This window comes from Humulus lupulus, chromosome X (assembly GCF_963169125.1).
Source record: "Humulus lupulus chromosome X, drHumLupu1.1, whole genome shotgun sequence".
Taxonomy (NCBI): Eukaryota; Viridiplantae; Streptophyta; class Magnoliopsida; order Rosales; family Cannabaceae; genus Humulus; species Humulus lupulus.
Window position 1 is genome coordinate 259,203,620 of NC_084802.1, and position 72,089 is coordinate 259,275,708.

The 72,089-nt window shown below is 43.9% G+C and overlaps 3 long non-coding RNA genes across 3 annotated transcripts; all 3 read right to left on the reverse strand.

Annotated features, from left to right (window-relative positions):
- Positions 1 to 14,246: 14,246 nt before the first annotated feature.
- LOC133807073 (uncharacterized) lies at positions 14,247 to 14,687 on the reverse strand. The gene is made up of 3 exons (XR_009879147.1): positions 14,559 to 14,687; positions 14,391 to 14,459; positions 14,247 to 14,294 (listed from the first exon to the last, which is right to left on the reverse strand). It is a non-coding gene; the product is annotated as an uncharacterized LOC133807073 (long non-coding RNA).
- A 2,082-nt stretch (positions 14,688 to 16,769) lies between these two features.
- On the reverse strand, positions 16,770 to 18,488 carry LOC133805047 (uncharacterized). The gene is made up of 4 exons (XR_009878809.1): positions 18,083 to 18,488; positions 17,872 to 17,964; positions 17,468 to 17,698; positions 16,770 to 16,835 (listed from the first exon to the last, which is right to left on the reverse strand). It is a non-coding gene; the product is annotated as an uncharacterized LOC133805047 (long non-coding RNA).
- A 29,571-nt stretch (positions 18,489 to 48,059) lies between these two features.
- LOC133804091 (uncharacterized) lies at positions 48,060 to 53,100 on the reverse strand. Its single transcript, XR_009878301.1, has 3 exons — positions 50,136 to 53,100; positions 49,238 to 50,037; positions 48,060 to 49,150 (listed from the first exon to the last, which is right to left on the reverse strand). It is a non-coding gene; the product is annotated as an uncharacterized LOC133804091 (long non-coding RNA).
- Positions 53,101 to 72,089: the final 18,989 nt, after the last annotated feature.

Genomic DNA, 72,089 nt, shown 5'->3' on the forward strand with positions numbered 1-72,089 from the left:
CCAGGAGACAAACCGAACATTCCTGAGTGACACTACGCACATATCTAACGTGGGGCAGTACAATAAGGAGTACTTCCTTACTCCGGACATAACCAGCAACAACCTGGCCTTCGCTCGAGGAGGTAAGTACCGTCTTTGATTGGTCGATACTTTTAATCAACGAGTTTCCTTTCATTTTTCTCAAACTGCACTTTGTCTTTCAGGCCCATGGTTACGTCCGACCCCAACACCAGACATGGTGTTGAGGTCCAATAGACTGGCCAGGATGACAGACACAGAAAAAAGCGTCAAGTCCCTGGTTACCGATGAAAACTTGAGGTTGTCTGGCCTCCTGGCTCCTCGCCATGGAACAAGAGGGTATGTGGTAGACGATGCCACTGCCGAGGGGGTTCCCATGCAGCAACCTCCTGCGTCCCCTCCTCAAAGGAGGCCAACGGGGGTTACAATCAGGGAGCCCACAGGCAATCCTTCTGCAGAAAGGCCTTCTGCTCCCCAAGGCAAGGGGAAACAAAAGGAAAAAGAGCCAGTTGTGGACCTGGGGGAATCCTCTGATGAAAACGGTAAAGTTATTTTGCTTTTAAGTAGCTTGCCAATTCCTTGTCATTTGTTTGACGGGGAGGGCAACTTTACATATACTCCAAATTTAGGGCCAGAGTTCTTCATGCCAGATAATGAGTGTGTGACTAATAGAGTCAATGGTATACTGACCAGTAGTTGTAGCTCGGGTACTAACTTTGTGACCTTCTTTTTTGTTTTGATAGAGATTCTTCATCTGCTTTTATCTTTACCCATTGCATGTTTTTACTTGTGTGCAGATATGGCCACTCCCAATGTCTTCGACCTATACCAGACTGAGGAGGAAGAGGAAGTTCCTCAGCTTCGGAGGAAGTCGTCACGGAGACAAACTGGCGAGACGAGCCAGGGTCCTGCGAAAAAGAGTCGAACAAAAGACCCTCCTAGAGACGTGCCTGCTGGGCAAACTTCTGTTCATCCTCCGGCCCCTGCTGAGAAGGAGACTCCCCCTGCTCCAATGAACCCTCCTCCGGCTGCGCCCAGAAGGGAACAAGACAAACGGGAGGAAACTCTCGGGGCCAAACTCTCGAGCCGTGCCATACGAGTAGCCAAAGACCGCATTGCGTACATCGGGAAAAATGACCGCGTTAAGGATGCAATGGTTGAGGCAGAAAATATGACGGTTGACCTGATCCTGAACAGGACCTTGAACGAAATAGCCAGCGTAAGTACTTCTTTAATCTTTTTAGCTTCAGTCTTTTAGTCTTTGCCACAGGTTCTAACTTTTATCTTCTGTTCTCAGGCATTGCAGTCTGCTACCACTGCTCGCACCCGTACCCAAGCCACCATCGAGCAGGCTAGAGCAAAGGCCATTGAGAGGTATCAGGTGAAAGCAGCCGAGGAGCTTTCGGCTGCAGAGGCCAGGCATACTAAGGAGTTGGAGGCGATAGTTCAACAGAGGGATGCTGTGGTGACCAAGTTGTCGTAGGCTGAAGCTGCAAAGGCAGATGCGATAAAGTCGAGGCAGGAGTATCAGGATGCCAGCCGAACCCATCTTCGCAAAGTCTGTAGATTGCAAGAGGTGCTTAAGCCCAAGGACGAGGCCATCGCCACTCTTGAGGGAAAAGTAAAGCAGCTGGAGCTCGACAACTCCAAAAATCTGGAAAGGTATAAGAGAATGACGCTCCGATGTTTCTACAACTTCTGGAAACACAATCAGGGAGCCGACTTCAGCTATCTTTCAGAGGATGTCAGAGCTGCCGAGCTGGCTCGCTGCACTGCCCAACTGGCTGAAGAGGAGGCAAGAGCAAGGATCCCTGCTTCCCCAAGCATTGCTGGTGTAGAGGAAGAAGGGGCTGCTGAGGATGCTGTCACCCAGAATGTTGCTAAAGACACTCCTGCTCCCAATGCTTCTTAAGCTTTTTCATTTATTTTTTCTTTTGATTACATGACCCATGGGTCGTGATGTAAAGACAATATTTTCATTTTAAACTTTGCTGCACGGGCAGTAAATCTTTTTCTTTTACTTGAACAATTACATCCAAGCAGTGATGCTTGCAGTGTAAAAGATTGCATGATGCTATAACATTTTCATTTATTATAACATTTGTCCGTATGACCGAACTTAGCATAGTACTTTGGCATGATTTAACAAAATATAAATTTTGAAAAATACTCTAAGTACCTCAGCATGCTTTCACTCATTTTGTTCATGTGTTTACATACCTCACGGTATGTTTTGCTATCGATGTGCCTTATATGCCCCCCAAGTGATCGAGGAGTTTTAGGTCCTTGGTCACTTGCCTTGACCACGACCTGTTCGAACATTTCTGCTCGGGTGAAAAATAATACTTGTAATACAGCAAAACAACACACGTAATGAACAAATATTTTTAAATATAAATTCACAAAGGTTGGCAAGAATAACTGGCTGCGCACATTCCCTTATAATCTCGTATTAAAAATGGACTAAACATGTCTTTACGAGTGATTCTGAAATAGAATCTTACATATACCAGCGATTAGCCATATAGCGTGGCTAACCCTTTTTGCTAAACTTGTAAAAAGAAAAATTAATACAAGCCAGTCCTTTAAGAAGAACTGTTCACTGATAATACTTGCGCAGGTGTTCTCCATTCCAATAACGCGGAACGAGATCTCCGTTTAAGCGTGCAAGTTTGTAGGTGCCCGGATGAAGGACTTCTTCAATTTGGTAAGGTCCTTCCCAATTAGGTCCGAGCACTCCAGCAGTAGGGTCGCGGGTATTTAAGAAAACTCGTCGTAGCACCAAGTCTCCGACGTTGAATTTTCTTTCTTTAACTTTGGAGTTAAAGTACCGGGCGACTTTTTGTTGGTATCCAGCAACTCGGAGTTAGGCCTTCTCCCATATTTCATCAATCGAGTCTAGGGATTCCATCATCAATTGGCTGTTCTGGTCCTGGTCGTATGTTAGACGTCGATGTGAGGGGGGATCTAATTTGACAGGCAACATCGCCTCATATCCGTAGGCCAAGGAAAATGGGGTATGTCCTGTCGCTGTTCGGTGAGACGTTCTATACGACCAGAGGACTTTAGGCAATTGCTCTGGCCACGCTCCCTTAGATTCTTCGAGCCTCTTCTTCAGGGTGTCTTTAAGAGTTATATTCACGGCTTCGACCTGCCCATTCGCCTGGGGGTGTGCAACTGAAGAAAAGCTTTTAATGACTCCATGTCTTTCGCAGAAATCGGTGAATAAATCGCTGTCAAACTGGGTTCCGTTGTTTGAAACTATCTTCCTAGGCAAACCATATCGACAGACAATGTTCTTGATAACAAAGTCAAGGACTTTCTTGGTCGTGATGGTAGCGAGCGGCTCAGCTTCGGCCCATTTGGTGAAGTAATCGACTGCTACGACTGCGTACTTTACTCCGCCTTTCCCTATAGGTAGGGATCCAATCAAATCTATCCCCCATACTGCAAAAGGCCACGGACTTTGCATCTGTTTTAATTCGTTTGGAGCTGCTCGTGGAATCTTGGAGAATCTTTGACATTTATCGCATCTTCGTACAAACTCCATCGAATCCTCGTTCATAGTTGGCCAGAAGTAGCCTAGCCTTAGAATCTTCTTTGCCAAACAATGCCCCCCAGCGTGATCCCCGCAAAAGCCTTCATGCACCTCTTTCATGAGTTCCTTAGCTTTTTCAGGTGTAACGCATCTGAGTAGTGGCATTGAATATCCTCTTCGGTACATAACACCATCGACCAGTATGTACCTAGCGGCTCGCCTTTGTAGAGTTCTGGCTTTGTTTCTATCTGTTGGTAGCGTACCATTTGTCAGATACTCCAAATAAGGTGACATCCATGTATCTTCCATTCGAATCTCCATACTGGATTTGGTCGCTTGTATGCTTGGCTTACTCAATCTTTCTACTGGCACAATGTTCAGAGTGTCAGCATCCTTCGCGCTTGCGAGTTTGGCTAAGGCATCTGCATTTGAATTCTGGTCTCGCAGAATTTGCTGGAGGGTGTATTTAGTGAACTGGGCTAGCAGGTCTTTTGTTTTATTTAAGTAGGCCACCATTTTTAAACCTCATGCTTGATATTCTCCTAGAACTTGATTCACCACCAGCTGTGAATCACTGTAGATATCAAGCGTCTTTATGCTCATATCCTTCGCCATTCTCAACCCAGCGAGGAGTGCTTCGTATTCCGCTTCATTATTTAACGCGGTGAAGTCGAATCTGATGGCGCAGTGAAATCGATGCCGCTCCGGCGTTATCAATATCACTCCCGCTCTAGCGTGGGATTCGTTGGATGAACCATCCGTGAATAACTTCCACGAAGGAGCTTTGTCTTGAGGCTCAGGCGCTTTAGGCTGTTCGCACTGTTCGCTGTCTGGGAGTTCGGTGAATTCTGCAATAAGGTCGGCCAAAACTTGTCCCTTGACTGCTGCTCATGGTGAATAAGTTATGTCGAACTGCCCTAGTTCGACATCCCATTTTAATAATCGCCTAGCCGCCTCTGGTTTTTGGAGGACTTGCCGAAGGGGCTGGTCAGTTAGAACTGTAATAGGATGGGCTTGAAAGTAGGGGCATAGTTTCCTAGAGGCCAGGATCAAGCAATATGCTAACCTCTCAATTGGTTGATATCTTAATTCTGCCCCGATCAGTCTCTTGCTAACATAGTAGACTACTTTTTGTACGCCTTCTTCCTTTCGCACTAATACCGCGCTGGCAGCAACTTCAGTAATCGCCAGATAAATAAACAAAGTTTCTCCTTCGATCGGCTTTGACAAGATGGGAGGCTGTGCCATATGTGCTTTCAAGGCCTGGAATGCTTGCTCGCAATCTCCTGTCCATTCAAACTTCTTATTTCCTCTAAGTAGGTTGAAAAAAGGGACGCACTTGTCTGTTGATTTTGAAATAAACCTGCTTCAGGCTGCGATTCTCCCAGTTAAACTTTGTACATCTTTGATCCTTTCTGGCGATTTCATGTCGATCAGGGCTTTTATCTTGTCGGGGTTGGCCTCGATTCCTCTTGAATTTACAATAAACCCCAAAAACTTCCCTGATCCAACTCCAAAGGAACATTTGAGGGGATTTAACTTCATCTGGTACTTGTTTAACACATCAAAGCACTCTTATAAATCCCTCACATGTCCTTTTGCCTTCTTAGACTTTACCAGCATGTCGTCCACGTATACCTCCATGTTTACACCGATTTGCTCCTTAAACATGTGGTTGACTAGCCGTTGGTAAGTCGCACCTACGTTTTTCAGTCCGAAGGGCATTACTTTGTAACAGTATAAGCCCGTATCGGTTCGAAAGCTGGTGTGATCCTCGTTAGGGGGATGCATGCTAATCTAGTTGTAGCCTAAATATGCATCCATGAATGAGAGGATCTCGTGTCCTGCAGTTGCATCGACCAGCTGGTCGATCCTTGGGAGTGGGAAGAAGTCTTTTGGGCAGGCTTTATTGAGGTCTGTAAAATCCACACAGGTCCGCCATTTGCCATTAGGCTTGGGAACCAGCACTGGATTGGAGACCCACGATGGATAAAATGCCACCCTCATGAACCCATTCTCCTTTAGTCTTTCGACTTCTTCTTTTAAGGCTCTCGATCTATCTTTATCGAGCAGCCTTCTCTTTTGTTGCACGGGTGGAAAGGTCTTGTCTATATTCAGGATATGGCTGAATACTGCAGGATCTATCCCAGCCATGTCTTTATGCGACCAGGCGAAAATCTCCTGGTTCTTTCGCAAAAATTCCACCAGTGCGTGTTTTGTGGTAGGCTCTAAGTTTTTCCCAACCTTTACGACTCTGGTCGGGTCTTCTTTGTCGAGTTGGACCTCCTCCAGGTCCTCAACGGGTCCAACATTTTCTTCAAAATCCCCAAAGCGAGGATCCAAGTCTTTATCCTCACTTTGGGCAACACCCTATTTGGTGACTTCATCACCGGATTGGGCTTGTGTATCTAGTGCCATCTGCAACCTATCTGAGGTAGTGCTCTTCGACGTTCCATTCTTTGCCTTTGTGATTGAGGCGTTGTAGCACTCCCTGTCTTCCCTCTGGTTCCCCAACACGCATCCTACCCCCGCGTCTGTTGGGAACTTCATGGCCAAGTGCCACATAGAGATGACAACCCGTAGATCAACCAATATAGGCCTTCCAATAACGGCATTGTACACCGAAGGACAGTCGACCACTACAAAAGTGGCGAGTAATGTCCTTGTTGCGAGCGCTGTACCTGTTGTTACTGGCAGTTTGATCAATCCGGCGGGGGTGAGTCCTTCTCTAGAGAAGCCGTATATCGTTTGGTTGCAGGGCTCCAAGTCCTTAACGGAAAATTTCATGCGTTCCAGTGTTGATTTATACAGGATATTCACTGAACTTCTTGTATCGAACAGTACTCTCTTCACCATCATGTTGGCCATCTGGATATCCACGACCAGCGGATCGGAATGTGGGAACCTGACGTGTTGGGCGTCGCCATTAGAGAAGGGTATCTCACCTTCCTCTGACCGAGCCTTTTTTGGTGCACGGTCCTCCACAGTCATCATCTCGATGTCCTGGTCGTGGCGCAGAGTCCGAGCATATCGTTCCCTGGCCTTTCCACTATTTCCCGCGAGGTGCGGGCCTCCACAGATGGTTAAGAGTGTGCCAGTCACGGGGGCAGGCTGTAAGGGTGGCGAGCGCTGGCGCGTGGGTGCCTGCTCGTTGCTACCCGGAGCTTCTCGTTGGGAATTTCCCGAGGCCCGTACGTATCTTCTCAAGTGTCCTTGTCTAATAAGGAACTCGATTTCATCTTTTAACTGGTTGCATTCATTGGTGTCATGTCCGTAGTCGTTATGATAACGACAAAACTTGGTAGTGTCTCTTTTCGAAATATCCTTTCGAATGGGGCCAGGTTTTTTATAAGGCACACTAGAACTTGTGGCCTGATAAACCTCTCCCCGAGACTCGACGAGGGCAGTGTAGTTAGTGAATTGAGGTTCATAGCGATTACCCTTGGCTCGTTTATTGTTGGAGGTGGAAGGCTCGTTATACGGCCGTTTTCCACCATTCTTGCCATTGCCGTTGCCTTTGCCGTTGCCATTAGGTTTGGAACCATTGACGGCTTTGGCAGGTTCGGAAGCCTTCTTATCCTTGCTTGAGGGATTTCCGTCGTCAGCGATGGCTTCTTCGAGCTTAATGTAGCGATCAGCCCGGTCCAAAAATTCTTGGGTAGTTCTCACTCCTTCCTTTCGGAGACTTTTCCAGAGGGGAGAACGACGTTTAACCCCTGCGGTAATGGCCATCATTTTGCCTTCGTCCCCCACCGTTTTTGCTCCAGCCGCCGCTCGCATAAAGCGCTGGATGTAGTCCTTTACTGACTCCCCATCTGCTGGCGAATTTCAACCAGCTGGTTTGCTTCGGTTGGATGCACACGACCTGCATAGAACTGTCCGTAAAACTCCCTTACGAACATTTCCCAGGAAACTATGCTTGTGGGAGGGAACTTAAAAAACCATTCCTGCGCAGCTTCAGAAAGTGTTGCAGGGAAGATCCTGCACCGAGCGTCTTCGGACACTTTCTGAATGTCCATTTGAATTTCAAACTTGTTGACATGAGACACTGGGTCTCCATATCCGTCAAAGTTTGGGAGTGTAGGCATTTTGAACTTGCTTAGAGTTTCGGAATTAGCTATCCTCTGTACGAAAGGAGTTCCTTTCCTCCTATCGTGGCCGATGTAAGATGTCCTTTCCCCGACCAGCTGTTGCACTGCCTGGTTGAGGGCGTCTATCTGGGCCTGTACAGCGGCAGGAATCACTGTGGCCTCTGTTGCTGGGGGGACGTTCTCGCCATGCCGCTCGCGGCGATCGTTAAGTACGTCACGCAAATCCTCGTCTCTTCTCCACTGCTCGCTACCCCTGAGCCGGTTGAAGACATTATTTTGTTTGGGCTGCCCCCCAGCATCCCATCTATTGGGTTGGTCATCTTGAGGTACCTGGCTCCTGCCTTTACCTCTTTCTTCATTCCTTCGGCCAGCGTTCGCCTTGCCTGAGTCAGCCTCATTATATCCATGGCCATCTCTAAACCTTGACTGGCTATGGTGGGATCGACTGTTCCCTCGATTTCCATTCCTGGCTGAAACGTCCCGAGCGTTAGAGGGTGGCCTGAGCTGGTCGTGGTGTCCTCGTGCATCATCGTGCCGTGGGGGACCCCGGACCACAGAGCCTAACTCTGAGTCCCTCCTGTTACCAGGGGGATACTGACCTCTGTTTGGTAGGTTTGGCTCATCACCCCTACGGCGTCTAGGACTACGAGGCTGATGCTCGGCCCTATTCTGCCTTTGTTGCGGAGGATTGCCGCGACCAGCCTGGGATGGTGGCTGCGCCTCAGGGTCCAGCGGGACGTCGTCATGGGGCGCTTGAGGCTGCTCGGGCCTTTGTGGACTTGAAGGCTAGATCGGTGGGCTTGGATTAGGACCCCTCTGGGGTGGCCCATTGCCAGGTTGGTCAGGTTGTGAAACAGGTGCGGCCTGATTCCTTGCCAGCTGCAAGGCTGCCTCGAGGGCTGCCATGGCTTCGCTCTGGCGGCGGTCCATCTCCGCCTGCCTTTCGCTTAGTTCCGTGCGCTGCCGTTCAATCTCCTGCTGCTGCCGCGCCACAACTCCGGCAGCAGTCTCTTGACTGGCTTTTAGACTGGCCAGCTCCTCCTGCAACGCCCCCAGGGTACTCTTCAGCGTTGCATCATCCATTTCTTCCTCCTCAAAGTCCAGATGTGGCTCATCCTCCGCCACGCTTGCAAAGGGAGGAGGAGGTGGATTTGATGGAGCAGCAGCGGTCACCTGTCCAGCTTTCCTTCCAGTTTTCGCCATTAGTTTTCTCAGCAATGATAAATCAAGCTCTCAATGAAAGCACCAGAATGTTGACCCAGGATTTGGCCAACTAACACGGAGTCAGAATATGCTTGATATGAATGAATGTGTAGAGAGGAACGTAGTGACAAAAAGTAATAACAACACGATATTTTTATAGTGGTTCGGCCCCAGGATCTGGTAATAACCTACGTCCACTTAGACTGTTATTGATATAAGAACCAAGGAGTGATCAAAGAACAAGGGTTCAATGAGTTTCACTAACCTCTCAAGAACAATACAATATCACTAGGAGAATTACTATAGTCTCAAATGATTCAAAAGCCAAAAGTCCCTTCCTTGAGCTATCTTTTGCTATTTATAGGCTCAAGGGGGATTACAAAAGATTGTTACAGATATTCTTTCCTGAATAATCGGATACTCAGGAGATTGTGTGAGTTAAATTCGAGATTTACAAAGATCTTCACAGTAATGTTGCTTTGTATGCGGAACCATCGACCAGACTGGTCGCAGGTAAGACTGGGCTGCTTACTGCTTCTAATGCGTCTTCTGGTCGATACTCTAGCAGAGCTTTTCCAGGTGTCAGCCACGTGTCCAGGGATCACTTGCCACGTTATCAATGCTAATTTTTTGGATAACAGAGTGCATAACAATAAATCAACAGACCTCGTGAACTACTATAAACTACTATAGAATCATAGAAGAATACAATATTTTGATCCTAAATTATTATAAATTCACTATTTATCAACATAACTCAAGAAAAATGAAAATTTAAGCATGTCATGCTGTTGAAAACATCTTCTCCAATATAAAATATCATCCAACAATGCCTACATGAATGAAAGCATCATCTTAAGTCTAGACATTCAGAAAGGAAAGTACATATAGCATGGTGTTCTGTTTATCAAGAAATCAAAATGATCTATTTTTATTGCCTAAACCGATTAAAGTTCCAACTGCAGCTTTTAAAGAAAAAATAAACAAGAACTCAGCATCCAACAAACCTTATGATCTGTCATTGTGGAAAATGGCATACCAGTGATGATTACAGCTGGGTTAATGATTCCAGCAACTGATGGTGTCTCCCTCAGCATCTGAGTTTCTGAAATCCCAACTCTTTTCTGTTTTCACCATGGTTTTTTAAGATGTCTACATTCGAGAAATCTAGCTTGAAATCATAGTCAGTGTACCTAGTATAAGAGGATGATATTGAAAGTGATTGAACCCTTTAATAACCTGCCAAGAACACCAACAAAACAAACTAGAAAAAAGAACAAACACAAACAAGAAATAATGCCAGAAACAGAAACAAATCACAAACCTTAATGAATGACAGAAACAGTAGTCAAAAGAACACCACAATATACATGGTTCAGTGGAAGTGGCCTACGTAAGTTTTCACTTTGATCAATCTAGAATAATTACAAGGCTTCAGTACAAAGAGAAAAGTTCTCAGTTTTAGCTTTCTTTGAACAAGCTTCTCACAAGAACTCCAACCTCTATAACTCACTGAACTCTCTCTTTCTCTCTTCTTTTTCTCTTAGTGCTCTCTAAATCTGTGTACATAAATAATGATGCAAGGTTCACTTATATACGTGCACCAAAATACAAAAGAACCAACTCGAAAAAAAAAAACTAAAAAAGCAACTTAACTAACTCTGCAGCTGAACCAAAGTAAATGAACTTGAGGAATCGTGTTAAAACAGTTATGGTCACTAGCTGTTTTAACCACTTTTTGATAGCCTAGATAACCACATTGCGAGACATACACACCAGATATGTTATAGTGATTCTTCTTATTACATGTTCACATAATTCTATAGTACTAATAGTTTTTGCAACATGAAGTTTCTCAAATTTTCAGAAGCAAATAATGCAATGATAGCCACAACTCGATCATAAGCAAATAATGCAATGATAGCCACAACTCGATCATAAGCAAATAATGCAATGATAGCCACAATCAATTTCTTAGCATCTGACTCGGGTACACCCACTACAAGAAAAAATGCTTTTAATAAGACCAGCATATATCATATCATCATATCTAACCATATTACTTAGTTAAGAAAAGAAAAAACAACTTTCTTCAATTAAGGTGTCTGTCAATTTAGTATATATCCTTGTTAACACTTGACCGGGAAGAAACTTGAGCCAAAGAACCTTTCCAATTTAATGCATTTAAGCTAAACAGAGTTTTCATGGTATTACTCCCATCAACTAAAGGGAATAGATTTAATGCATCTCTAGACAAGACAGGTTCTGTTATCTGAGCTTCTAAACATCATTATGGAAGATGGATCTCAGGTAATAAATTCAACGGCCAGCAATAAATGGAAAGCTTAAATGTGTTCCTAATTCTTACACAGGTTTGCATATTCATCAAGAACACCCCCCTTGCGCACTCCAAAAATAATAAATAATTAAAAATTAAAAAATAATAAATAAAAAATCATTAAAAAATAATAAAATACATCAAGAACATCGCCCTTGCCAATTCCAAAAATGATAAATAATAAACAAATGAACAATAAAAAAAAGTAATAAAAGACAGGTCAAAACTACAATTGTGTGACATTGGTCATGCTTGGTAATTTATATAAATATTATATATATAAAAATAAAAATTCGAAAGGAAGTTATCTATCAGACTTCAGTCTAGCTTAAGACTTTCAAAAGACTAAACAACAATCAATTAGAGTGACATATGCAGGATCATGCCTCCGTGAAAACCAAAAATGTAACGCCCTACTTCCTTAGAGTCGTTACTAAGTGAGTTTTAAGACGAAACAGTGCAATGAACTCGCTAACCGAGGTTTTGAAGCAAAAGTGTGACTAATAAAAGTTAAGGCTGTAATCTTTGAAAATGCGTTGACTCAATAAAAACTTCTAGTATTAAACAATTGGGATCCCAAAAAATAAGGTTTGAAAACTATTTACATCTTGAAATAAGTTTACAGTTGATCAGTTACAAAATCATAGATTATTACAGCCATTTTCGAATAAACCCCCAACCAAAGCAGTCGGGCAGGCCGAACATGTACGCATCGCTTCACGCTCTCCGTACTCATGGTTGGTTGATTCAGTCATTGTCCTACCTGCAACACGGAGCACCCGTGAGCCGAAGCCCAGCAAGAAAACTCATGCATAACATAACATATGCAATTCATACAGTTTATCATAACAGATAATCCACATACAAACAAGTCAACCATTAGACTAAGCAAACACGACCATGCCGCCCCCGAAGCCTTACCGAAGCCTGGGGTCTCGGTCCTCACCGCAAGGATCTCACACATATCCTCTGGGTCCCGGGCCCCGCCCTGACCATAAGCATCCCATATGCTTAGTGTTACTTCTGGCTCCGCTGCCGTACCCGGCCTACGCCGCACTCGGCCCTTGCCGTTCATTTCATTATAATCATACATAGCATAAATCAAACAACATTCATACAATTATCAATACATGTAAGTCTACACCCTAACATGTAATGCAATATAGGGCCGTGCCCCGCAATCACACTATGGGCCACGCCCTATCCTACGGGTGTTATAGTTTTCTTACCTGAATTCCGAGCCTCCTGATGCACTAAAGCCGCGAGCACTGTCCTCTAGCACGAGCCTCACCAACAACCTAGTCACAACACACAAGAAACATCCCTCATTACTAATCAACCCAAAACCACTTCCCGGGACCAATCCCGCACTCTCGGGACCTCTAAAACCTTAAAACAACACCCCGGAGACATCCCCCGAACCCCCGGAGCAAAGGCCTAAAATTGCCTAAAAATGATGCCCTGAATTTAGCCTTGTGCCGCGGCACCACATCCTTGTGCCGCGGCACCCATCAGTCAGAGGCTCCCTCGCCGCGGCACGAAAAACCTGTGTCGCGGCACGCCTTCGCAGACCCAGAATTCTGGGTTTTCTCCTGCGTTTTCTCAGAGCTAAAACCTTCCCAATTCATACCAAACCAATACCCAAACCCCAAAAATCAAATCCAAACTTCATATGACCCATCTAGCAACCCATAAACATCATCAAAGCAATCAAACACACAATCAAATCCCCAAAATCCACATCCTTGATTTCAATTTCAGAAAATTAAAAACTCAAAGTTCAAACTTAAACCATGCTCAAATCTCTTAACCCATAACATAATCAAGTCTTAAATGTGTATAAATTCCTTACCTCAAGTAGAGAATCCCATCCCAAGCTCCCTTGATTCATCTCCTAAGTCTCCAAATTTCAGCTCCTTCACTTCTCTTCTTCTTCTTCTTCTTCCCATTGCCCTAACTTTCCTTCTCTTTGGTTTTTCTTCTCTTTAGTTTTTATCAAAACCAATCAATGCCAATCCCCAAACCGTGTACCCCCTATAACCCAGCTGCCATAAATCAATTTCCCAGCCAAAAGACCATTTTACCCCTCCTTGCCTATCCTTTCCCAACTAAACCTCAAGGGCACTTAAGTCCTTTTACTTCTATTTCATTTCTACCATTTTCTACCTAGAACTTGTTACTCTCAGCAGTAACTAATGGTTACCCAGGTTACTAAATCTCCAATAACCATTACTCGCTAAATCTCAACTTAACCATAAAATTCCCGAGGTACCCCTAGGCTCCTCCCGAGCCGAGTATAAAAATCCCGTTGTGACTCTTAAGTTAAATTGCTCTCTAGGACCGTCTCGGCACGTGCATCACAAAATAACACCACACTCACGTGGTACAAATCACGGAATACAATTATCACAATATGCCCTCGGCGGGCTAAAATTACAATTATGCCCTTCAAACACAATCAGGGCCTACATGCATACTAATACACATATACATGCGTCTCAGATAAATAAATAGTCAAATAACATGCTTTAAATCATAACCATGCATTTAACTCATAAAATCACACATAATTCCCATCGTGCCCTCCTGGCATGCTAATCAAGGCCCTTAAGCCTTATTAGCGAATTTGGGTCGTTACAAAAAAGGTGGTAGGAATGGTCACATCCAAGTGAGATGAAAAATCAATAGTTATTGCTTCCTCTCGTATGCCAAGAATGAAAAAATGATCCTAAAGAAAGACAGAAGCCTTGGTGATTTATTAATCTATTATAGAAGATGAGGGCCTATGGTCAGTGTGGTCACTACAAGCTACTTTCTTCCTTCATATATGGTCAACGATCAGACCTCATGGGAGAAAACTATGGGGCTGCCACACAACCTAACCTTCATGGGTAGTACGATTTCCTTTTCACCCAAAAAAATTAAAAGGAATAAATTAATTAATGTTTCCATTTGACAATGCACAGGCTTCGGATGGAAAATAAAATTTTCAAATAAGTAACAAATCATCCTATTTGTCAACCTTCTTCTCATGAATTAAAACATTCTCTAAAAATGACATGGTCATCTGAAAACCTCACTTGTCACAATAGACCTTCCCTAATTTCTACATTAAATATAACAGTTAAAAATGGTGGAAAAGAAAGCATATAATACGCAAACACAGAATATTGAATGTAGGAATATTGAAACAGATAGATACCATTACAAACTCAACAAAGGCAATACGAGTAGAATGATGATAGTCCCCAAGCAGCCTTAGGCGATAAACCTGCATTAGAATATATGTTTATAAATGAAGCCCCTCACAAATGGAATCAAGGATTTTAGAATTATAAAAGAAAGAGAAAGTGTTGGCAAAAGCACCAACCTTTCCACAGACTGATTCAAAAAAGAGTTTAACATCAGCTTGAGCAACCTACACAAGACAAACCGAATAAACGTGTAAGATGTTCCATAGATAATTGCTCTGGGTCATTTTCAACTACAGACTACAAGAAAATCACCTTTTTTTCAATATTTGTACAATAAATTGTTCTTGCACACATCTCGCGTTCATCGTCAGTCTGCAATGAAAAATAGTACTCAATTGATAGATTATAAAATAGAAATGACTGATGCATTCCAGAGTTAAAAAAAAAAGGCAATAGTCATAACAGCAATGCTCTATACCCTTGGCAAAAATGTTGGGTTAACTAGTGCAATAGCTGTCTTAGAGGGCAGTACTCTAATAGGATAAAATCCAAGCATTGTCCCTGCGAGACTCAAAGCAGCCCTTGCATCTTCTATTAATCAAATATAAAACTGAAATTGATCAAAATGTCCTAGCATTCATAATCGATCTAAAGACCCTTTCACAATGACAGACCAGTAATGGTGTTATAAGGTCAAAATTACCTTCATCAGTGAACTCAATGAAGACAAAATGAAGTACTGAGTTTGGATCACCACAAATTCGGTAGTCAACAACCTTCACAATGGAAATAAAAGCAACTAAGAAAAACTGTTCCAAATCCAAGCACAACAGATAACAAAATTTCACATGTCAAATGCGACAATTATGATGTTGTGGCTAATTTTGTACATGTAAAATGCAAAACAGATAACAAAATTTCACATATATTATAGAATCACTTAAATATCTTGTGAAAATTTGTCCTTACAAAAACCAAGTAATTACTCTGAATCCCCTAAATTAAAAAAAACATGACCATCTTTTGTCATAAAATACATTAAATTAATACATTAAAAATGAATTAAATCTTTTAATCCTCAAAGGAAAATATCATTAAACTTGAATTTAATCTTCCAATCCTTATTTTTTTAAATGAAATGTGCTAGATCAACATACCCGATTCGCTCATTCTCTTCTGCAGCAATTACAATAGGCGAGAATGGTTGCAGCAAGATTGTCTTTGTACCCGTCTCAAATCTTGTATCCCACCGAGCAATTTGAGTATTAGGCTTGCTTACAGCTGACCAACAACACAGAAAACAACAAAACAAAAACATTACAACCCCAGATAAATCAATATATATTCAAGAAAAATATTAAATTATAGAACATCAAACAATAAAATAATAACCCACAAGAATGCTAGCATTTTGCTATGTGCTCCAAGGAAAACTTTTCTCTTTCCTCTCTTTAAGCTAATATTTCTTCACTATCATCTGCCACTGTGAGAAGTGGCTTTGAAAAGTGCCCACAACTCTAATTATAGACAGTAGATTGAGGAAGATATTAGACCAATCTGAGATGGAACAACACTACTTGGACTTTTTATATGAGCCAAAGAAGGCAGGGAACTCAAAGGAGACCCAGTATTCTTCCAATATGCTGCAGCAATTGACTTGAGATGATTTTTGTGACCAAAGGAAAATCTCCCTAGAGCTCCCAGGATGGAAAAGAAATCGAACTTCATTAGCTCAGTTAACAAATTACAATACTGCCCCAGGAGGAGCAGGTTTGTTTGAGCAGCCTCAAGAGTATGAACAAGCTGCCAATATAATGCCTAGTCACCTAGTGCAAACGACTTCTTAGAACTAAACAAGTCAACAAATGAATAGGCAATTTTTGATGATAAACTACATACCAACAGCAACCTCTGCTCTGACTAATGGACTTCCATCTGAAGCTATGCTTAATAGGCTTTTAATAATACTAATTTCTGCTCTAATTTTTTCATCATTATCACATTCTTCATCTCCTGCAACACCATCTCTACACAAGTTAGAGCCCACATCAAGAAGGGTACCCAATGCAAAAACAACAGAAGCCCTAACCTGAAAATAGGACACAAGTATTAAGATTAATTTATATGTAGAAATATAAATACTCCCATCTTTATATATATATAAACAAAAGTATAATAATTGATATATGAAAGCTGAACCTCTGGTTGAGGAGCATATATAGCTAGAGCGTCTCACATAAACCCATTATTTTAGCCTCATGAAAATCTTCCCATAGCTTTCCCAGACAGAGACAAAGCCACTGAAGAAATAGGGGTTTAGTTTGTGCGTCACTTGGGGTTGAAACTTGAAAATGCCTCAAGAAAACTTGGATCAAACCTGCTTCAGTACAGCTCATTGAGATGATGCCTAACGTACGACCATGGAAGCATCTGCAGCATGATACGATGATAGCCTACACAATGGTCAGTGTGAATAAGAGAAATTTTCTCATGAAAAAGGAAAAAAGGTATGAATCAGAAACAAAATTTTAGTTTGTCCCCAGAATGTTGCGTAAGCAAACTAGAAGGATAGGTTTAGGCATAACCATATAAAATTCTTATCAGTTACATAAATGCAGATAGGATGAGAACACAATATCTGAATGCTAACATGATAAGGATCTGTAAGATAATATCTAAACAAAAACTAGAAGGTTCTTCAGACCAGCAACGGATAGTTTTTCTTCAATATTCTTCAATTAGCATATTCAAGTTTGAATGCCGATTGTTTGTAATGAGCAGAAAACAGAAAAATCCATAACTAAACGAGTTTAAGAAAAGAACAATGCAAAGTGAAAACTATGGTCCACACAACAGCTAAGATGAGCAGCAGTTACAAAGCATTCTTCTTATCCTTGAAAAATACATTAGCAAGGGCATTGAAATAATAGCTTAACCCAATCATTGCTTACAAAGGCCAGTAAATATTTTGAGCTGAACTTAGTGCCTCAATTTGTAAATCTCTTCAGTTTAAGCAGCAATTAAAATAACTAAGACATAGAGAGATGACCTTGTATGTGTTAAATATAATCTCCCTGGTCTTTACCTTATCTTTCAGAATTTTCTTCTTCTCGTAACCCCATTTCCTGGCCAACTTCAGAGCTGTTTCTACACCTTCAGCACCAGTGTTCATAGGAAGCACCATGTCATATCCGAACATTTCTGTTAGATGCTCAGCAAATATTGGAAATTTATCATTATGGAATGCTCGAGAGCTAAGGGTGAGCCTTTCTGCCTATTCTTGTAATGCTTTCATGATTTTTGGATGACAATGTCCCTACAGAAAGAAGTTATGAAATCAAAACACATAAAAGCTCATATCAAAAATCAATCAACAGAAACAAAAACAAAAAAAATCGATAACCCAAATTAAAAAAACATGTCTAGAATCCCCTAAATCCAATAACAAAGCTAAAAGCTCTAAAATTCACAATCAAAACCTTGGCTTACCAGAATTTGGACTTGGCGCCGACCTCATTGGTGGCCCAAAGCTTCATCCCACTAGGTAGGGAGAGCCCTTCCCACAACCTGGTACTGGTGGAACTGCAACAAAGAACCATTAATAAAAAAGAAACACACACACACACACACACACACACACACACACACAGAAAGTTATCACTTTTCTCTAAAATGAATTATATACAAATATATATCTCACAAAGATAAATGGAGGCACGAGTGCTCTTGCCATGGACGTCGTTCATCATGTTGGGGAGGCTCTCCGTTCATCGTGGATGGCGAATCAAGGTCAAATAACCTCGAAAACCCATGGACGCCAGTGAGCTCATTTCATCTCCTCCTATCACTTAAAAGCTCGATCCTTGGTTGGGCTTTGTTCATCTTGGAGGCTTCTGCTCGCAAGGAAGAAATTGGCCTTGAACCCACGGCGGCGGCATACGAACTTGGAGGCTTCTGCTCGCAGGGAAGAACGACGAAGAAGGCTCGCGGGGATGGAGTTTCGGTGGTGTCTGGTCTTCCTGGTCCGGTGCTTGAATAGCGGTGACAATTGGTGGGTATCCGTTCGGGGTTGGCAGAGAGCAAACGAAAGAGACAAGGAGAAAGGGAGAAAGGGAGATGATCAGTTATGGAGGGAGAGAGAAAGAGATTTGGGGATTATATTTTTTTTATTTACTTATTTTATAAATAAAATTTGATTATATTCAATTGGGATCGTGTGAAATTTTTGGGGGGGCTTGGGAAAAATTAGGCGCCAAAAGATTAAGTCTCACCTACACCTATACACTTATTTACCTATTAAAATACTTTTTTAAAAGTGTTAAATATTTGTGTTATGGAAATGGGCTTTTGTTGTAGTGCTACTATCTGAGCATAAGTGGTGGTCCTCGAATCTAATGTTATCTTAACATCACAAGCTATCATCACATTCAGTCCCCGTACAAAGCAATCCTTCCATGACATATCAATAGGCACCAAATCTGGTGCGAACTTCGCCAACCGTTCAAACTTCAGAGCATATTCTGTAACGGTCATTATGTTCTGAGTCAGATTAATGAATTCATCAACCATTTCAGCTCAGACTACAACACTGTAATACTTCTCATTGAAGACATCTCTGAATTCATCCCAGGTCATAATAGTCACATCCCTCGTCTGGGACACAACTTCCCACCAAAGGCGGCCATCTAACCTCAACATATAACCCTCTCGTTACCTTCCAACCTCATGAAATCCAGGATAGAAGAAGCCACATTCATCCACTTCTCTGCCCACAGTGGGTCTGGGCTGCCATCAAAGGTGGGAGAGTGTTGCTTTCTGACCCTTTCATACAAAGGCTCCCACCTGTTCTCCATCACAGACTGGGCTACCACTAGCACCACACCCTGTGGAACATCCTGAGGAGGAGCATGCTGCCTCAATTCTTGGAGTTCATCATCAGTTTATTGAAGTATAGCTTGCATTTCGGCAAACATTTATTGCCAGTTCGGTGGGGCAGGTGGAGGGTCCTGATCATGGTTGTCATCTTCGGCCATATTGTCGCGAAGTCTAATCGATCGCTGAGGCATAACTTCAATATGCCTGCAATCAATGACACCATACATCGGGCACGATAACAACATCCAAAAACCACCTTCCAGTCCAATCAGTCAAATACAACATCAAGCCAACATAATGCATGCATCACATAAACATATAACAATCAGAGGGGCCATGCCCTGACATCATATATACACACATATATATATATTCATCATGCTTTGTCTATATTATTTAAGCAAACAGGGCAACTCAAACAAGCAATTAAACATATAATTCACTTAATACCGACCAACCCTGAATGAAGCTTCTCCCTGGCAGTGAGCGTACATGTTAAATCAATCTCCAGGAACCATAAACCTTGGCACGGTTTGATTCCAAGTTGTAACACCCTACTACCCTAGATTCGGTACCATGTGATTTTAAAATGTGCCATTAGCTCGCTAATCGAGGTTTTAGATTGAAAAGTGTGATTAAATCGGATAAACTCATTTAATGAAAATTAAGTATAAAAGGATTCGACATTCATTAAAGTTATAAAAGTGATACATTGGGATCCCAAAATACTATTTCAAAATATATTTACAACTTAATAGTTAGAGTACAATCGACCTAAGCAACAAAACCAAATGTTTATAACATGTCCCTCAAATAATCCCAGTCGTGGTGGCTGGGTAGGCCAAACATGTACGTGTCGCTCCATGCCCTCTAACTCATGCTTGGTCGGCCTTTCCTTTGCTCTTACCTACACCATAGAGCACCCGTGCGCCAAGGCCCAACAAAAAAACTCCACACATAGCATATGACAATTCAATCAAATAAATACACAACCTTAAATAGATAACAAACTATTCACATAATGCCCTATGCCAACCCAGGTGCTTTACCAGGCACTGGGTTCGAAGTCATCACAAAACGAGTGAGCACAACACTCTAGATGGACATGCCATGGCAGCCTGGATTTAGCATGCTTGTTGTCATTTGACCTGTATTCATCATGCTTATCGTTGTTCTCGGCCTTCGTCGATCCCGGCCTCCGATGATCGGTCATAATCATGCAAACATAGCATAACAACTACAAATATTCATACACAACATTAAACACAAATACTCGGGCCATGCCGTGCTCTACGAGCACTAATAGTTCTCTTACTTGTGTCCCGAGCTAACTGACTAATGCGATCCCGAGCACCATCCCCTAAACCTGAGCCTTGGCGGTAAAACCTAGTCACAACGCAATAATAATAATCCATCAACCCCTAAACCAAATAAGAACATCGGAATAATATTCTAGCTTCTGGGACCTCGAATTCTACTAAACCGGGCAGTAGAACCCTTCCCGAGCCCCTAAATTTGGGTTCCCAAGCTTAAAACCCTAAACTGGCCATTTCCCTTAATTTGAGCCTTGGCGCACTACAATTTAGAGAGCCTTGGGGCTCTATTCTGAGGGACACGGGTCACGACATGCCCTACTTGCACCGCGACGCCTGGGAAAAATTTCAAAGGCTCCCAGCCTCCTCGCACACACAAGCCGCGATGCTTGAAGAGCAGAGTCGCGGCTCAAGCCCAAAACCCATAAATCTTTATGCATTTTTACGAGCCAAACTCACTAAAATCTACCCAAAGCAAAGCTTAAACCCCAAATTCAGTCTAAAGTTCATATCAAAGCAACATAACTGGTATAAGCACCCCAGAAACTAACCCTTAGCCTTACCAAAATCAAAAATCAAACCTAATGTTTGAACCTAAACAAAGCCTCTAAATCACAGCAGAAAAACTTAACAATTCACCACCAAAATCCTTACTTTAATTTGGGAATTCAACCCTGAGCTAAACCCAATCACTCCAAGCTTCAAGCCTCCTCAATTATGAGACAATTTCTCTAAGGATTTCACCAAAGTTCCAAGCCTAGTGAGAGAGAGCGAGCATCGAGAGAGAGAGAGAGAGAAATGCTTAAAAGGAGTTGTTTTTCTTGTTAGCTCTAGAATCCTAACCCAAGTCTAAGTCTATCCTTAGGTGCAAAATGTCTTAAATGCCCCCCTAAGTTAACCCTTAGCCACTTAATGCCTCCAAGGCCACTTAATGCCTCCAAGGGCAATCCGTCATTTGCCACATTCCCGCTAATTCCTCAAATAGTCCTATAAATCTCCATTTAATCCCGACATACCCAAATTGTAGCGCCCTGGATAGCCATGACCGCTACACTATGTACTTAGAAAGTGCAAGACATGCTAATCAAGTCATTAATTTAAAAACATGTCACTAGCTTCAGTGTTCTAGGGTTAAAAGACATTTTGGCCTCAAAAGATACATTTTATAAATTATAAACAGTATACAGAAGGGATCCTCAAAAGATCAGTGTTTAAAAGCTGGTTTGCAAAACTCAACAGTTAAAAGTAAACATTAGCCATACTAAGGCAAAATACAAGGTTCTGGTCCTCTTGTCCCTATAATCTCCTCAACCGTGGCGGCTGAGCGGCCTGCCATGTACATTCACCCTGCAGAGCTCTCCAATCAGGGCTGATCGAGCTTACCCTTGCCTTTACCTGCACCACGTAGCACCCATGATCCAAGGCCCAGCAAGAAAACATCATATACAACACAATCAATGATACTAGACAGTTCATTCATCAAGCATGAACTCACATCAAATAACTCACAATAGACATTCAGCACATATACTCAGATTCAGGATGCAATCAATCATTTATATCACTCATATCACATAGTATTCAGGGCTGACGACTTAGGTCGCACCCTCTGTTTAACCCACTAACTCCGACCCGCTTAAACCGAGCTCAGTGCATAATAAGCTATCCTCGGCTACCAGTGGCCGAGCCGCGCCCTGTGCGCTAGTGTAACCCTCGGCACCCTTAGGCCGCTGGTTCACTAAATAGCCTGCAAGGCATAATACCATCATTTCAAGCAATTACAATAGGGAGCCCTTAGTCCCGTCACGTATATTCAACCAGGTGCAGTTTTCTTACCTTTAGTCTGTATGGTTATTGATTATGAGCATCGCCCCTCAAGCACGATCTGATCCCGAGCCTAAGCCTTTATCACCTAGTCACAACCAAAGTATAGGGTTCCATTAATACTCGAATATAGGTTTCCGGTTACAAAACTAACTCCCGGGAATCCGAATTCCACCAAGCACGGTGGTGAAATCAATCCCGAGCATACTAGACCACATTCCCATGCCTAAAACCCTCAAAAGTTCATGTGCACAACCGAGGGTTGCGGCCCTTGAAGCTTAGCCGCGGCCCTAGCCTTAAACAGAGCCAAGAACCACCCCTGAAAGAGGACACGCACCGCGGCCCTTGCCTTGGGCGCTGCGGCGCTCACCTTTGGTCGAGCCCCCATGGCTCATCTTCATCCTAGGGCCGCAGCGCTCTAGAACATAGCCGCGGCCCTTCCTTTCGAACCCAGAAAACCCACCATTTTAAAGCTTAAAACCTCACCTTAAACCATCCCAAAGCTCCCCAACTCATAACCAATTAATCCCAACTCCTTTGGCATGACTTAAACCACATAATTCCACAGAAAACTCAGGCTAGCATACACTAATCTCCTCTTTCAAATTTCTGAAACTCAAAAGCTATCAACACCTAAACCAGCCATTCAAATCCAAATTAAAACCTTTAAATCATGGGTTGAAACTTACCTCTTCTGCTGAACCACTTCACCAAGCCAAAACCTAGCAAAATCCCCAAGTTTCCTCCTCAATTCTTCCTTCAAATATAAAACCACAGCCTCCTCAATAACCCAACAAGAAAATCCAGAAGTTCTAATCACAGAAAAGGAAATTAAGTGCTTACCTTAGCCCTGATTTAGTCCTGGATTATTCACTGAGCTAAGCCTCAAGTTTACCCCTGAATTCCTCTGAGTTCCCAGCAATCTACAGCTCCAACTTCTCAAGAATTTTCCCCTGTTTTTCCCTCTTGAGTATCTCTTGAATGTTCCTTGAGAGAGAAGACTAAACTGAAGGAAGAAAAAAAGGTCGGTTTATCTTTTTCCTAAAGGCTTCCTAGCTTTTGTCCCACTCATTAAGTTAATCCCAAGGCTCGGGGTGCCGGAACTGTCCCCTAGGCCAAAACGGTAAAATCCCCCAATATTCCCACCTAGACATCCTAACCTCAAATATATCTCCATATATTTATTTTCATAACCCGATAGTCCAAATAGCTACCTGATACCTAAAATACCCCTGACTTGTCCAAAGTCATATCTTAAGTCTCGTTGTGACTTTTCCCGCTATCTGACCCTAGGATCGTCTCGAGTTGCGCTCTATGAACCTGGCCACATAATAATGTGGTTCTCACATACATCACATAAATATTTCATATTATCACGTAATATCATTAATTATCATATAATCATCATCAATCACATTTTCACACATTTTAGTCAATAGTATTCACTCTAATCCCATTTATGCCCTCCCGCACACTAATCAAGGCCCTTAAGCCTTATTAGCAAATTTGGGTCGCTACAAAAATAATCGCTAAATCACTACCTGTTACCCAGTAATCCCAAATACGTACTACATTCCCAAAATACCCTTAGGCTCACCCCGAGCTGGGTATTCAACCACGTTGTTACTATTTTGTTATTTCGCTCCCTAGAACTGTCTTGGACCACACATCTCAAATATATCTCCACAATACTATGGTCTTAGTCATAACACACATAATTTACATTTAAGCCCTCAACGGACCAAAATTACAAATATGCCCTTATTAATAAGAACAGGCCCACATGCATGTTTAATTCACCTACACATGCATTTCTAGTCATATAATAATTTAATCCAAGTAATCACATACTGATACGCATATATCACAATTATCCACATAATAACATAATGAAATCAATTATTGCCCTCCCGGCATGCTAATCAAGGCATTAAGCCTTATTAGCAAATTTGGGACGTTACAGATTCCATCCCTGGATTCACACTCTCAATGAAAACACCAAAATGTTGAATGGTTTTTTCATCAACTTATGCGGGGTAATAAATGAAGAGTTTGTTTGTGTGTAATATCCTAAGTGGAATCTTTGTTGGGAATAGTAAACCAAAGAGACCAAAATAAATGATGCAGTAAATGAAAGCGACAAGTGTTTATAGTGGTTTGGCCCCAAAAAGATGACCTACGTCCACTTTAGTTAGTACTATTTATGATGAACTTAGATCCAGCAAGAACAATTACACTAGGTTTGATTATGTTATTTAGGTAGTTACAACAATGGATAGTAAGAGCTCTTTAGAAGATGAATAGTTACTGACATAATGACCAACCCCTTTTACATTTAAATTTGTAGTATTTATAGTCGTGGAGATGGAAGAGTTGATGGTGGCAAGTTGTTTCCCATTCTGACTAATTTTAGAGACTAGATGAAGGCTAGGTTTTTGTCTCTCCAAAAATTGCAATCCAGCGTGTCCTTTGCTTGAAGAGGTTGTGTGCACATTCCAGTACTGACAAAGGCTCGGGCAGCGGGGCCACCAGTGTGCAGTGAGGGCTACCAGCGAGCGACGAAGGCCACCAGCGACTGGCTAGGGCAGTTGGCGATGGGAGACTGGCGAGGAGCCCCTTGTCCTTGTGATTGACAATGACCTAGTGTCAATTGAGACAAGGCCTAGATGGATGAGGGTCGATTGACTCGTGAAATTGGAGAAGTATATTCTTGTTGATGAAGTCCATTTCTTGAGGGTTACTCTCTTGGTGAGCGACAGTGATTGCGGTGTCTCACCACTTCACAACTTATTTTGACACATCATCAGCTATGTGGGCTGCCATGTGGCTATACCAAAATTGGGTATAACTGTTTTCTCACTTAATCTATGATTTTTTAAATTAATGGTGATTAGGCTTGATTGATTGAATGAGATTTCATAAAGATGAACATGGTTAAGATTGGGACTAGATGCTTGATTTTCAAAATTTATTGAGATTAAAATCCTAGGGGAAATCGTGGAAGTTTATCAAAGGAATTAGGGTTTGATGGAAGAACCTAGTAAGAATTATGTCTAGGTTCAAGATTGAGAGGAGATTATGGAATTATTTTTATGGAGAGGAAATCGTGTGATTGAATATTGATTAAGAGATTAGGATCAATTAGGCTTTATGAGGAGATTTGATGGAGATGTGGGTGGTGGTTTAAGAGCCTATAAATAGAGGTGGTGGAAGTCGTAGGCTGAACACATGAAGAGAAGAGATGAAAAGAGAAGAGAGCAAGAGAAGAGTGGTGGTTCAAAAAAGAGAAAGAAAAAGAAAGAAAGAAAGAGAAAGAAGATAAAAGAAAAAAAAAAAAGGAAGGGTCAAGGTTTATAGATGTTAATACTTTTCATCTTAGTCTTAAGTATTCTTTAATCTATGTGGTTATCTATAAGACATGATAATGGTTCTTAGGGTTTTCAAACATCAAAAGGTGGAGAGAAGGACTTGAAGTTTCAACCATTATATAAATGGGGTATTATTTTTAGAACTTGCTTTATTAGAATCATGCTAGGATTTTGAAATATGTATTGGTTGTTGGAATTTGTGTGTTATTTTAAGGATTGGGAAAATTACATTATTATGTGAAGAGGTTACGTGATGCATGGCCCATGCATTTGGGTTATGCGTGTGGCATAAGTAAGCACATACTAGTTTTCTTTAGGAATAGACCTTAAAGTCTGTATATTTTAATGATGGTATTTCTAAGAAGGTTACAATTATGTTTCTAGGGTGTTGACTTAGAGCGGGTCCGCGCCACTTTTTTCTCAAAGACTCTCACACCAAGGTAAAGAAGATAGACAATGTTCTTAAGTTTATGTATGCCTGTGTGAATCCTAATGTTTTCAGGTACAACTATTTGGGAAGATAAAATATTTTGCCGTGGTTGCCCCAAAACAATGGCTGAGGTGGTCTCTGAGTACAGTTTATTCCTCCCAGCTTCTATCCAATTTATGCTTGGTTATATATTTATGAATTTATGGCTGAGGTGGTCTTTTATGTTGCGATGTGTTATGAGATTGTGTTAATGCTATGTTGTTGTTCTACTTCCTTGTTGAGCTTACTTTTCCCCCCGCAGGTAAGAAATGAGTTTGATTGGTGGCATGATGAGCTCAGAATGTTCCAGAGAGAAGTATGTATCTTGTGAGGGGCTTCATGGACGGGGAAACGAACAAAGAACACCATAAATATTTTATGTTTATGTTTTGGTTTAAGTTATGTCCTTCAATTATAAGACAATTTTTATATTTCATGCAACCCCTTATTTTGTTTTAAACTCATATCTGATTACTATGAATGTTTTCAATAAAGTTTATCTTGGAATGCCATAAGTCCAAAGCATGGTTTATATCACTTATTTAAATATTTGTCAATATTAATAACTAGTCAAATTAGGGCGCTACAATGTGGTATCAAAGACAGTCGTTCATGATAGCTCTCAAGATTCTCACAATATACATACGGAAGGCTGGAAATAACTCAACTCATCGTGTTGTCAGTATGTTCTTGTTTGATGTTTTTGCTATGTTGTTTTGACGCTTAGAATTTTGTGTGTAGATATCTAGTCATGCCACCCAGAATGATAACCTCTAGGGAGACTGTCTTTAAGGAAACCAGAGAGGTCAGAAAGATAGAAGGAGATGAAAAATACAACTGCTCGTTGTTGGCGGTAAGAACTCATCAACGATGTTAGATCAGAAAACTCAAAGCTTTGTAAGAAAATAACTTAGAAGGAACTTAGAAAGAAATTTAAGAAGAAAAATACAGAACAACAATGGAGCAAGAACTCATATATTTCTTAATAGCCTGAGTATACAATATATTTTTCAACCCTTTTGTGTGAGGGGTGAGGATCTATTTATAGGAGAACTTTGATGGCTTCTGGGATGTAGTGATTCCGAGGGACAAGAAAGTACATAGATACACTGTCAAGGTAGTGGCACATATTGTAGTGGTGCCGAAGAGTGTGGTGTCAAACCTGCTACATGGTCAGAGGAATGCTGGTAGTGCTTACACTCTTTGTACTAATTCATACAACCACTACTTGCCTTATGAGAATGTCAGGGACACGTCTCTGTCCTCCACAGGGTCATACATCCCATACCCATACACGTGCCTTGTACTTGATGGTTGTTCACATTTCCAAGATACACCTTTTCTCCAAGTTTCTTTTATATTTTGCTAATTGTAGGAAAGCTTGTGATTTATCATGAATGACATACTCAGCCCTCTTTATCAATTCTAGTTTGAGACCAAATGATTTTTGGGTTTTTCCTAGTGTTCCTCGTACTCATATTTAGAAGGTTTCAGACTTTACATGTTGTGAGAAGCCGAGGTGTGGGGGTGCCTTGCTGGTGGCACCTACTTTAGGAAGGGAAGTAGGGCCTCTTCAATGAGGCACGAGGTGCATATGACGAGACAATGCATTTGGAGCGGAGGAACAAAGGTGAGACATGGCACCTCGTGAACTTAGCTCTTCTCAATGTATTGGGATATCAATACTTCTCGGCAACTCGACGTTTGGGCATTCAACCACATCGAGCCATGCGTGGGTCACGCCCTTAGGAGCTTAAGGATGCCTAAGCACTTAAGGATGCCTAGCCTCGCTATGCGAGGCCCTCCTCTCCCGAGTCATGCGGGCAGCCCTAGGCACCTGGAGATGGAACTTAGCAAACTCAAATCTTCTCGACATCTTAGGGTCTCGACACTTCTCAACAACTTGGCATTTGGACAACCAAGCACATCGGGCCATGCGCAAGCTGCGCCTCTAGATGCTTAAGGATGTCGAGCCACGCTATGTGAGGTCCTCCTTCATGCAGAGTCATGCAGGCGGCCCTAGGTTCCTGTAGATGTCGTGAGGCCCTCTTTCACGCCGAGTTAAGCGAGTGGCCTTAGGCAACAACACCTAGGAGGGGGTTCCTTGTGGTCCTGGCCTCGCATAGGAAGGCATTTAGTAAAAGGTGCATTGTGCCATTCTTGACACTCCTTCATGGGGACTTGTGGGAGAGGCTTGGGAACGTCTTGGCATCAAGGTAGACAAGTGTATCTGGCCTCGCTATGCGAGGCCCTTGTGCACGCCTCGCCTAGCGAGGCTTGGTGGGGGGAGCCATGTGCGCTCGGTGCAAGGTTCATGATTCCTCAGAGGCACCTAAGCGGGGGTACCTTGTGCACGATGCCCTTATATTGGGGTCCCTTATATTAGCGAGGCCCATAGGCGTAGTGAGGCCAAACTTTGTGGCTTAGCGTGTGATGTTTCTTGGGATAATTTTCCCATATTCAGACTCACTAAGTAGGCTATTCAACAAAGTTATTAATGTCAATGATATGATTCAAGCCATTCTGAACTAGAAAGAACCCAGAGCTATAAAGAAACTCAACTCCTTTTGGAAAGAATTAATGAGCATAGGAGTAGAAGATCCAGATAGGTACCTAGTGTACCCTAATTTTAGCACGAGTCCATGCACTTGGCTCGGGTACAACTGGCAGATAAATATACGGAGAAATAGCAAAGGAGAATGATACATGCTTATTATCCACGTGGACAACTAGAGATTCATAGTGGTCATACATGGTGTAAGGCGTCCTGATTTTATCCAGAACTAAGGATGCAAAGGTTGTGAAGCGCGAGCTCATAATATTAAATAGTTGTCAAAGCACGAGCTTGGAGGAGATATCTAGCTCGAGGTAATTCTAGTATATTGCATAGCTGTTGTAACGCCCTACTACCTTAGAGCCGTTACTAAGTGAGTTTAAAACAGAAATTGTGCATCTAATTGACTCAAGTGGTTTCTAAAACCAAAAGTGTGAATAGACCAGAGTTTAAGGCTGTACTCTTTGAAAATGTTTAGTTTCATTAAAAACGTTAATTATAAAACATCTGGGATCCCAAAATAAGGTTTACAAAATATTTACAACTCAAAATAGATTTACACTTGATCAGCTATCAAAAGAATGGTTAAATACAGCCATATACAAAATGCCCCCAACCAAAGCAGTCGGGCAGGCCGAACATGTACGCGCCGCCCCCACGCTCTCCATACTCATGGCCGGTTGACTGACTCCTTGCTTTTACCTGCCACACGGAGCACCCGTGAGCCGAAGCCCAGCAAGAAAACCCAAATAACACATAACATATGCAAAGTAAATAGCTGGCAATAATTCACTGATACATAGGAAAACCACCATAATAAACAAGTACGGCCATGCCGCTCCCAAGGCCTTACCAAAGCCTGGAGTTTCGGTTCTCACCGCGAGGATAACTCATGTATCCCTTGGGTCCCACCCTGAATATAAGCATCCCATGTGCTGTGTTACTTTCGGCCCACGGCCGCCCCGGCCTATGCCGTACCCGGCCTCTGCCGCTCGTTTCATCATAATAACACATATAGTGCATTCAAAATAAACATTCACACACATCATGGTTCATTTAAGTTTATGTATTTGCACGTAATACAATCCGGGGCCACGCCCTACAATCACACAGTGGGGCCATGCCCTAAACTCGGGTGTTACGGTTTTCTTACCTGTATCCCGTGCTTTCCAAAGTACCACGGTCACGAGCACGGTCCTTTAGCACGAGCCTCTCCGAAATCCTAGTCACAACACACATAAAACACTTTTAATACTAACCAAACCCAAAACCACTTCCCGGGACCAATCCCGCACTCTCGGGACCTCTAAAACCTTAAAACAACACCCCGGAGGCATCCCACGAACCCCCGGAGCTAAGACCTAAAATTGCCAAAAAGAGCAACCCTGAAAATTGCCTTGTGCCGCGGCACCACATCCTTGTGCCGCGGCACCCATCAGACAGAAGCTCTCTTGCCGCGGCACACAAAAGCCCTGCCGCGGCACGCCTTCGCAGACCCAGAATTCTGGGTTTTTCCTGCAATTTTCCCCGAGCTTTAACCTCCCCAAATCATCCCAAACCAAAACCTAAACCCCAAAACTCAAATCCAAACCTCATATGAACAATCTAACACCCCATAAACACTAGAATCAAATCCAAAACATCAATACACACAAGATCCACTCCTTTGATTTCAAATTCAACAACCCAAATCAAAACCCATGAAAATCTTAACTCAAGCATTAAATTCCTCAACCAACACAGAAAACAAACTTAAATAAGCATAAGATCCTTACCTCAAGAGTAGAATCCACCCTAAAAGTTCCCTTGATCTCCTTCTAAGCTTCCCACTTCAGCCCTTTTCTACACCTCTTCTTCTTTCTTCTTCTTTGCCCTAGCCTTTCTCTCCTCTTCTTTTCCTTCTCTTCTAATTTATCAAAGCCACAAGTGACCCAAATGCCCAAACCGTACCCCCCTAAATCCCAGCTGCATAATGTCTATTTGCCTTGCCAAAAGACCAAATTACCCCTCCTTACTAATCCTTCTAAGCTAAACCTTCAAGGGTACTTAAGTCTTAACACTTTCATTTCAATTCTACCACTTCCTATCTTAAAACTTGTTACTCACAGCAGTTACAAATGGTTACCAAATTACCAATACTAATCACTCTTTCTAAACTCAACTTACAAGATTCCCGAAGTACCCCTGGGCTCCTCCCGAGCCGGGTACAACAACCCGTTGTGACTTTTAGACTAACTGGCTCACTAGGACCGTCCCGATGCGTGCATCCTGGTAAAACATCACACTCACATGGCACAATTCACATAGTATAATTATCACAGTTATGCCCTAACATGGCCAAGTTACAATCATGCTCATTTTAAGACAATCAGTTCTACATGCATACTGATTCACATAGTCATGCATCTCAAATAATCCAATAGTCATATAACGTGCAATAAATCATAATGATGCATTAAACTTAATAAAGTCACACACAAAATCCCATCATGCCCTCCAGGCACACTACTCCAGGCCCTTAAGCCTTAACACTGAATTTGGGTCGTTACAACTATCCCCTCCTCATGAGAATTTCGTCCTCGAAATTTACCTGAACAACTCGGGATGCCGCTCCCGCATATCTGATTCCAGTTCCCATGTCGCCTCTTCGACCTTGCTGTTTCTCCACAATACTTTAACCAAGGGGATGGTCTTGCTCCTCAAGACCTTGTCCTTCCTATCAAGGATCTGAATAGGCTTTTCTTCGTATGATAAGTCCCGATCCAACTCCAAGTTCTCATAGCTCAACACATGAGTAGAGTCCGAAACATACTTCCGGAGCATGGACACATGAAACACGTCATGAACTCCTGATAAAGCTGGAGGCATTGCTAACCTATAAGCCACCTCCCCAACTCGTTCTAGAACCTCAAATGGGCCAACAAACCTGGGACTCAGCTTGCCCCGAACGCCAAATCGTTTTACTCCTCTCAGGGGTGAAACCCTGAGGAATACATGATCACCAACCTGAAATTCTACGCTCCTGCGTTTCTGATCTGAATAACTCTTCTGGCGACTCTGGGAGGCGAGCATACGAGCTCTAATTTTCTCAAGTGCCTCATTGGTCCTCTGAACCATCTCAGGACCTAAATACCTTCTCTCACCTGTCTCATCCCAGTGAATCGGTGATCTGCATTTTCTACCATACAACATCTCATACGGAGCCACTCCGATAGTCGCCTGATAACTGTTATTGTACGAAAACTCAATCAGAGGGAGATACTTACTCCAAGATCCCTCAAAATCCAAGACACAAGCTCGTAACATGTCCTCCAGTATTTGAATTGTCCTCTCAGACTGTCCATCCGTCTGAGGATGATAAGCGGTACTAAACCGAAGCTGCGTGCCCATTGCCTTCTGCAGGCTCTTCCAAAACTTGGAAGTGAAAGTGGGGTCTCTGTCGGATACTATTGACCTCGGAGCCCCATGAAGTCGAACGATCTCCTTAACATAAAGCTCTGCATACTGCTCCACAGTATAAGTCGTCTTCACAGGTAAGAAGTGGGCGGACTTGGTATACCTGTCCACAATCACCCATACCGAGTCATGCTGACCCACGGTCTTTGGCAATCCTACCACAAAGTCCATGGCAATATCTTCCCATTTCCACTCGGGAATCCCAAGAGGCTGTAATAATCCTGCTGGCCTCTGGTGTTCCGCCTTAATCTGCTGACAGGTTAGGCATCTAGCCACATAGTCCACCACGTCCCTCTTCATGCCTGACCACCAATACAAAACCTTCAGGTCATGGTACATCTTCGTAGAACCTGGGTGCAAAGAGTAGGGAGTGGTATGAGACTCGTCCAAAATCTCTCGCCGAATGTCTGGATCAATCGGAACACAAATCCGTCCTTTGTACTTCAACAAACCCATCTCAGAAATAGAGAAGTCCTTAGCTGCTCCCGATAGGACGTTCTCTCTACGCTCAACTAACTGGGGGTCCTTTCCCTGTGCTTCCTTAATCCTCTCGAGGAGTGTTGACTGAAGAGTAATGTTGGCTAACCTCCCAACCACTAGCTCTATACCTGCTCTGGTCATCTCTCCTGCTAGTCTGTCAGATATCTGCCTCGAACTATACAACTGTCCTGGGCCCCTTCGGCTCAATGCGTCAGCCACCACATTAGCCTTCCCAGGATGGTATAGGATATCACAATCGTAATCCTTTACCAGCTCAAGCCACCGTCTCTGGCGCATGTTCAAGTCCTTCTGGGTAAAGAAATACTTTAGACTCTTGTGATCAGTGTATATCTCGCACCTCTCTCCATACAGATAGTGTCTCCAAATCTTAAGTGCGAATACCACTGCAGCTAATTCCAGGTCATGCGTGGGATACCTATGCTCGTACTCCTTTAATTGCCTTGATGCGTACGCTATCACTTTCCCAGCCTGCATCAACACGCATCCCAGACCCTGTCTGGAAGCGTCACAGTAGACCACAAACTTCTCATTATCTGTTGGCAGGCTCAGCACTGGTGCAGTAATCAACCGCCGCTTCAGCTCTTTGAAGCTATTCTCGCATCGATCTGTCCACACAAACTTGGTCTTCTTCCTTGTCAATTCTGTCAACGGAGTAGCAATTCTGGAGAACCCCTCTACAAACCGCCGGTAGTAACCTGCTAGTCCAAGGAAACTTCTAACTTCAGGAACATTGCTGGGTCTAGGCCAAACCCTCACTGCTTCCGTCTTACTTGGGTCGACCAGCAACCCATCCTTACTGATAATATGGCCCAAAAATGAAACTTGCGATAACCAGAACTCGCACTTACTAAACTTGGCATACAGCTTATGCCCTCTTAACCGCTGCAACACTAGACGCAGATGATGCTCATGCTCTGTCTCTGTCTGGGAGTATACTAGGATATCATCAATAAACACAATCACAAACTTATCCAAGTAATCCTTAAAAATTCTGTTCATCAAATCCATAAATGCCGCCGGGGCATTGGTTAATCCAAAGGACATAACCAGAAATTCATAATGCCCATACCGAGTCCGAAATGCAGTCTTTGGTATGTCCTCATCTCTGATCCTCAATTGATAGTAGCCTGATCGGAGATCAATCTTCGAAAACACTATACTCCCTTGAAGCTGATCAAATAAATCGTCGATCCTAGGCAATGGATATTTGTTCTTGATGGTCAGCTTATTCAACTCCCTGTAATCGATGCACATCCTGAGCGATCCATCCTTTTTCTTAACAAATAAAACTGGAGCACCCCACGGCGAGAAACTCGGTCTGACAAACCCCAAATCAAGTAGTTCCTGCAGTTGAATCTTCAATTCCTTTAATTCTGCTGGAGCCATTCTGTAAGGTGCTTTGGATACTGGCTCTGCTCCCGGAGCCAACTCAATGACGAACTCGATCTCCCGCTGTGGCGGCAACCCCGGCAGATCTGCTGGAAACAAGTCTGGAAACTCGCAGACGACTCTGGTTTCATTCGGTCCCACTGCCGCCACCTTAGAGGAATCCACTATACTTGCTAGGAATCCTATGCAACCCTCTTGCATCAGGTCTCTAGCCTTTAGTACCGAGATCACAGGTACCCGCGGTCCATCCACCGATCCCACGAACACAAAGGGTGCCTCGCCCTCCGGTTCAAAGGTCACCATTCGTCGCCTACAATCAATTGTTGCTCCATATCGCGTCAACCAATCCATCCCTAGTATTATGTCAAAATCGTCCATATCTAGTTCAATCAGGTCAACAAACAATTCTCTACCATCTACCACTACTGGTAAGGCTCTAACCCACCTCCTAGAGACTACCAGCTCTCCTGTAGGCAATACAGTCTGAAAACCCCTAGCATACAAAATACTAGGTCTACACAGCTGATCAATCACTCTAGCAGAAACAAATGAGTGCGTAGCACCAGAATCAATCAATGCAGTAAACAAGGATCCAGCGCTAAAAATCTGACCTGTGACCACTGATGGGCTGGCCTCTGCCTCAGTCTGAGTCAAGGTGAAGACCCTAGCAGGCGCGAGGCTGTCACCCTGCCTAGGCTCCTCCTTCTTAGCCTGCGGGCAATCTTTCTTCAAGTGGCTGGTGCTTCCACAAACAAAACATGCCCTGATGCCGGTACCCGCTCCAGAGGCGGACCGGCACTCGCCCTGATGCCGTCGCCTGCATCGAGGACACCATGGATAACTCCTCCAGTTGTCATTACCGCCCTGGCGGCCACCCACGGAACCGCGAACCCTCCTGTCGGAACCATAGGGAGTAAATGAGTCTGGTACTCTCCTCTTCTGCTCACTGGGGCCGCTGCCCCGACTAGGCCCAGAAGAAGAAGGCATTACCCTCCTGGTATCACGCCTAGCAGCGCTATCCTTCCAGATCTGATCCTCAGCCCTCTCAGCAGTGAGGGCCTTGTCTACCACTTGCGCATAGGTAGTCTCTGGAGCCATTGTAATACTCACGTCACGGGCGATCATTGCACCTAATCCTCGTACAAATCTGTCCCTTCTGGCCATATCAGTCGGCACAAGCTCTGGCGCAAACTTCGCCAATCTATCAAATACCAAGGCGTACTCAGTGACAGATAACCTGCCCTGAGTCAGACTGTTAAACTCATCCGCCTTCGCCGCTCGAACGGCTACGCTGTAATATTTCTCGTTGAAAAGGCTCTTGAATTCCTCCCAGGTCATAATAGCAGTATCCCTTCGCTGCCCCACCACCTCCCACCATATTCGTGCATCATGTCTAAGCATATAACTGGCACAATCAACCCTATCCCTTCCTTCAACCCTCATGAAGTCCAGGATTACCGACATTGTACTCATCCACTGCTCAGCCTGCAGTGGGTCTGCTCCCCCCTCAAAGGTAGGAGGTTGTTGTTTTCTGAATCTTTCATATAGAGGTTCCAACCTGTTCCCAGTCACAGGTTGAACCGGAGCCGGTACCACACTAGGCGGTGGTGGTATCACAGTGGCCGGTGGAGGAGCTGGTTGCCTGTACTGACTAAGCTCATCCTCTGTTTTCTTCAACCTAGCCTCCATCTCTGCTAAAATCTGTTGCCAGTTCTGAGGAGCAGGTGGAGGGTCCTGCCCCTGGTTATCATCCTCGGCCTGAATGCCGCGGAGTCTCGATGATTGGCGAGGCATTGCAACTAAATGCCTGCAATCAATGACACCGCTCATTAGGCATGATAACAAGGTCCAATTTCCACCTCTCAATCTCAACAACAACCAAGATCAATCGACCAAAGTGCCATACAAATATCATGCAGCATACAACGGGCCTTGCCCTGGCATCATGCATATGTTATTTCAATGATCATGCTCATAATAATTTAGGCAGGCACACAAAGCATTAAACACATATTCATGAATATATCAACCGATCATACCAAACTACCCTGAGTCGAGCTTTTCAATGGCAGCGTGCGTACATGTTCGGTCGATCTCCAGAACCAATAAACCTTGGCTCGCTCTGATACCAAGTTGTAACGCCCTACTACCTTAGAGCCGTTACTAAGTGAGTTTAAAACAGAAATTGTGCATCTAATTGACTCAAGTGGTTTCTAAAACCAAAAGTGTGAATAGACCAGAGTTTAAGGCTGTACTCTTTGAAAATGTTTAGTTTCATTAAAAACGTTAATTATAAAACATCTGGGATCCCAAAATAAGGTTTACAAAATATTTACAACTCAAAATAGATTTACACTTGATCAGCTATCAAAAGAATGGTTAAATACAGCCATATACAAAATGCCCCCAACCAAAGCAGTCGGGCAGGCCGAACATGTACGCGCCGCCCCCACGCTCTCCATACTCATGGCCGGTTGACTGACTCCTTGCTTTTACCTGCCACACGGAGCACCCGTGAGCCGAAGCCCAGCAAGAAAACCCAAATAACACATAACATATGCAAAGTAAATAGCTGGCAATAATTCACTGATACATAGGAAAACCACCATAATAAACAAGTACGGCCATGCCGCTCCCAAGGCCTTACCAAAGCCTGGAGTTTCGGTTCTCACCGCGAGGATAACTCATGTATCCCTTGGGTCCCACCCTGAATATAAGCATCCCATGTGCTGTGTTACTTTCGGCCCACGGCCGCCCCGGCCTATGCCGTACCCGGCCTCTGCCGCTCGTTTCATCATAATAACACATATAGTGCATTCAAAATAAACATTCACACACATCATGGTTCATTTAAGTTTATGTATTTGCACGTAATACAATCCGGGGCCACGCCCTACAATCACACAGTGGGGCCATGCCCTAAACTCGGGTGTTACGGTTTTCTTACCTGTATCCCGTGCTTTCCAAAGTACCACGGTCACGAGCACGGTCCTTTAGCACGAGCCTCTCCGAAATCCTAGTCACAACACACATAAAACACTTTTAATACTAACCAAACCCAAAACCACTTCCCGGGACCAATCCCGCACTCTCGGGACCTCTAAAACCTTAAAACAACACCCCGGAGGCATCCCACGAACCCCCGGAGCTAAGACCTAAAATTGCCAAAAAGAGCAACCCTGAAAATTGCCTTGTGCCGCGGCACCACATCCTTGTGCCGCGGCACCCATCAGACAGAAGCTCTCTTGCCGCGGCACACAAAAGCCCTGCCGCGGCACGCCTTCGCAGACCCAGAATTCTGGGTTTTTCCTGCAATTTTCCCCGAGCTTTAACCTCCCCAAATCATCCCAAACCAAAACCTAAACCCCAAAACTCAAATCCAAACCTCATATGAACAATCTAACACCCCATAAACACTAGAATCAAATCCAAAACATCAATACACACAAGATCCACTCCTTTGATTTCAAATTCAACAACCCAAATCAAAACCCATGAAAATCTTAACTCAAGCATTAAATTCCTCAACCAACACAGAAAACAAACTTAAATAAGCATAAGATCCTTACCTCAAGAGTAGAATCCACCCTAAAAGTTCCCTTGATCTCCTTCTAAGCTTCCCACTTCAGCCCTTTTCTACACCTCTTCTTCTTTCTTCTTCTTTGCCCTAGCCTTTCTCTCCTCTTCTTTTCCTTCTCTTCTAATTTATCAAAGCCACAAGTGACCCAAATGCCCAAACCGTACCCCCCTAAATCCCAGCTGCATAATGTCTATTTGCCTTGCCAAAAGACCAAATTACCCCTCCTTACTAATCCTTCTAAGCTAAACCTTCAAGGGTACTTAAGTCTTAACACTTTCATTTCAATTCTACCACTTCCTATCTTAAAACTTGTTACTCACAGCAGTTACAAATGGTTACCAAATTACCAATACTAATCACTCTTTCTAAACTCAACTTACAAGATTCCCGAAGTACCCCTGGGCTCCTCCCGAGCCGGGTACAACAACCCGTTGTGACTTTTAGACTAACTGGCTCACTAGGACCGTCCCGATGCGTGCATCCTGGTAAAACATCACACTCACATGGCACAATTCACATAGTATAATTATCACAGTTATGCCCTAACATGGCCAAGTTACAATCATGCTCATTTTAAGACAATCAGTTCTACATGCATACTGATTCACATAGTCATGCATCTCAAATAATCCAATAGTCATATAACGTGCAATAAATCATAATGATGCATTAAACTTAATAAAGTCACACACAAAATCCCATCATGCCCTCCAGGCACACTACTCCAGGCCCTTAAGCCTTAACACTGAATTTGGGTCGTTACAGCTGTGGATCCCCAGAGACTCGGGATCCCTTTATAAGTTTATTTATGACCAGACTGTCATATTTATTATCTGATATAGCGGGAACCTATTTATTCTATTATCAAATCATATCCCAATATAAATGGGAATTATTTGTATTAAATGTAATCATTATGTAAATGCGTGATTGACTCACGTGGTTACCCAAACCTGTCCATGGAATTCCCTTATAAATACTGGGAATATTGGACAGGAAACGGGATGATTATTTAGTAATACCAAAACTCTGCCAAAATAGGGAGAAAAACAGCAATAATATTGACTCGTGGACTAGGTGGATTTTAACCACCGAACCATGTAAATGTTCTGTGTTCTTGAGTGAATTCATATTATTTATCATTACGGTTTACTATTAAGCACTAATCTGCCTTATTATTTCTTAATACACTGCTAGCAAAAAACTACGTCAATAGTTTGGTGCTTTCATTGAGAGCAAATTAGTGCTTCATCAAAATCCCAATCGATTCTCCTCATGGTGCTCACTCGCTCAATGCACGATAATGAGATAGAACAACTTGGTGGGCAGGAGGCCAACATACCGCTGTTTCAAACGAGCATGGCCTTGAGATCCAACAACGTTCGGGAAAATAATCGGTGGGTCATGGCCACACTGGGAGTTCGGCGTCATTGCAACCGAATCCAAATCCAGACTACCTAACTGTCATCGAATTGGAAAACATGCAATTGAGAAGCCATCTCGCTAAGGAAAACAGGCAGATTGAGGAGGTTTTGGCTCGGTTAGCCCCTCTTGCAACCGACATTAATGTCGGAAAGAGGCAAAGTAGGTCTCACAAGTCCCATCGGAATAATCGATCCAAACCAAGTCAAACAATCAGAACTTCCCCCCCAAGTTCTGTACCTACAGGGTGAGATCGCCAGAATGCTCAATTTAGTGGCCCTCATATGTCAGTCGGTCGGTTAGAACTGCAACCCCAAGTTAGGCAGGCTAATTTAGTCCACCCTCACCAATAAGGCATCCCCCATCACCTATAAGACATCCAATGCCACCTCATCCCACATGGGACATTCTAGCTTATGGAGACAATAGGAGAAATCCTCCCCCATCTTCCAATACTTACATCCAACGGACACGTGTTGAAAATCCAAATCCTCGGCAGAGTTGTAAGCTTCGTAAATGTGTGTTACTAGACCGAAAGTCATCATAGTGGTAGGTCTGAGGGTGACCTAAGAAATCATTTGAGTTCAACACAGAGCCCTTGGTACGATCCACAGCCTAATTTACGCGATCGTCTGAACTCGCAGAGGAGGAATCCAGCTCGGAATGAAGATGACAGTTATACTCGACAAGAGGGAGGTCCATCCATAGTACGCGATAATGGTAATAATGCCCCACAAAACCAAGCTCGAGCTTGGAGGTACAATAACCCATCAAATGCATACGATAGGATGGGAGCTGTTGAACAGCCCCCAAGTAACCTAGGGACCAGAGACCAAACCCTCAAGAGACTAGCTCTGATGGAAGAGCAAATGAAGAAGCTTTTATCTGGAAAAGAAAAAGACGACTGCGACTGTAACGACCCAAAAATCACTAATAAGGCAAGGGTCTTAATTAGTGTTCCGGGAAGGCATAATTGGTTTATATGTGATTTAAATTATTTTAATGCATGATTCTGTGGTAAGCACGCTAATATGATTATATGGACATATGAAATGCATGTCTATGAGTATTAGTATGCAAGTAGACCCTGTTTAGCTTAAAGGGGCATATCTGTAATCTTGGCCCGTTGAGGGCATAAATGTGATTAAATGTTATAATTGTAAGGCCACATTATTATGTGGATATATATTTGCAGCATGCGGCTCGAGGAAATCCTAGGGAGCCAGTTAGCGGGAAAGTCACAACAGGACCCAATACATGACTCGGGGCAAGTCAAGGGGTATTTTAGGTATTAGATATTTATTTAGGTTATCAAGTAATGAAAAAAAATAATTAGAGATATATTTGAAGTTAGAGAGTTTAGAAGGGAATATTGGGGAAATTTACCATTTTTCCCTCGGGGACGTTTTTGGTACCCCGAGCTTTGGGATTAACTCAAGCAACCTAAGTTAGATAAATCAAAACTAAGGGAAACAGGTAGAAACTCCTAAACTAACCCTTCCCTTTCTCTCAGCTTAGCTCACTCATCTCTTTCTTTCTCTCTCTCTTTCTTAAGCCAACCTTTGAAACTGAGGGATTTTGACCTACGAATTTCTTGAATTAAGGCTAAGGACTTGGGAATTAGCTCAGCAACTACTTGATGGATTTGTTCTTTAGTAAAGGTAAGTTTCTAATTATGGTTTAGCACTTGAATTCTATGAATTACTGGCTACTTTAGGAGGTTTATGAGATTTTGGGTTTCAAGGATTGAAGTGTGATTTTGACGAGTCTTCAGGCTAGATTTCCTATGGGTTTTGTTGCTGGGTGTATAGTAGAACTATTGTGATAATTAAAGTAGGTTATTAGGATGGTTTTGGGTTGAATTGAGTGAGGTTTGGCTGTTGGAAATGATGAATTTTCTGGGTTCGAAGGGCTCGGGCTGCGACCCTGTTCTTGGTGTGTCACGGCCTCTAGAATAGATGGGAGCTGAAGTGAAGGGCAGGTCGCGGCATGGGGAGTGCTGGGTCGTGGCCTGTGTCTTCTGTTTGGGGAGGCTGGGCCTCTGGTTGGAAGCAAGCTGCGGCATAGGGGGCTTAGGGCCACGACTCTTAAGGAAATTTATGGCTTTGAGGAGGTTTTAGGTGCGGGAACCTAACCTAGGGTGCTCGGGATCGATTCCACTACCTTGTTTGGTGGAATTCGATGTTCCGAGGGCTATAACTTGGACTGAACACCTTTATTCAATTATTATTGATGGAATCCCTTATCTTGGTTGTGACTTGGTGTACACTAGGGCTCAGAAAAGGGATCATGCTCAAGGGTCATTTCTCGTAATCAGAACGCTTGGAATTAAAGGTAAGAAAACTGCACCCGGTTGTGAGTTTACGATGGGACTAAGGGTTCCCTATACTTGTATGCATTATTGTATGATGGTATTATGAAATGTGATTATGAAACAAACGGCCTAAAAGTGTCGGAGTTAATATTGGCGCACAGGGCACGACTCAGCCACCGGTAGCTGAGGACAGCTTAATATTCACTGAGCTCGGTTTAAGCGAACCGGAGTTAGTGGAGTAAACAAAGGGTGCGACCTAAGGGCGTCGACCCTAATTGTTATATGACTTGGTTATGAATTTTGATTTAATAAATTTGGTATGCTGAATGTCTGATTATGTGAATGCTATGGATTGCTGAGTATATGGATATGCTTTATGAGTTATCTGATTATTTTCATTGATCATGTTGTGATATTATGGTTTTCTTGTTGGTCCTTAGCTCACGGGTGGTACGTGGTGCAGGGAAAGGTAAGGGTAAGCTTGATCAGCCCTAATTTGGAGAGCTCTAGAGGCGGAATGTACATAGTCAACTGCTCGGCTGCCACGGTCGAGGGATGGACAGGAACTGATGAACCTTAAATGTCTATTTTTCCCTTAGAGTGGCCAGTAGTTGTATATATCCTGGAATTTTGTAAATTGTCCTTTAAACTCTATTTCTTTTGGGATCCCTTGTATGAAACATTTATTTAAATGAAATGTATCTTTTATGACCAAAACCTTTTAACCCTAGTTCTTTAATGGTTTTAGTGATACGTTTTCAACTAAATGACTTAATTAGCAAGTCGTGTACCTTTATAAACACACAGTGTAACGGTCTTGGCTTCCCAGGGCGTTACAGTGACTCAAAATATGAGCTCGAGCCTTTTGCTCCAAATATTGCTGCGGCCACATATCTGGTAGGCTTTAGAATGCCACACCTGTCAAAATTTGATAGAGAAGGAGATCCGTCATACCACCTTGAAATGTTTAACACCATGATGATGGCCCACAATGTCGGACTCGATCTAAGGTGTATTTTATTCCCAGCAACTCTAGTTGGGCCAGCCAGCCAGTGGTTTAAGCAGTACAAGAGACATTCCATAAGCTCATGGAAGAATTTTTCCTTCGAGTTCAAAAAGCAGTGGTTTAAGCTTCACAAGCAGCTCGAGTTGAGGCTGATTTGTTGGCCAATGTAAAGCAGCAACCTATCGAGATGTTGAAGGCATATCTAAGTAGGTTTGCCAATGTCGCTGCATGAGCTAGGGATACTGATGATAGCTCCAAGCTCATGGCAATGAGGTCCGGAATCCTTGTTGGGGGCGACCTGTGGCAAGAATTACAAAGAAATAGAGTTAAGAGTGTGGACGAATTATTGGCCTGGGCTCAAGAGTGGATTAAGTAGATGAGGCGTGAGCTCCCGTCGAGGGAACCAGCCAGACCCCTGTCCAGCCCGTTGGAGCGGTAACGGACATTGCAGCTACAGCTCAAACCATTACCTAGAATAACCAAGGGGGAAATAACAAAAGGAAGGGAAATGGCGAGGGCGACTAGAGCAGAACAAAGAAAAATAAGTATGGGAAGAAATTCAAACATGTTTACGCTACTTATACTAACCTAATGGACACTAGGGACCGCATCTTCCTGGAAAATTCTACTCGCCTTCCATGGAAGAATCCAGAGTCATTGAAGAACCACAGGGCGAAGATAGATTCTTCAAAGTTCTATCGTTTCCATAATGACATCGGACATAACACCGATGACTGTCGACAGCTGAATGATGAGATTGAAACTCTCACTAGAGCAGGACCTTTGGCCTAGGACGCCCAAAATCCGGTGGTCCCTAATCAGCCTGCTGGACCAAACCCTCCATCAGTCCCCGAAGCTCCAGTAAGTCAAATCGGAGCTCAAGAAAATCAGGTCGACCCTCCTCGGATAGTTGGGTGAGATATAACTACCATTTTGAGAGGACCTCATTTCGCAGGCACAAGCAGCAAGGCCCAGAAGAGGTACATTAACGAATTGAAGTCCCATAACAGAGTGGAGTTCGTCCCAGAATAGTGGTTATTGAAACAGCTGCGATTGGAGAAGCAACCAATCATTTACACAGAAGAGGATGCTAGCCACGTCCAATTCCCACATAATGATTCGTTGGTCATAACCATTCAGCTCAACAACCAGAGCATCCAGAGAACACTAGTAGATAATGGAAGTTCTGTGAATCTACTATTCAGGTCCACCTTTGAAAAAATGGGGTTACTTGTAATTGATTTGATGGCAGCCTCAATGACTCTGTACGGATTTTCTAATGAAGGATCGGAAGCCATCGGGACGATCGGATTGGTGGTGACATTGGGAGAAGACTCGCGAATTTTTTCCAAGTTACTTGAGTTCATAGTAATTGATTGTCCAGCTGTGTATAATGCAATTTTGGGCCGACCTACGCTGATGGCGTTTGAAGCCATAACCTCTATCTGCCACCTAGCAATAAAATTCCTCTTAGTCGCGGGAATATGCACTGTCAGAGGTGATCAGCTCACTGCCAGAGAATGCTATAGCATTTCTATGAAGGGAAAATCACAACTTGGGCAACAAGCAATGGTCATAAATGAAGGAGGTGAGGAGTCCCAGGAAACAGAAGCTACTTGTGGGATGGAAGAACCTCAGCAAAAAGAGGATAGTTACGTCACCCAACACGATCACATTGACCCACAGATGGGTGAAGACAGGACAGGACTCCAAGCCATAGAGGAGCTCGAGGAAGTAAACATTGACCCTAAAGAAGCTTCAAGAGTCGTAAAGGTTGGGAAGAATCTTGATGATAAAAGGAAGGAGTTGGTCGATTTCTTACAGGAGAATCTGGACGTTTTCCCCTGGTCACATGAAGATATGGTGGGAATAAGTCCGAGTGTAATCATGCACACCTTAAATTTGGACAAGAACGTGCCTGCAAAATCCCAAAAAACAGAGATGGTTGGGAATGGTCCGAGCTGAAGCTCTTGAGGATGAAGTAGCTCGACTATTAAAGTGCGGGTTTATCTGCGAGACAAAATACCCAATCTCGATTGCCAATCCCGTGTTGGTCCCAAAGCCAAATGGGAAAAGGAGGACTTGTACGACTTCTCCGATTTGCATAAAGCTTGTCCCAAGGATGGTTTCCCACTGCCAAGGATTGATCAAGTGGTAGATGCCACGGCAGGTCACGAGCTCATGTCCTTCATGGATGCGTATTATGGATATAACTAGATCATGATGAATCCTACAGACCAGGAACATAATAGCTTCATGACCCCAAATAACGTATATTGTTATAAAATTATTCCCTTCGGGCTGAAGAATGCCGAAGCAACATATCAGCACCTGGTCCACAAGATGTTTGCTAATCAGATCGGGAGAAGTATGAAAGTGTATGTCGATGACATGCTTGTCAAATCAAAGACTACTGATAACCATGTATCTGATCTAAAAGAATGTTTTGGAATATTGAGGAGGTATGACATGAAGCTGAATCCTCAGAAGTGCACTTTCGGAGTGGCATCTAGAAAATTTATGTGGTTCATAGTCAACACAAGGAGGAAAGAGGTGAATCCTGAGAAAGCCAGATCATTGTTAGAAATGCCCTCGCCCTGGTCGCGTAAAGAAGTTCAAAGCCTGACTGGAAGGGTGGTGTCTTTGAATCGTTTTATTTCAAAATCCACTGACAAATGTCTGCCATTATACAACTTGCTCAGAGGAAACAAAAAATTTGAGTAGACTAAGGAGTGCGAACAAGCGTTCCTCGACCTAAAAATGCACCTGGCCAAGCCCCCAGTGTTATCTAAGCCTATGTCTGGAGAACCTCTATTCCTTTATTTAGCCGTGACAGAGAATGCAGTCAGTATCATTTTAGTTCGAGAAGAAGACCATGCTCAAAATCCAGTATATTATACAAGCAAGAGACTTCTTGGAGCTGAGTCATGATACCCACTAATAGAAAAACTGGCATTCTGTCTGATATTGGCTTCCAAGAAGCTCCGGCCATATTTCCAATCTCATTCAATCAACATCATGACTGACCAACCTTTAAGGCAGGTTCCGCAAAAACCTGAAATGTCAGGACGTCTTTTAAAATGAACTATCAAGCTTAGCTAATTTGAGGTATTTTACGTGCCAAGGACCTCAATCAAAAGTCAAGCCCTTGCTGATTTTATGGCTGAATGCACCGAATTTCAAGAAGAGCTCTTGAAGGAGCCGGTACAGGAGTTATGCAAAATATTCGTGGATGGATCATCAAACGAGAACGAATCTGGAGCTGGGATCATCTTAATCTCACCAAAACGACATCGATTTTATAAAGCTCTGAGATTCAGATTCGAGGCATCCAACGAAGAAACCGAATATAAGGCCTTACTAGCTGGGCTGAGAGTGGCAAGGGAGCTCAAGGTGAAAGTTGTCCAATGCTATAGTGATTATCAGCCCGGGGTCAATCAGGTATTGGGAGAATATCAAGCTCGAGGTACCAAGATGGCGGCCTACCTAACTAAGGTGAAGGGAGAACTGTCTGAATTCGAGTACAGTTCTGTTGAACAGATACCCCGCGAGAAAAATTCTAATGTTGACGCCTTGGCACGGCTTGCCACCACAACAGAAGTTGAGACATTGAATGTAGTGTCAGTGGAGTTCTTAGAGAGTCCGAGTGTAATAGAAGAAATGATAGAGGTCGAAATGATCGACACAAGACCAACCTAGATGACTCCCATAATGGAATAACTCACCACAGGAAGGCTACTTGATGACAGAAAAGACGCAAGAAAAATACTTTATCAAGCTCCGCGGTACGTAATAGTGGATGGAACCTTATACCAACGTGGTTATTCGTAGCCTCTCCTACGATGTGTTTTGCCCGAGGAAGCCAAAACCATTTTACAAGAAATATACGAAGGCTTTTGTGGAGATCATGCTGGGGGGAAAATCTAGCACTGAAGATATTGAGGCAAGGCTATTTTTGGCCCACTTTAACGAAAGACTCAATCTCTTATGTTCAGAAGTGCGAAAAATGCTAGCATTTTGCTACGATTGCCCGAGCTGCTCTAGTCGAGCTAACAATGATGTCGTCCCCATGGCCATTTTCGATATGGGGAATCGACCTAATAGGTTCCCTACCTATGGGAAAGGGAGGAGTTCGGTACGCGGTGGTGGCGATCGACTATTTCACGAAATGGATGGAAGCCGAACCTCTGCAACCATCACTTAAAAAAGAGTCCTAGACTTAATGGTGAAGAGTATTATATGTCAGTTTTGGCTTCCTAAAAAGATTGTGTCAGACAATGGGACACAATTTGATAGTGATCTCTTCACTGACTTCTGTAAAAAAATATGGCATCACTAAGAGTTTCTCCTCATTAGCATATCCGCAGGCCAACGGGCAGGTTGAGGCTATGAACAAAACCCTTAAGGCGAGCCTAAAGAAGAGATTAGACGAAGCCAAAGGATTATGGCTCGAGCAGCTCCCGCAAGTACTTTGGGCCTACCGAACTTCTCACAGAACCTCCGCAGGGCATACTACTTTCTCCTTAACTTTTGGAAGCGAGATCGTGCTTCCAGTTGAAGCCATGGTAGCCACCCACAGGCAAAGGTCATTTTGTCAAGAACACAATGATGGACTACTTAATGCATCTCTCGATCTGATTGAAGAAAAATGAGAAGAGTCCCAGTTACAACTTGTCCATTATCAACAAAAAATCACTCACTATTTTAATTCAAAAGTTAAGAGGCACAAACTCGGACTGGGCGACCTGGTTCTCCGAAGGGTCTTTTTAGCAAATAAGGATCTCAAGGACGGTGTATTAGTTCCGAACTGGGAGGGACATATCAGGTTACTAAGGTTTTGCGTGAAGGAACTTTCAAGATAGCTCGACTGAATGGGGAAGTAGTCCCGCGGACCTGGAATGCCTTGCATTTGAAAAAGTATTATCAGTAGTACCACCATCAATGTAAGGCTTATTTATAAAATCCATTTGATTAAATAATAGATGGATTATTAAATAATATTTTTTAAGGTTGTATAAGTTCGTGTTCCAATATTTGTAAAAGCAACCAAGAAAGTTTCTACATTCTGGTTACTTGGGGGGCGCATAACCCGAGGTTGGCAAAATTAAGCCTGCTTGCTAAGTTTAAGTCATTTAAAACCATGGACATAATCAAGTCTGAAACTTAGAAGCTTGGAAAAATTGAGTATTCAATGGCTTTTTAAAGCTCGAGTGTTCAATAAACCTAGCGCGAACTAAGTTTAAATCATTTAAAACCCTGGACATGACTAGGTAAAATACTTGGAAATTTGGGGAAAATGATTATTCAAGGGCTTTTTAAAGCTTGAGTTTTCAATGAACCTAAATCGAACTAAGTTTGAATCATTAAAATACACTGGATATAACCAGGTTCGAGGCCTGATTCTTAACAGGTATGATGCAAATAATCATACAAAAACTTGGATATAACCAAGCTCGATAAAATCTATCCCAATCTAAAAATCTATTCCTAATATCTCGAATGTACAAGTCTAGGGATTCATAAGCATGAGAGATAATAAAGGAAAGATAAGTGGATCAAGAGTTAGATATATATTAAAATAGGAAAAATCTCAAATTGAACTCGAAGGCAATTATTTAATATCAAAGAAACTGATAAACAATTACAAAGAAAAACAAATATAAAGGAGATATCATTGAGCTCCATCAGCTCGCCCCGAAGATGTGACCTCCTCGTCATCTTCCCCAGCCATTTTGAATGCATCACCAGTCTTTGACGGTTCTTGTAAGAGCCGAGCCTTGAATTTTGCAAGGTACGGATCCCACAGCCTGGGTTCCATGAAAGAGAAGTTCCCATCCGGGTTGAAGGCCCAGCAATGGTACAGCATCTCCACCATGGCCGATGATGACGCCGCCTTTTCTTCTTTGGCTGTGACTTCAGCCTCGAGCAGTTTTGCTTTGACCTCATCAATCTTGGCCTGAAGTTGTGCAGCTTGAGCTGGGGAGGCAGACAGTGCAGTCTGCTTGTTTTCTTGGGATGAGGTGAGAGCAGCTTTGGCATCATGCTCATTCTTAAGAGTAGCTGTCAAGGCAACTTTGGCGGCCTGCTCACCTTCTTGAGCAGTAGTCAGGGTGGTTTTGGCAGCATTCAGCTCGGCCTGGAGCTCCTCACCTAGTCATAGTAAAAAAATAACAAAACAAGTCAGAGATATACACCAAGTCATAGTAAAAAAAACATTCACCAAGTAAGGAGAGAGAACTCATAGTGAGGTTCATCCCCATGGAAGATTTCATAACATTCTCCAGGCTGCGTTCCTCGATGGTCCTCAGGTCCCTCATGCTTGCTTTGTAGGCATTCCCCACCATATGGCTCACAGCCTCATAGATGATACCTCGAGAGGCTTCAGGGATCTTCTATAGGTCCTAAGGATCTACTGGTATCTAGACGATGGGGGCCTCAGCTTGAATGACTTGGGGAGGAGGAGGCATGAATCGAGGTGGGGCAGGAGGACGCTGCCCAACAGCAGCATTGGCCACCAGAGCTGACTCCCGAGTCGAGCTCATGTCCTTATTTTTGGCAGGGGACTTTGAAGTGTTCCCCGTTGCAGGGGTGGTCTTCTTCATCACCCTGAGCCTCTTCACGACGGGGCCCGTGCCGACTTTCTTAGCCTGGAAAGCAGTTCAGAGGTTGGGAGCTCCTGGTTGTTCCATCTCTTCGCCTAAAAAAAACAAAAGGAGTTAGTTCACAAAAATAATGTTTCAAAAAGTATTTATAAAGAAAGAAAGAAAGAAAACAAAGATCCTACCCTCCAGGCTGGGGGAGGAGTCTATTATCACCAGCTCGGGTGTTTTATCTAGGATAAGCACGACCTCCGGCCTTGGAACTAATGGAGGTGAATGGGAGTCTACAGATAATACTTCTTGGATCTAAGGATTTTAGGTTCTTCCTCAGGGCTGGAGTCGTCTACATATTGTCTGAATCTAGGGGAAAATGCACCCTGGAGCAGAAAAGGCCAAGATCTAAGGTTTGTCCCGCATTCTTCAAAAATTGTAGATCTAAAATTTAGGGTGTTGTCAACTACGATTGTGCCCCTAGGATAACTATTGTCATGGTGTACCACTAGGTGATCTATGCACTGAAGCAGGGTTACATTTAGATCCAAGTTGGAAGGAAGACTGTGGACGAGCTGATTCGGATTATAACGAACTAACCTAAAATCAGCAACAACCCTATCTAATTCCCTAAAGGGGTATGGGTTACCTTGGCCAGAGGGGCTGGCTGCTGCCCCTAACACAACTCGATCTGGATAGGGTTCCTAAACAGCCTCGGCAGCCTATCTTTTTCACATAAGAGGCACCTCGACCTCTTCCTCCTCGCTGTCCTCACAGACCGGTAAAGCCTCTTGAGGAGCGGGATTCTCGAGGACGGTTGGGAGCGGAGCCTGAGCCCTCAGAGCTAGTGTCTGCCCCTCTCCGACCAACTTGCATGCGAACATGGTGGCATCGTTCACAACCTAGCGATAGTACTTTTCGCCAGGGGGAAGTCTGGATAATTTTTCGTATTAACCCCCAAGGGTCACAGACTTTTCCGTCCTCGCAAATATGGCTGCACGAGAAACAAATTCAATCAAGACATGTACAAAAAAATATATCTTAAAAGGAATAATAAATCATGAGCTGATTTTACAAGGATGGAAGACTTACGAGGTCGGTTGAAGTAATAGTGATCGCAGTTTCTGAATCCATTCGACATAAAGAATAAATCTTTATAATCGTTTGGATGGCTAGGGAGCTCAATGACAAAGGCAGAGTTAGAAAATCACGTGAGGTAGTAGAATCCATCACCGCGTTCCCTCTAGTCGGGGCTTGCCTTGAGACAGAAAAATACAATATGTCTGCCAGGGTGGAGACCTCCCACTCATGTTTTAGGAACATGTACTTCAGACCTGCCAAAAGTCTATATGAATTTGGGGGATGCTGGAATGAAGCCAGCTTCACGTAATTCAAGAAATTCACAAAGTACTGGTACAAGGGGAGGAAGCCTTCAGGTGCTCATCACTGCAAGTCGCATAGTCGTCTTGGACAGGGGAACAGCTCCTCTCCCCTTCGAATTCAGGTTAGACGAGGAGAGTTCCTGTCACGACCTGAGCCCTAGGCTATGGCAGATTTGTAATATCCATAACTTGGGTGGTCAAAGGTCAAACTTTGACCCTTATTGGAAAATAGTCTTTATAAATGATCATTTAGTTTATATTAAATAGTACTATGATTATAAGTTTAAATAGAGGAATAACTCCTATAATTATATATAAAAATATTAGTGATAAAAGCATGATCATTTATCATTATACATAGAACAATAATATTCCCACAGTTATGTAATCATCAAACAGTTAAATTTAATAAGTCATAAACACCCAAAATAATACTTAGCATCCACCATTCCTCATTCCTAACTATTACATAGCTAATTTAGATTTACCGATCGTTAGGTTCCAAATCTAATATATTTTTAAATGCTCAAAAGTTAGGACTATGGCATTAAATAGAACTAGGCTAAACATATTGGCTCTATCAATAACTCACCTTATCCACATTCGCGTCACTAGGTTCCTGGAATGGGAGAGATATAGGGGGTGAGCTTATAAAGCCCAGTAGGAAAACAACTAATAACATAGGACACGAAAGTTTAATAAAACCCCTGCATGGTTAGCTTTTGAAAACAAAACATATAACATCATGTATAAACCAAAATAGAGAGCAACCACAAATAATCATAACAGCATAGCTACAAGTGCACATCACACCGTCCACTAAATCCCTAGTTCCCGTTACCCACCATAGAAAAACTGACATCCTAAACCGGGTAGCCAAACCTGATAACCACCCCAAGGGGGAGGCTCAGAACACTTCCTGTATACAGATGCTAGGTCTTTAGACCTGCAACTGAGTGAACACCTGATCTATCTATGATTACACAGAGACTAGGTCGTGAAACAACAACATGCACAAATCATGATCACTATGGCTCTCAACGGTATAACCAAATGCAAGTAAACATGAAAAGAAAGAAACATATTCCCTTTATATTTTTTAAAATTGGGCAACATAACAGCTGCATTTGAATAGAACCCAAAAATCATAACCTGTATAAATAAGTGAACAAAAATATATTTGGCACTCAGTGCCCTCAGAACAGATTAGAAAACATGTAGATTAATTTTTCGATTTTTTAAACATTTTATAAATATCAAAATTGGAATATGTTTAATGCAATTCAATACAAGTAAAATAAGTCCAATAGTCAAGTTGAGTCCCTACCTCCTTAGAATTTTCAATCCAAGCCCAAAGCGACGCTCCTAAGCTTAACGATGATCCTAGAGAGATTTAGTCCAATTTTAATATCACATTTTTCCCAAGCGGTGCACAGTAGCGGTTGGTGGCGGCAGTGAGTGGTGTATCAGAAACGTCAACGAATATATGCATGACATATATCAAAACGATGCCCTCAATGAGTACATCACCGAAGTACAACTCCTTTGCCCAAATGACCTCCGATGTCGCCGAAAAATGCTTCCAAAAGGGCGGAGATACCCAAAATCTCACTGGAGAAAAATGGCGAGTTGACCAGAACGACTTAGTGGGCAACGTTCCTCACACGATGCTGATTCCAATGGTGCCACCCACTCGTCGAACGGTGGTCGAAGTTTGCCGGAAAGTCACCTCAAAGTTTTGATGGTAAAACTTCAGAGTGGCCGTACGGGCACATCCTTGCTCCAATGGTCACCAAACTTTGAGGTTGCTGTCGTCGGCGATCAGGGAAGCTGCAGCACTGGCGCATGTCAGAAATGGTGGCTGGCAGTGGTTGGGTCTGGTTCCCTTGCCGTGGCTTGCGGAGAGAAAAACAAGGAATGAAAAGAAGAAGAAGAAGAAAGAAGAAAAGTCAGGGAAGGAGAAGAAAAAGGGAAAAAAATCTGAATATTAATAAAAAAAATATGTGGGTCCCACCACTTATATATATAATTTATTATTTTTATTTCTTTTTTTTTTTTACTTTTCAACCTGAGAAGTCCACAGGTTTCACATTCCTCCCTCCTTAAAGAAATTCCGTCCCGAAATTTTCAAAGTACAACCTCAAGCAGAAAATTAAACAAATGAAGATAATTCTCATACATCTCCGACTCTAACTCCCAAGTACCCCATCTTCTCTATGGTTTCTCCATAAGACCTTGACTACGGGAATCTCTTTATTCCTTAACACCTTTAACTCTCTTGCCAAGATTCTGATAGGTTGTTATTCCCATGTCACATCCTCTTGAAGAGGGATAGCGTCATACTCAATGATGTGCGATGGGTCTGGAGTATACTTCCTCAGCATCGACACATGGAACACATTGTGAACATGCCTCAACCACTCTGGTAAGTTCAATCGATAAGCGACCTCCCCAACCCTCTCGATAACCTCGAAAGGTCCAATATACCTCGGGGCTAGCTTACCCTTCACTCCAAATCTCGTCATACCAAGCATGAGAATAACTTTCAAGAAGACATCGTCACCAACCTCAAACTCAACTTCTCGTTGGTGGAGATTGGCATAACTCTTCTGACGACTTTGAACAACCTTAAGTTTCTCTTGGAAAAATACTTTGATCTTCTCAATAGTACTAGAAATTTGAGATCCAATTTTGACATGCTAATCTGGTTCTGCCCAATACAAATGTGATATGCATGGTCTCCCATATAAGGCCTCATAAGGAGCCATGCCTATACTGGCCTGGTTGCTATTATTATAAGTGAATTCCACCAATGACAAGTGTTCTCCCCAGGTACCCCCAAAATCCAAAATACAAGAACGAAGCATGTCCTCCAATGTTTGGATAGTCCTCTCAGACTGTCCATCTGTCTGAGGGTAGTGAGCGGTGCTCAAGTTAAGTTCAATTCCTAAAGATTTTTATAATGCTTGCCAAAACCTTGATGTAAATCAAGGATCTTTACCAGAAACATTGCTCGAAGGCAACCCATGCAGATGAAGTACATTACCCACATAAAGTCGAGCTAATATAGAAACCTTATAATCCTTCCTAATTGGAATGAAATGAGAAAATTTAGCCAAACGATCGACAATCATTCAGACAGTGTCATGCTTTAATGGTGTTAATGGTAATGTCGTCACTGTAACACCCCAATTTGCTAATAAGGTTCAGGACCTAGATTAGCATGCCTGGAGGGCAATAAGTGAATTAACATGTCAATTTATGAGTTTAAGTGAATATGTGATTAGAATGCATGTTTAGGTGGAATAAATATGCATGTGGGCCCCGTTTTTATGTTAGGGGTAAAATGGTAACTTTAGCCCGCTGAGGGCATAAAATGTGATAATTGTTGTACGCCCTGATTTTCCCACGGGCTGATTAGCGAGCTGAGCCGCGGCCTAATCATGATTATCTTGTGGACATCCCCAAAACCGGAGCTTCCGTCATAAGTTCGTACCTCCTTAGATCGAGATAACCCAAAGGTTCGCCAAGATTGCTTAAGACTTGAGTCCGGACTATGGAGGCCGAAGGTCGAGTTAGGCATCCAGCTCGTGGTACGAGCTTGATTTGGAGGCTATGACTCTTTGTAAAGTCAACACAAGCAAGGTAAACGTGCACATATCAGACATCACATGTCTGATATCCCCCTGACTTCTCGGATACGCAGCAGGAACGTGTGTATTCAGACACCCACGACTGGGTTGGGCCGTGCGGCCCATTATCTCCTTACCTATTGATTTGACCACACTTACGTGTCAGGTTTAGGAATTAATCATGAATGTCACAGAGTTGATACGATAGGTAAGAAGGTCACGGGATGACCTTCTTACCAACTCCCAGGTGCCTTCTACTATAAATATGGAGACCCTAGGAGTTGATAAGGGTTGGATTATCTCTTGTAAGAAATACCCTGTAATCAAATATCCAGTATACAGCAATAATACTGACAAGTGGAGTAGAAGGATTTAACCTTCGAACCACTTAAAAAACGTGTCTTGAGTCACCATTTCTCTTTTCCAAGATCATATATCTGTTACGGTTCAACATTAGCACTAATCCCTTTCTCTTCTTTTCTTAATTACCTGTTGGCAAAGAACCGCGTCAACAGTTTGGTGCTTTCATTGAGAGCAAGTTTGGTTAGTGCTGTCGCAAACATCCAACTATGGTGACTACTCGATCCAGGCACGGTAACGAGACAGAGCAGCATGATGGGCAGGAGGCTCATCATACTGCCACCCCTGGTGAACAAGTTCCTGAGACCCAGCAGCGGCCAGGAAAGCAGCCGGTGGGCCAAGATGACATCAGAAGTTCGGCCCCCCGGCCACCTAATCCAAACTCGTGTTATTACACGGTGGTGGACATGGAGAACGCTCAGCTAAGGAGCCAGCTAGCAATAGCTAGCCAGCAGATCAAGGATGTGCTGGCCCGACTACCCCCTCTCACAACCGACGCTAACGTCGGAGAGAGGCAAGGCGAGGCTCCTAAGTCTCGCCGGGGTAACCGGTCCAGGCATAGCCGCTCGGACAGACTTCTGACATCCAACTCCACTCCCTCATCACACCATCAAGAGGCAAGCTTCGAAGAAATGCCTGGAGCCAGGCAAAAGCAATACAGCCGTTCGGTCAGGACATCGACACCTAGCTCCCAGCCATCCTCGAGAGCGCCCAGGGGAGGTAGAGGTAATTCCCGAAGGAGATCCGGGGAGGGCTCGTAGCATCAGCCCGTCCCCAACAACCATCCTGCGCCTCGTCCAGATCGCCAGGCGCGGGACTAGCAGGTTGGCAGGACCGAAAGGCCCCCACCAAATTTGATCCGTCCTGACAGAACTAGGATCGCCTCTCCAGTCAGGCATCCTCCGTCTCCCATCAGATATCTGTCTCCTCCTCGGTCCGTCTGAGATATCCCAGCCTATGGGAGTAGTCGGAGAAACCCGCCATCAGCTAGACCTTCCCGGCGTAGCAGGACGCCAAGGGAAAGCCCAAATCCTCACCACCAAAGGTGAACTCCAAGCCTATCTAGCAGGAGCCAATGGACCGGCAGTCGCCGGAGTGATCTCTCTGGGGGAGACCTGCGTCAGCGTTTGAGTTCGGCACAAAGCCATCAAACCACCCAGGGGGGCGACCTTCGAGATCGCCTTAACTCTCATAGGGGGGAACTAGCAGGAGGAGATGGCCACGCTCGCTCAGAGGGGGTCCTGTCTGAAGTACGTAACGGGGGGAATGTCCCAAATAACCTCTCTCAAGATAGGAGGGGCAATAACCCACCAAATGTGTACAATGGGCCCGGAGCTGTTGAACAGCCCCGGAATAACCACGGACATCAGGACCAAACCCTCGAGCGCCTGACTCAGATGGAGGAGCTGATGAGGAAACTCCTATCAGAAAAAGAAAAAGATGAATATGATTCAGGGGACGAGATGGAACTCTTCGCCCCCAGCATAGCAGCAACGGCGTACCCATCTGGTTTTCGTATGCCGCACTTGTCAAAGTTCAATGGGGATGGAGACCCATCGGACCATCTAGGGATGTTCAACACCCTAATGATAGCCCACAACATTGGCCCCGAGCTGAGATGTTTAATCTTCCCTTCCACACTGACTGGACCTGCCAGACAGTGGTTCAAGCAAAGTAAAAGACAGTCAATCAGCTCCTGGAAGACTTTCTCGGCAGATTTCAAAAGGGCATTCCGAGCCTCCCAGGTCGCCCGTGTTCAGCCCGACTCCCTGGCTAACGTGAGGCAGCAGCCCAGTGAGACTTTGAAGACCTACCTGAGCAGATTTGCGAACGTCGCTGCTCGAGCCAGAGACACGGATGATAGTTCCAAGCTCATGGCCATGAGAACTGGAATCCTCGTCGGAGGAGAACTCTGGAAGGATATACAAAGGAAGGGAGTCAGCTCGGTTAGTGAATTCCTTAACAGGGCCCAAGAATGGATAAACTTGGAGGAAGCCAAAGCCTCAGCTGCGGGAACCAGCCAGGTCCCCGAACAGACCGCTGGAGTGGGGACGGAGGTCGTGGTAGCGACCCAAAACGTCTCACAGAACAACCAACCCGGTGGAGGCAAGAGAAAGGGTAATGGCGAAAACAGTCAGCACGGCCAAAAGAAGAATAAGTCCGTAGACAAATTCAAGCCTGTAACGCCCTACTTCCTTAGAGCCATTACTAAGTGAGTTTTAAGACAAAACAGTGTGCAGTGAACTCGCTAACCGAGGTTTTGAAACAAAAGTGTGACTAATTAAAAGTTAAGGCTGTAATCTTAGAAAAATGCGTTGTTTCAATAAAACTTCTAGTATTAAACATTTGGGATCCCAAAATAAGGTTTGAAAACTATTTACATCTTAAAATAAGTTTACAATTGATCAGTTATAAAAATCATAGATTATTACAGCCATTTTCGAATAAACCCCCAACCAAAGCAGTCGGGCAGGCAAAACATGTACGCGTCGCTTTACGCTCTCCGTACTCATGGTTGGTTGACTCAGTCGTTGCCCTTACCTGCACCACGGAGCACCCGTGAGCCGAAGCCCAGCAAGAAAACTCATGCAGTACATAACATATGCAAAATATACAGTTAATCATATCAGATAGTCCACAGATAAACAAGTCAACCATTAGACTAAGAAAACACGGCCATGTCGCCCCAGAACCCTTACCACAGCCTGGGGTCTCGGTCCTCACCGTAAGGATCTCACATGTATCCTCTGGGTCCTACCCTGACTATAAGCATCCCATGTGCTAAGTGTTACTTCCGGCCCCGCTGCCATTCTCGGCCTTGCCGCCCTCGGCCATAGCCGTTCATTTCACTATAATCATATATAGCATAAATCAAACAACATTCAAACAAATATCAATTCATTTAAATCTGCACCCTAACATGTAATGCAATATAGGGCCGTGCCCGGCAATCATCTCATCATGCAATATAGGGCCGTGCCCCGCAATCACACTATGGGCCCACGCCCTATCCTACGGGTGTTATAGTTTTCTTACCTTTCCATCAATAGCTTAGATCACCTGACTCCTTGAGCACGATCCCACTCGAGCCTCGGCGCACACCTAGGCACAAACATAGGTCAAAGTCAACACCGAACACCAAGTCTGAATACCTAGCCTCGGGCAGACCAGGACACACCAGCTTCTTGACCCCGACTAACGTCTATTGTTACAAGGTCATGCCGTTCGGGCTGAAGAACGCCGGAGCTACCTACCAAAGGTTAGTAAACAGAATGTTCGCAAGCCAGATCGGGAAAAACATGGAAGTTTACGTTGATGACATGCTAGTCAAGTCAAAGACTGCCGATAACCATGTTTCCGACCTGGAAGAATGTTTTAGGATACTACGGGAGTATGGCATGAGACTTAATCCGCAAAAGTGCACTTTTGGAGTCGCGTCCGGGAATTTCCTTGGCTTCATAGTCAATACCCGAGGAATCGAGGCAATCCCCTACAAGATCAGGTCACTGCTCGAGCTTCCCTCGCCTAGGTCGCGAAAAGATGTCCAAGGCCTGAGAGGAAGAGTGGCATCCCTCAATCGGTTTATTTCCAAGTCCACCAATAAGTGTTTTCCATTCTACAACCTACTCCGAGGAAACAAGAAGTTCGAATGGACAGAAGAGTGCGAAAGCGCATTCCTCGACCTGAAGGCACATCTGGCCGAGCCACCCGTATTATCCCAACCCAAAGCAGGAGAGCCTCTTTTTCTCTACCTGGCTGTCACCGGGGATGCGGCTAGTGCCGTGTTGGTACGAGAAGAAGACCATGTTCAGAGACCAGTCTACTACATCAGCAAGAGACTTCTCGGGGCTGAATCCCGGTACCCGTTGATGGAGAAATTGGAGTTCTGCCTTATCACGGCCTCGCGAAAGCTCAGGCCGTACTTCCAATCCCACTCGATACACGTCATGACCGATCAACCTTTAAGGCAGGTTTTGCAAAAACCTGAAGCATCGAGATGTTTGTTAAAATGGGCAATCGAACTCAGTCAGTTCGAGATTTTGTACACTCCGCGGACTGCTATAAAAAGTCAGGCCCTGGCCGATTTTATGGCAGAATGCACAGGATTCCAGGAGGATCCCGCAGAAGACTCACACCAAATCACCCCGCCCCAGGCGTCATGGAGGATCTTTGTAGATGGTTCATCCAACGAGAACGGCTCCGGAGCTGGAATCATTTTGATATCCCCCAAGGGACATAGATTCCACTTGGCGCTGAGGTTCAGATTTAAAGCCTCCAACAACGAGGCCGAATACGAAGCTTTGCTGGCTGGGCTAAGGATAGCCCAGGAAATGAAGGCGAGCTCCGTCCAGTGCTTCAGTGACTCCCAACTCGTGGTAAATCAGGTTCTGGGCAAATATCAGGCACGAGGACCAAAGATGGTTGCCTATCTGGCAAAGGTGAAAGCTGAGTTGTCCGCGTTTGAGCGAGGCTCGATCGAACAAATACCTCGGGAGCAGAACGCTAACGCAGACGCTCTCGCCAAGCTCGCCACCTCTGGGGAAACGGAGACCTTGGGGTTAGTGCCAATAGAGTTCTTGGAGAAATAAAGCATAGTAGATGTCAGGACGGAGGTCAAGATGATCGATGCCAGGCCGACCTGGATGACCCCCATCCTTGAGTATCTCGTCGAAGGAAAGCTTCCTGAAGGGCGTAATGATGCACGGCGAGTACTCTATCAAGCTCCTAGGTATACGATAGTAGATGGAATGTTATACCGGCGTGGGCACTCCCTGCCTCTCCTACGATGTGTTCTTCCAGATGAAGCAAAGGCCATCCTGCAGGAGGTGCACGAGGGTTTTTGCGGAGACCACACTGGGGGGCAGAGCTTGGCCTTAAAGGTCCTAAGGCAGGGGTATTACTGGCCAACTCTGTCCAAAGACTCGATCTCATACGTGAAGAAATGCGACAAGTGCCAGCGATTCTCCGCAGTTGCCCGAGCTCCTTCAGTTGAACTAAAGATGATCTCGTCCCCATGGCCGTTTGCCGTTTGGGGGATAGACTTGGTTGGCGCCCTCCCCACTGGAAAGGGCGGAGTCCGTTACGCTGTGGTAGCCATCGACTACTTTACGAAGTGGGCTAAGGCAGAACCTTTGGCAACAATAACGTCCAAAAAAGTGCTTGACTTCGTGGTTAAAAGCATTATCTGTCAATTCGGCCTGCCCAAGAAGATTGTCTCCGACAATGGTACTCAGTTCGACAGCGACCTGTTCACCGAGTTTTGTGAAAGGTACGGATTTGTGAAAATTTTCTCCTCCATGGCCTATCCTCAGGCGAATGGCCAGGTCGAGGCTGTCAACAAGACTTTAAAGGCGAGCCTCAAGAAGAGATTAGATGAAGCGAAGGGGTTCTGGCCAGAACATCTCCCCCAGGTCCTATGGGCATACCGGACCTCGCATCGGACTCCTACGGGTCATACTCCTTTTTCTCTAACCTTTGGAAGTGAGGCAGTCCTCCCCATGGAGGTTAAAGTGCTTTCGCAGAGGGTCCAGTCTTACAACCGCAACCACAAGCTACTGTGCAATTCCCTTGACCTAGTTGATGAAAGGCGAGAAGATTCGCAACTCCAGCTCGCCCATTATCAGCAGAAAATCACTCGCTACTTCAACACCAAAGTCAAAAAGCGCGCCTTTCGCGTTGGCGACTTGGTCCTAAGGAGAGTTTTCCTGGCCGGGAAAGATCCCAAAGATGGAGTCTTGGGACCAAACTGGGAAGGACCATACTAGGTCATCGAAATCATTAAGGAGGGAACTTATAAGTTAGCTCGGCTTGATGGAGGGGCGGTCCCGCGGACTTGGAACGCCATCCACTTAAAGAAATATTATCAATGATTCACTTGTAAGGCCTAGAAGGCCATTTTTTATGTATTAATGAAGATCATCTTTTGTACATGTTTGCAAGTGTAATCTAAAGTAACCACGAAAGACCCTTTCCCAGTTACTCGGGGGGCATATGGTACCTGGATATAACTAGGTCTCCTTAATGACTTAGAAGTTGATTCATATCGATTGACTGTTGTTTTTCTTAAAAAACGCGAGATATTGATAAGGATTAAACGCTAACTAAGTCCTATCCTGGTCATAACCGGGTCGTAAAACTTAGAAGTTGATTTAAATCTATTGATCGTTGTTCTTCCTAAAGAGCTCGAGATATGGATAAAAGTTAACACGAAATAAGTTTTCAAAATAAGTTCCTAGTCATAACCGGGTCACAAAACTTAGAAGTTGATTTAAATCTATTGATCGTCGTTCTTCCTAAAGAGCTCGAGATATGGGTAAAAGTTAACGCGAACTAAGTTTTCAAAATAAGTTCCTGGTCATAACCGGGTCACAAAACTTAGAAGTTGATTTAAATATATTGATTGTTGTTCTTCCGAAAGAGCTCGAGATATGGGTAAAAGTTAACGCGAACTATGTTTTCAAAATAAGTTTCTGGTCATAACCAGGTCACAAAACTTAGAAGTTGATTTAAATCTATTGATCGTTGTTCTTCCTAAAGAGCTCGAGATATGGATAAAAGTTAATGCGAACTAAGTTTTCAAAATAAGTTCCTGGTCATAACCGGGTCACAAAACTTAGAAGTTGATTTAAATCTATTGATCGTTGTTCTTCCTAAAGGGCTCGAGATATGGGTAAAAGTTAACGCGAACTAAGTTTTCAAAATAAGTTCCTGGTCATAACCGAGTCACAAAACTTAGAAGTTGATTTAAATCTATTGATCGTTGTTCTTCCTAAAGAGCTCGAGATATGGATAAAAGTTAACGCGAACTATGTTTTCAAAATAAGTTCCTAGTCATAACCGGGTCACAAAACTTAGAAGTTGATTTAAATCTATTGATCGTTGTTCTTCCTAAAGAGCTCGAGGTATGGGTAAAAGTTAACGCGAACTAAGCTTTTCAAAAAATTGTAACCAAAATGCGTAAGGGGAAGAAAGAGGATCAATTAAAAAAGTTAAATCAAATTGTCTCGAGGTGGAAGCACCTCATGCAAAAGGTTACACAAAAATATTAAAAAATAGTGAAGGGCACAAGAGAAGAAACGCCCTAGGCTCCGCCAGGTGGCCCCTTGGAGGTCACCGTCTCGCCTTGCTCGGCTGCGCCAGAGCCTTCCCCGGCCTCGGAGGGCGCTTCTTTATCAAGGCGAGCTTGGAACTTCACCAGAAAGCACTCCCAGAGGCTCGCTGACAAGAAGGAGAAGTCAGCGCTGGATTGTAGGCCCAACAATGGTAGAACAGGTCTTCCAGGGACTTTTTCGAAGTTGTCCGCTCGGCCTCTAGGGCGGCCTGGGCGGCCTGAGCCTCAGCCTTCGCGGCATCTAGGTCTGTCCGCGAGGTGGCAAGGGAGGTCTCGAGCTCTTGGACCTTCAAGCGGGTTTTTTCCAACTCGACCTGCAAGGCCGCCAAGGCATCCTTAGCCGCCTGCAGGGTAGTCTGGTGCTCACTCCTCATGTCCTCAAGCTGAGTTTTGGTCCTGGCGATGCTCCGGTGAAGGGCAACGGCGCTCTACGAAGGTGAAAAGACAATTGCCTTAGAAAAAAGAGAAGAAAGAAAAAACAGGGCAAGGTGTAATAATAAAAGCCATAAAGGGGTAAAGTCAGCTTACCGTTAGGGTCATGCCCAGTGAAGACTCCAGCACGCCCACCGGGCTCATTGTCTCGATGGCCTGTAGCTCCTTCTCGTTGAACTTGTATATGTGGCTGACGGCGTAGTTCGCCGACTCATACACCGTTCCCCGGAAGGCCTCTGGGATCTTCTCCAGGTCCTGGGGATTGACTGGGATGCGTACCTCGGAGGGCACAATTGCCGAGGTCCCGAGCTCCGTTCCTGCGTCTCGGGCGGTGGCCGGAGCTCACGGAGGAGGTGGAGGCATGTTGCTTCCCCCTGCAGCAGGAGGGACCGCTCCCATGACCTAAGCAGCTGGGGCTTGCTCCTTCTCCTTTGTAGGAGACTTGGTGGGGGTCCCGGCGGCGTGCTTGGACGTCCGGAGCCTCTTCATTTTTGGCCTAGCGGCCCCTGCTGGGGGGTTCCCCCTGAAGAACGCACTTCGCAGGCTCTCCTCGGGCTGAGACATCTCTTCTGTCAAAGCAAAGACATGATTAGTACAAGTTAGCAATCACACAAACAAAAACAAGGGGGGAAAAAGAGAAATTGAAGTATATGTATACTGAAAAGGATCCTACCCCCCGGGCTAGAAGAACCTGTGGTTACGGCCATCGGCTCCGGAGCTCCCGCAGGAGAATCTAAGTCGATTATCTCCCGAGCTGGTGAAAGTTCTGGATCCGACTCCGATTCCAGGCTAGATTCTTCTACATATTGCTTAAGCCCCGGAGCTACGGCGCCCCTCCGGAGTGATGGCCATTACCGAAGGTTGGTCCTATACTCCTCGAATAGGATTGACCTAAAGGCTAGGGTGTTATCTACTACTACGGTACCCCTAGGCCATGTATCTTGGTAGTCCAGCACGAGCCGGTCGACACAATGGAGCAGGGTTGTGTTCAGGTCCGGATCACTTTGGTGATGGTGGACGAGCTGCCTAGGGTTGAACCTAGCCAGCCGGGGGTCTGCTGTGGCCCTATCTAGACTCCTAAACATGTAAGGGTTACCTTGGCCAGAAGGACCCGCGGCTGCTTCAGATTGGATCCTCTCCTCGCCCGTCCTCTGGGCGACCTCTAAAGCCCGCTTCTTGTTCCTCACAAGGGGAACTTTGTCGTCCTCGTCCTCCTCATCTTCATCTCCCGCGACCTCCTCCACGATGATGGGTCTGGTGTCGCGAGCTGGGGGAAGCCCCCGGGGCCTCTTGAAGTTCAAAGTCTGATTTGGGAAAATCAGCTTGCAGGCTATCATCGTCTCGTCTGTTACGAGCACGCGGTAATCTTTCTCACTGGGGGGCAAGCCAGCCAGTGTCTCGTATTGGGCCCCGAGGGTAACAGATTTCTCTGTCCTCGCGAGGATGGCTGCAGAATTAATCTAAGTGAGAAAGGGATACGAGAGGAGCTAAAACGACACTTAACTTACGAGCTAAGGATGAAAAACACTTACGAGGATGATTGAAGTAGTGGAGCTCGCAGTTCCTGAACCTCGTCGACATGAAGAATTGATCCTTGAAGTCGTTGGGGTGGGCGGGCAGCTCGATGACCGCAGCCATATTGGGAAATCGGGTCAACTAATAAAACCCATCGCCTCGCCCCCGCTGATCCGGGCTGGCCTTGAGGCAGAAGAAGTACAAAATGTCCGCTGGAGTGGGGACCTCCCACTCGTGCTTCAAAAATAAATATCTCAACCCCGCCAGCAACCGATAAGAGTTGGGGGGGAGCTAAAATGGTGCCAACCTCACATAATTGAGGAAGTCCACGAAATACTGGTCCAGCGGGAGGAATGCCCCCGCCTTGAAATGCTCGCCGCTCTAGGCCGCGAATACCTCGTCGAGTGGCGCACAGCTCCGCTCGCCTCCTGCGGGGGGTCGAGCAACCACAGATGTTCTCCCCAGGGCGATGTTGTGGGAGAGAAAGATTTTGTTGATCTTCGCCTGGTCGGTGACCTTTGAGACAATCCTCTCCGCCTCAAAGAAGGCATCAGGAGCGACCTCGACCTCCTGCTCCACGGCCGGCCCAAAGTTGGGGATCGGGGAATCCAGCATCACCGCCTTTCCTTTGTCTTGCTGAGAGGCCGAGCTGCCGACGGTCTTCTTTGAAGCGCTCCTCTTCGGTGCCATCTGGTCGCCTAACGAACAAAAGAAAATATTTCAGAAAAGGCGACCCAAGCTTGAGGAAAAATCAAATGTTATTTGCACGAGCTGAGGTAAGCCCAGCCCATGGAGAGTGGGACCACGCGGTTCAATGAACACGCGCCTGTGCTCCCAAAAGATCTCCGATTACTCGGAATTCGTTTGTCAGGAGGGTCAGGATAGAATTTGCCTTGGGGGGAAAGTTTCAGTAGTCAAAGATTGCAAAACTGCCTGTGAAGCTTGTCCCCTAAGCTACCCGGTTTTGCACCCAAAATTCCAAAACTCCTACCCAGAAATTTTCCCCAGAAAATGCATCCTATAAACCATACTCCTAAATGAATTCCTACAGCAAAAAATACCCTAACCTAAAAGGCTTTCACCCTTCATACCCACAAAAACCAGTAAACCCTTGCATGTGGCTACAGTAAATATTTACCTAAGCTACAGTGAAAAATATTTTCAAAACACGCATGGTCAGGAGACTTACAGTGTTTGGTTGGGAGGTGAATGAAGGTGTCGCCTAGGTTAGAGCTTCGTAGGAGTTGCTGTCTCCAAAGATTCGAAGGAATCCTCACGCCTGAGCTTCTTGAACACTGAGAATGGCAGTCGCAGAAAGGAGGGTTTCTTTTTCTTCTGAAATGAAGAGAGAAGAAGGAGAGAAGTTCAGAGAAATTTCAAATGAAAGGGTGGCCCATGCGTAGGGTGGCCACCCCTCTTATATACATGAAGGGTCACGAATAGAGGGCCGTTGGATGGCCCTGATGAGGGATCCAAGGCCCTCCACTCGAAATACGAAACGACGGCTGGGCATAGGCTAGGCCATTAAATGCGGTTCTCGTAAGACGTACCATCACCAACCACGATGTTCCACGTATCAGGCGCCTGCGTAAGATGTGGAATGCGAAGAGTTCATGGGGAAGCCTAAAAGCCCCTACTGTGGCCTTATACGACGTAGTATACCACGAGCAGGGGCTTGGGGGGCAGATGTACGCCCTGATTTTCCCACGGGCTGATTAGCGAGCTGAGCCGCGGCCTAATCATGATTATCTCGTGGACATCCCCAAAACCGGAGCTTCTGTCATAAGGTCGTACCTCCTTAGATCGAGATAACCCAAAGGTTCGCCAAAATTGCTTAAGACTTGAGTCCGGACTCTGGAGGCCGAAAGTCGAGTTAGGCATCCAGCTCGTGGTACGAGCTGGATTTGGAGGCTATGACTCTTTGTAAAGTCAACACATGCAAGGTAAACGTGCACATATCAGACATCACGTGTCTGATATGCCCCTGACTTCTCGGACACACAGCAAGAACGTGCGTATTCAGACACCCACGACTGGGTTAGGCCGTGCGGCCCATTATCTCCTTACCTATTGATTTGACCACACTTACGTTTCAGGTTTAGGAATTAATCATGAATGTCACAGAGTTGATACGATAGGTAAGAAGGTCACAGGATGACCTTCTTACCAACTCCCATGTGCCTTCTTCTATAAATATGGAGACCCTGGGAGTTGATAAGGGTTGGATTATCTCTTGTAAGAAATACCCTGTAATCAAATATCCAGTATTCAGCAATAATACTGACTAGTGAAGTAGAAGGATTTTAACCTTCGAACCACTTAAAAAACATGTCTTGAGTCACCATTTCTCTTTTCCAAGATCGTATATCTGTTACGGTTCAACATTAGCACTAATCCCTTTCTCTTCTTTTCTTAATTACCTGTTGGCGAAGAACCGCGTCAACAATTGTATTATATGATTAGTACCACGTGTGAGTGGTGATATTGTTGTGATGCACGTGCCGAGACGGTCCTAGGGAGCTAATTAGTTTAAAAGTCACAACGGGATTAAATACCCGGCTCGGGAGGAGTCTAGGGGTATTTTGGGAATTTTGCAAGAGTGAGTTTGAGAATTAATGGTTAATGGTTAGTGGTAATTGAGTAACTTGAGTGACCATTGGTAACTATTGATAGTAACAAAGTAACAATTTTAGGTGAGGAAAGTGGTAGATTTGTAAGGAATGTGAAATGTCTAGGATGTCCTTGTGGTTTTGTTAGAAGGGGAATTAGATGGAAGGGCAAGATGGCCTTTTGGTAGGGATTTAGATAGCTTCAGCTGAGGGAAATATCATTCACATTTTATGCTTGGCCATATACTACTCTTGCTGAAATTGGGAAGAAAAACCTAGAAGGAAAGGAAGAAAGGAAGGGAGTTGGGAATTTTGAGACTTAGGGGAAGAATCAAGGTGGTTTAAGGCAATTGAAGCCAAACAGAAATCAAGATTGGTCAGAGGTAAATTTCATCTCTGAAATCTCTATGTTTTAGCAAGTTCTTATAGAATTTAGGTTGGAAATTGAAAGATGGTTTGTAGCTTGTAACGACCCAAATTCAGTGTTTAGGCTTAAGGGCCTGGGGAAGTGTGCCTGGAGGGCATGATGGGATTTTGTGTGTGACTTTAATGAGCTTAATGCATGATTACGATTTATTGCATGTTATGTGATTAGTTGATTAATTGAGTTGCACGACTATGTGAACTAGTATGCATGTAGACCTGATTGTCTTAGAATGAGCATGATTGTAATCTGGCCATGTTTGGGCATATCTGTGATAATTGTACTATGTGAATGGTGCCATGTGAGTGTGATGTTTTTATCAGGATGCACGCATCGAGACGGTCCTAGTGAGCCATTTAGTCTAAAAGTCACAACGGGATGTTGTACCCGGCTCGGGTAAAGCCTAGGGGTACTTTGGGAATCTTATAAGTTGAGTTGGGAATGGGTGGTTGGTTATTGGTAATTGGGTAACCTGGGTAACCGTTTCTAACTGCTGTGGGTAACAAGTTTTAAGATAGAAAGTGGTAGAATTGAAATGAAAGTGTAAAGACTTAAGTACCCTTGAAGGTTTAGCTAAGGAGGGATTATTAGGAAGGGGTAAATTGGTCTTTTGGCAAGGCAAATGGGCAAGTTTCAGCTGGGTATATGGGGTATTCGGTTTGGGCAAGGGATCATTTAGTGTCTTGATAAAATTAGAAGAGAAGGAAAAGAAGAGGAGAGAAAGGCTAGGGCAAGCAAGAAGAAGAAGAAGAGGAGAAGGAGAAGTGGGAGCCTAGGAGGGGATCAAGGACTTGTGTGGATTCTTCATTTGAGGTAAAGGTTTTATACATAGCTAAGTATGGATTTTTGTTTTGATTTAAGGAATTTAAATGCCTAAGCTAAACATTGTTGGGTTTTGGGGTTAGTTGCTGAAATTTGAAATCATAGGAGTGGATCTTGGATGTGTTGATGTTTTGATTTGATTCTAGTGTTTATAGGGTGTTAGATTGTTCATATGAGGTTTGGATTTGAGTTTTGGGGTTTAGGTATTGGTTTGGGGTGATTTGGAGAGGTTAAAGCTCGGAAAAAATGCAGGAAAAACCCAGAAAATCTGGGTTCGCGATGGAGCGCCGCGGCGCGAGGAGGCTTCAGGATGGGGGCAGGGGCTCTGGGCGCCGCGGCCCTTGATGGGTGTGCCGCGGCCCTAGGCCATTTTGGCAGCCCAAATGTTGAATTTTTAGGGGTTTTGCCAGGGGACACGGGGGATGGTTCCGATACATTGTTTTGTGGATTTAGAGGTCCCGGGAGTGCGGGATTGGTCCGGGGAAGTGGTGTTGGACTTGGTTAGTATTGAAAGTGTTTTATGTGTGTTGTGACTAGGATTTCGGTGGGGCTCGTGCTTATGGACCGTGCTCGTGATCGTGGTGCATCGGAAAGCACGGAATACAGGTAAGAAAACCGTAACACCCGAGATTAGGGCATGGCCCCACTGTGTGATTGTAGGGCATGGCCCCGGATTGTATTACGTGCAAATGCTTAACCTTAAATGAACCGTGATGTGTGTGAATGTTTATTTTGAATGTACTATATGTGTGATTATGATGAATTGAACGGCAAGGGCCGAGTACGGCGTAGGCCGGGGCGGCCGTGGGGCCGAAAGTAACACACAGCACATGGGATGCTTATATTCAGGGTGGGACCCAAGGGATACATGAGTTATCCTCGCGGTGAGAACCGAAACTCCAGGCTTTGGTAAGGCCTTGGGGGCGGCATGGCCGTACTTGTTTATTATGATGGTTTTTCCTATATGTAAGTGAATTGTGCTAGCTATTTGATTTGCATATGTTATGTGTTATTTGGGTTTTCTTGCTGGGCTTCGGCTCACGGGTGCTCCGTGTGGCAGGTAAAAGCAAGGAGTCAGTCAACCGGCCTTGAGTATGGAGAGCGTGGGGGCGGCGCGTACATGTTCGGCCTGCCCGACTGCTTTGGTTGGGGGCATTTTGTATATGGCTGTATTTAACCATTCTTTTGATAGTTGATCAAGTGTAAATCTATTTTGAGTTGTAAATATTTTGTAAACCTTATTTTGGGATCCCAGATGTTTTATAATTAACGTTTTTAATGAAACTAAACATTTTCAAAGAGTACAGCCTTAAACTCTGGTTTATTCACACTTTTGGTTTTAGAAACCACTTAGAGTCAATTAAATGCACAATTTCTGTTTTTAACTCACTTAGTAACGGCTCTAAGGTAGTAGGGCGTTACATAGCTGGTTTGTTTGAGAATTCAGTTTGAGAAACCAGAGGGTTTAGCTTGAAGCTGGAACCAAGGAAGCTTAAGGTTGAATTCTCCACTTGAGGTAAGGATTCTATGCAATTTTGAGGTTTGTTTCTGTTGTGGTTTAAGAAATTTGAAACATGGTTTAAGTTTTATAAGCTTTGGTTTAAGTTTCTGGTTTACTGGTTTAAACTTTTGAGATTTGAAACCAAGGTGTGATTTATGGGAGTGGTTATGTGTTTATGCTTGTTGTTGGTGTTTATAGGTTGTTAGAAGGTTTATTTGAGGTTTTGGATTGATTTTGAGGTTTAGGTATGCATTGGGGTTGAATTGGGAGTGTTTTGGCTCAAGGAAAATGCAGGGGAAAACCCAGAAATCTGGGTTCAAGAAGGGGCCTCGCGGCCCTGTTCTTTTGCGCCGCAGCACTAGGCTGCAGTAGGGGGCGGATCATTCTAGGCGCCGCGACCCTCATTGGTGGGTGCCGCAGCGCTAGGCCATTTGGACAGGGGGAAAATTTCCATTTTAGGGTTTTGCCCAGGGGGCTCGAGGGATGTTTTCATTGTATTGTTTTGGGAAATTGGAGGTCTCTAGAGTACGGGATTGGTCCAGGGAATTGGTTTTGAATTGGTTAGTATTAAAGGGTATTTTATATATGTTGTGACTAGGTTTTCGGAGAGGCTCGGGTTAGAGGACCATGCTCGTGACTTTGGTGTATTGTGAAGCTCGGGATACAGGTAAGAAAACTGTAGTACCCGTAGAGCAGGGCATGGGCCCATAGTATTGTTGCAGGGCACGGCCCTAGATTGTATTACATGTTAGGGCGTAGCCTTGATTGAATTGTTATGTGATTGAATGTTTTTTGAGTTAAGCTATATGTGGTTATAGTTGAATGAACGGCAAAGGAGCCGAGAACGGCAAGGAGCCGAGAACGGCAAAGGAGCCGAGAACGGCAAGGAGTCGAGAACGGCAAAGGTCCGAGAACGGCAGTGGGGCCGAGAGTTACATTGGGCACGCAGAGTGCACACCACCAGGGTGAGACCCCAATGGATACATGGGATATCCTTACGGTGAGGACTGAGATCCCAGGCTTTGGTAATGTTGTTGGGACAGCATGGCCGTATATGCGTTTAATCTGAAGAACTATATGTTTATCTGTGAGTTGTTTGTTATAATGGTTATATAATATGCATATGTTATGTGCTGTATGAGTTTTCTTGCTAGGCTTCGGCTTACGGGTGCTCTGTGTTGCAGGTAAGGGCAAAGAAAAAGTCAACCAGCCATGAGTACGGAGAGCATTGAGGCGGTGAGTACATGTTTGGCCTACCCGACTGCTTTGGTTGGGGGCATTTTGAGAAATGGTTGTATTAAACTTTGATTTTGATGGTTAATTACCTGTAAACCTATTTTAGAATTGTAAATATTTTGTAAACCTTATTTTGGGATCCCAAATGTAAGACACTTGAAATTTTCAATGAATTAATGAATTTTCAAAGATTACAGCCTTGATTCCTGTTTAATCACACATTTGTTCTAAAAACCTCGTTTACCGAGTTAATTGCACATTTTAAACTCACTTAGTAACGGCTCTAAGGTAGTAGGGCGTTACCGTCACAAAGTCCATCGTGATCTTGTCCCTCTTCCATTCTAGTATAGGTAAAGTTTAAAGCAACCCTGAAGGTCTCTAGTGCTCAGCTTTAACATGCTGGCAAACCATACACTTAGCTACAAAGTTAGCCACATCTCTCTTCATACCTTCGCACTTGTATTGTCTTTTCAACTCTTGGTACATCTTTGTGCTTCTAGGATGTACAGTAAATTTAGACTTATGAGCCTCAATCATAACAGACTCTAAGATCAAGGATATTTGTAACGAACAATCTTCCCTTATGGTATAAGAATCCTTCGGCATTTACTGTCCATCCATCTAACTGCTCACTGTTCCGAATTCAATTCCAGATAAGTTTCGATTTCTCATATTGCCACTGACATTGCTTAACTTGCTAAAGTAGCACTGGTGTAACCACTACGTTTGAAACACAAACAATCTATTTTTCTTCATAGCACTCTAATTCATAATCACCCACTATGATCATTCTTTTCCAATCCTCAAGAGCCAAACAAGCCAAAGTGCCATGAGGTTTTCTACTTAATTCATCAGCGACCACACTTTCTTTTCCAGGATGATATTACAAAGTGAAATCACAATTTTCCATATACTCGACCCGTTTTCTTTGCCTCAAATTCAAGTCTCTTTGAGTAAAGAGATACTTTAAACTCTTATGATTAGAATATAATTCAAACTTTTCCCCATATAAGTAACATCTCCAAATTTTCAAGGCAAAAATAACTGCTGGAAGTTCCAAGTCATGTGTGGGGTAGTTCTTCTCATGTGTCTTCAATTGGTGTGAATCGTAGGCAACAACCTTGCCATTTTTCATGAGAACTCCTAAACCAGTACCAGAAGCATCAGTGAATACCATATACGGCTCATCACTATTAGACACGGTGAAAACAAGGGCCATAGTGAATCTTTGCTTAAGTTCTCTGAAAGCTTCTTAACAATTGTCATCCCACACAAATTTAAATCCTTTCTTGTTAGCTTTGTCAAAGGCATAGCAATTCGAGAAAAATTCTCCCCAAAGCAACGATAGTAACTTGCTAACCCAAGAAAACTTCAAACCTCGGTAACATTCTTTGGTCTTTCCCACTACACGATAGAAACTATCTTCGCAGTATCCATAGTAATGCCTTCTTGAGATATTACATGCCCTAAGAATTTGACCTCGGTCATCCAGAAGTCACATTTCTCTTTCAGCATATAATTGACGTTCTCTCAAAGTTTACAACACAATTGCTAAGTGTTCTGCATTGCCCTCAGGTTTCTTGGAATACACCAAAATTTCATCAATAAAAACAACTACAAACTTATCCAAATGGGGTCTAAAGATCATGTTCATAAGGTCCATAAATGTTGCAGGCGCATTCGTTAATCCAAATGGCATCACCAAAAACTCAAAGTGTCCATAACGTGTTCTGAAAGCAGTCTTAGGAATATCCTCTTCCTTAATCCTCAATTGATGATAGCCTGACCTCAAGTCAATCTTGGAAAAACACTTTGAATCTCCGAGCTGATCAAACCACTCATCTATCCTTGGAAAAGGATACTTGTTCTTAATTTTCATCTGATTCAATTTCCTATAATCGATGCACAGTTGCAAGGATCCATCAACTTTCTTGGCAAACAAAACTGGAGCTCCCCATGGAGAAATATTGTTCCTAATGTAACATTTATCCATTAACTCACCCAATTGCCTTTTCAATTCAG